At 46.7% G+C, this 72,089-nt stretch overlaps 1 long non-coding RNA gene across 1 annotated transcript; it reads left to right on the top strand.

Moving 5' to 3' along the window:
- The first annotated feature begins 12,587 nt into the window (after positions 1–12,587).
- On the top strand, positions 12,588–50,636 carry LOC137418189 (uncharacterized). Its single transcript, XR_013623319.1, has 3 exons — positions 12,588–12,645; positions 42,678–42,791; positions 50,518–50,636. It is a non-coding gene; the product is annotated as an uncharacterized LOC137418189 (long non-coding RNA).
- Positions 50,637–72,089: the final 21,453 nt, after the last annotated feature.

Genomic DNA, 72,089 nt, shown 5'->3' with positions numbered 1-72,089 from the left:
CGGGGCCTGGTTGTGGCTGTGGACCTTTGCGCGCTGGCACGCGAGGCACGTTCTGTCCCAGTCGCGGACGTTCTTCCAGAGGCCAAGCCAGACGAACTTTGCCGCGACAAGCTTCTGGGAGGCCTTCGTGCCCGGGTGGGACAGGCCGTGGATGGCGTCAACAGCGGGCGCTGCCAGCCAGCGGGCACGATGGGGCGAGGCCGGCCGAGGGAGATGTCGCACAAGAGGGCAGTGCCCGCGATGTCGAACGGTACCTCGGTGACGCGGAGGCCCGTGACGGCGGTCCAAAATGCCTGGACGTCGGGGTCGGCGGTCTGGCCCGCCGCCATCCGGGCGTAGTCGATCCCAAGGTGGAACGCGTGTGCGACGGACCGGGAAAGGCAATCCGCCACCGGGTTGTCCTTACCCACGGCGTGTCGGATGTCCGTCGTGTATTCGGACACGGCAGAGAGGTGACGCTGCTGCCGGGCCGACCACGGCTCGGCGACCTTGGCCATCGCGGAAACAAGGGGCTTGTGATCGACGAAGGCCGTGAACGGGCGGCCCTCGAGAAGCTGGCGGAAGTGTCGGACCGCCAGGTGGAGCCCGAGAAGTTCGCGGTCGAAGGTGCTGTACCGGCGTTCGTGCGGGCGGAGCTGCCAGCTAAAAAACGCCAGCGGCTGCCAAGCACTATTCACCCCCTGCTTGTGCACCGCGCCCACCGCGTAGTCCGACGCGTCGGTGGTGAGGGCGATCGGTGCATCGGGCACCGGGTGCGCCAGCATGGTGGCGTTGGCCAAGGCCAGCTTCACGCCCGCAAACGCCGCGTCCATCTGCTCCGTCCAGGCGATATAACCTTTGCCCGGCTTCCCCCGGAGGGCCTCGTGCAGGGGGCGCAGGAGCTGGGCAACGCGGGGCACGAAGCGGTGATAAAAATTCACCATGCCCAGGAATTCCTGGAGCCCCTTGATCGTGCGGGGGCGCGGGAAACTCCTGACCGCCTCCACCTTGGCCGGTAAAGGAATGGCCCCGTGCCTGGTGATGCGGTGCCCCAGGAAGTCGATAGCGGTGATGCCGAACCGGCACTTCGCGGGGTTGATTATCAAGCCATGCTGGCCCAGGCGTTCGAAGAGCGTGCGGAGATGGAGCAGGTGCTCCTCCCGGGACGCGCTCACGACTAGGATGTCATCCAGGTATACGTAGACGAAGGACAGGTCGCGCAAGACGCTGTCCATGAGCCACTGGAACGCCTGGGCCGCATTTTTCAACCCAAAAGGCATCCGCAAGAACTCGAAGAGGCTGAAAGGTGTTATAACGGCCGTCTTCGGTACGTCTTCCGGTTTGACGGGCACCTGGTGGTAGCCCCGGATGAGGTCCACCTTAGAAAAAATGGTCGTTTCGCCAACCGGGCGGAAAAGTCTTGAATGTGCGGGACCGGGTAGCGGTCGGGGGTGGTGGCGTCGTTGAGCCAGCGCTAGTCACCGCACGGCCGCCATCCGCCGCCAGGCTTGGGCACAATGTGCAGCGGTGAGGCCCATGCGCTGTTGGAACGCCGGACGATGCCCAACCGCTCCAGCGTGGCGAATTCCGCCTTCGCAACGGCGATCTTCGTTGGGTTGAGGCGGCACGCTCGGGCGTAGACCGGTGGTCCGACGGTGGGAATATGGTGTTCCACCCTGTGTTTGACGGCCACCGCTGAAAAGGTGGGCCGCGTGAGCGCCGGGAATCTGGCGAGGAGGCGGGTAAACTCGTCTGCTGCCGGAAGCGTACAGACCAACCTCGCTGGGACGGAACCGCTCAGCAAGCCGCTTGGTAAGCCGCTCGGTGAGCCGCTCAGCGAGCAAGCGAGCGAGCTGAAGGTTTCGGCCTGGACGAGGCATCTGCGCTTAACGTCCACCAACAGCCCATGCGCACAAAGGAAATCCGCACCGAGCAGGGCCATTGGCACACTGGCGTTGACGAAAGACCATTGGAAGCGCTGTTGCCCGAACCGCAGCGAGAGACGATGCTTCCCGAATGTGCGGATGGGAGTTCCGTTGGCGGCGAGCAAGGCGGGGCCCTGGCCCGCGGCTTGCTTGTCGGACGCGGAGGCAGGGAGGACGCTTACCTGCGCTCCAGTGTCGCACAGAAATCGACGACCAGACGAGGTGTCCATGATGAAAAGGAGGCTGCCGGAATGGCCGACGCTCATGGCCGCAAGTGTGCGCCGGCCCGGTCGTTTCCCGACACGTCGAAAGAGCACGGCGGGCGGCATGACCGGGCCTTGCGGCCAAACCTGGCATGATAATAGCACCAGGTTTGCGGTGGTGGCTGCCGCGTCGGTCGTGACGGCGGTGGTGGGCGGGGCGTAGCAGGGGGCGCTGAAGCCTCCGCACCGGGATCCACTACGGCAGCACTATACGTCGGCCGCGTGTTGCAGGCCGCGAAAAATTTGTCCGCCTCTCTGGCCAGGGCGCGGGGTTCCGTTATGGCCGAACCGGCCAGCGCGAGCCGCACCTGCGCAGGTAGCTGGTGGAGGAAAAGCGCTCGGAACAGGAAATCCGGGCGTTTGTCTCCAAGAAGGGACAACATATAATCCATCCGAATGGATGGTCGTGTGTCACCGAGGGTGGGAAGGTCAAGGAGCCGGTCGGCGCTGTCGGCCTCCGTGAGCCCGAACATGGTGAGGAGAAGCCGTTTGAGCACCGCGTACTTGTGGGTACCCGGCGGGTGCCGAAGGAAGGACACGACGCGGGCGGCAGTGCCGGGCCCGAGGGCAGCGACCACGTGAAAGTACATGGTGTCGTCCGCCGTGATGCCCTGGAGCTGGAATTGGGCCTCGGCTTGCACAAACCAAACATCGGCCTGTGCTTCCCAGAACTCCGGGAGTTTGACGGCGACAGCGTTGGTAGCCATGGCGCGTTCAGGGGTCAGCTACAGCTGAACCAGTCAGGGTCACCAGTGTGGTGCTATGCACACACAACTCGTTTGCCAAGAAGGTAGGCCACCACGCGTTGAACAAAACCAAAACTTTATTCAAGGCTCGCACGTAAGCACTGGGCGGGCTCGACTTTCGAGCCCGCGTATATATCCCGAGGCCACGCCTCTCCCTCGGGCGTGGCCGAAAGGCCGAAAGGCAGGGCATGTAATCCAGTTCAACCCTGAGCCTCATGACTCCTTTGCTCCGGGCGTGGCCCGAGCCTTGCATCCACGCCCGGTCGCTCGCGTCACCCACTGGTGCGCGGAATTATGACCCGCTGGCATTGTGTCCGCCACAATAGCATTAATATTTTACGGACACGATTTTGATGTTATGGTGGGCCGAGCGGAATGGCCGCCGTGTTCGCACAAGTTACCCGATTACACTCGAACGTTGGCCGAATCGCGCTACGCTAGATCAATGAAGGAAAGGACACAACGGCTGGGTTAAATGACACGACACTAGGGGTACAGTTCTCAAGACCTCCGGAGGAGGTTATAATATGGGTTTGCAGAATGTTTAGATTACACCGACAAGAGGTACAGCACAGAAAGGTGGGCACTTAGACACGGTCTTATCTAAATCCCGACAGACCACAGACAAACGGGACAAGACTGACTCACACAGGGATTGATGGCAAGGAGGGGCAGGCAGTCGATAGCTCAAGGTGCACCTTGGCTCAGGGGCAGAATCCACACGGTCCGGTCCAGATATGCGGGGAGGTATTGTCGCGCTCGGAAGGTGGCGTCCGTTTTCTCTCCAAGCTGAGGCGCATCTGACGTCACCTCCGGTAAGTGGCTGCGTATATCCAGCGGGGAGTGACACGCCCTCGGCTCGTTAGCTCCGCCCCAGATGGAATCGGTCCGCCGCTTCTTATTGGGTGCGGGGGGGTTACCGGGCTCCGCCCTTGACGAGGAGCTGACAGTCAGCCCCTGTGTGGTAACCCCGTCGGAGCACATGGTCAATGGCGGCTAACCAAGCCGGAGTGAGGACGCGCACTCCCCGCGCCGCTGTTGTTGTTGTTGTTGTTGGTGTTGTTGTTGGTGTTGTTGTTTCATGAGATGATGGGAGGATGCGGAGATGAGATTGTGGGGAGGTATTGGGAGGTCCTAAACTTACTACTGGTGCCATACAATCACATTCTGGTGCAACGAAGAGTCAGAATTAATGGAAACGAGTCCTTAACTGACATAGACTAAGAATAACTAGCAAGATGTCCTATAGTTGTCTACGTGAGATGCGGTGAACCTGGGCACGACATTTAATGGGGGAAAAAGGGGAAGGTCGGGGCTACAGAGTGTTGTTTACAGACAATGGGACTAGGGAATGGGGGATTGGGGATAGTTGGGGAGTATTGGGGAAATAGGGGAATATTTACAAGCGGATATGGATGGAGGCCAAATCCCATATCCGCAACATTGCACCCTTCTCTACCTCGGGGCGTCCCGACCCGATAAATTTTTACCTACTTTAGTGTGGCACTCAGATGTAGTTCCCTCTACTATTAACTCTACCCTGAGTGCGACAGTTTTACAGATGTTCACAAATGAGTAAATATGTCCCCCTGCGACGTTGCACCCTTCTCCTCACAGAAACACACCCACAGGATAACCGAATCGCGGAAAGAATTCTCAAACTAAACATACAGCCGGTAGGGAGCATCATTTATACAAGACTACACTGATATTTACACTACGATCCAGGACCTGTTTTTGGAGGAACACATGCAGATGTTATGCATAGAGAGAGCACGCATGCCAGCATCGATACACCAACCCACGAGTGCTCTGTGGCCTTACGGCCTTTAATAATGTGCAGAGCACCCCTTCCAAGCACCAAAAGCACCACCCCATAACACAGTCAGCACCATCCGGTGCACCAATAAAATGTTCAACGTCACCGGTGGTGTCGCAGCCGGCCGATGTTCTGCCGCTGGTCTTGCCTTCATGTGGTGTATCGATCCAGGCAGCAAGCAGCGAAAGTGCAGGCCCACAACTGCGGAGCCAGCACCTCTCTCTCCTCTCTCTCTGCCCCAAAGCCAGATCCTCGGAGGTGGGAGACAAAAGAAGCAGACAAGTGAGTAAGGTGGTAAGGGCGCAAAAGTGCACGCAATACAAGATGATGCACACTGGGGGCACATGGGAACCAGGTGAGACAGGTACGTTCCTACCGTACGCCCCCCCCCCCACCAGGTAACCTACATTGCCCCTCCCTTACCCCTTACTGTATCCACAAACACAACACTACCCATAAACATCTACCTTACAAATCAACAAACGTCCCTACTGTCTTCCCCGTTCCTCCCATAAACCAAATTCGTCTCCTCTCCCTCCTAACCAATCAAATTTGCCATTTCCAACTCTCATCACAATTTGCCATCTCCCACTCAACAGCAAAATTTGCCATCACCAATTCATCATCAGTCCCTCCTAGGGAGGGAGAGATGGAATCACCCCAATGTCTCATCCACGTCGTGATGCGTCTCACAAATCCAAACAGCAATTCTCCTTTCCTGCACACAGAACAAAGAAAACACAGGTGTGGAGTCATCATCATCACCACAGGTAAGTGGCTGCGTATGGTGCGACAGGTTCATCAATCCTAACTATTTCCTAAATGACTTTAACAACTTTACATTACCCGGGGTCTTTCCCTGCCAAACCATTGGCCCTCTTACACTATGGGTTCTAAAAACCAATTCCCATTGACCAAACTGTGGTGCTTTTCAATTTGGGGTCTCACTCCCCCGATTCATCTCCCGGTGCCCTCGCACAATTTCTGGGCCGCGACGTGTAGCTCTCCCAGCAGGTCTACCCACCTGCACACCTCCACCACTGCAGTTGCCTCCGAGCTTACCTGCTCCTTACCCTAACCTAACTACCTGGGGAAGGCCCTCTGGCGCTCTCCCCACTCGGTGCCCTCTCTGGCACTGGGCTACCCGGGTCCGTCCTCCGGATCCTCGGGCCCCACTGACACTAACGGCTCCCAGAGCCCACCTGCGGCCTCACCTGGCCGACATCCTCACAGTGGTGGAGTGCCCAACCAACTACACACACTAACAGGCTACACGCCCAGCCATTTCCACAACACTAATGCACCCATCCGCAATACCATTCTGCAACCGCACCACAAATGCCAATATCCAACCACAATTTACCTATACCCTCTACCTAACACTTACACTACCCGCCCAGGGTATCCGTGATGGGGGTCCACTCTTCCCCCATTCACACCTTCGCACCATGCACACCACTCCGTACCACTTACTCCAACTCTCTCCACACACCTGTACTTGCACACCTGTGCTCTCACTCTTGGTGCCGCCTGCACCCTTCTCTCCCCAAGCGCATTCGCGCTGATCCACAACACTCACTACTCACACACTGCTCCACACACCTGTCCAGTTGCACACCTGTGCAATCACACCTGTTCAATTCTCAACCACACGGCATCATCTCATCTAACTACTCCCCTCTGAAACTCGCGCTTCCCAGTCGTCCCTTTAAACTATTGCGCTCCCTCGTCATTATAATCCACACTAATCTACCTGCGTCCCCACTACAGGTATCAAGTCTCCTACTTAAATCTTGTCACCTGATGTCATCTTCTAGGGCCCTATCAATATCCTAACCCACCCGGGCTAGTTTTCACTGCCATACACCCCATAAACTATAGCGCATTTGCCCCACATGGGAAGGGTGGCAGGGATGCCACCCTTACCCACCGGGCCCATCGCTCACTACCAATTTTGCACATCAAATTTCAACAAATCAAAAATTTGCCAATCACTACCCATCATCTGCCAATCATTACTGCCAATCCTTTGCCAATCATCAAGTTTTGTTTTTCTCTAATTTTGGTTCCAAAACACTAGCCTCATCACACAGTCTACTTACTAATGCCTCTCGGTGCGCCAATTCCTGTCCAAAGCCCGGCTTCGTAAAGCCGAGCAATGAATGCGGGTTGTTTGGTGCCAGCGGCTGGATACGTCCCGCATTCGGTGCAGGGAAGGAGGTTTACCCGGGCCGAGATCCCACGCACCATCTCGGCACGGAGCCATCCCATGGCCCGATCTTGACCTGCCGGAATGCCTCAACAAAAAGTGGTCGCCATGACGACCCTTCCTATCGGGCTGCCCGCTCCGCCTAGTGGAGCCCGGACGCGGCCGTTCCACGCGAGGCCCAGCGTGGATCGCGCACGGCGGTCCTTTCGAACCCGCCGTGGCTCGGATCCCCGCTGGTTCTCGCGGCACGCGAAGCCCGGCACGCACCGAGGGCCCGCTTCGGCTAAAAGTCGACCTAACCTCTAACCCGGTTACTGTCGATGCTTCACCTGCATGCTTAAACACATATGCTACCCCTTTCTTCCTCATACATCCAGCCGTTCCCATGCTCCTCGTACCTTTCCTTACACACCCAGGTATACTCATTCCACTCACAGCCTTGGTCACACACCTGACCACCGAACACCTTGGCACACATTCGTCGCTCGCACACCTCACCAACACACCTCTTCGCGCCCCCTCCTCGGTCACCTCCTCTGTGACAATCACAGGTGTGCTCTCACTCGCACACCCAACCACGTGCCTCACTACCAATTCCAGCATGCATTCCCACTCACGTTCTACCATTCCAGGTGTGCATCCTTCCATTCCAGGTGTACATCCTCGCTCACCTGTCACAACCAACTCACGCTCCTTGTCACTCTCACTACTCTCACCACCACTCTTGACAACGCACTCACCCTTACTCCCGACAGCGCACTCTTTCCTCATGCACCTGTCCGTTACACACCTTTCCCGCGCACACTCTCCCGTTACACCCTCTGTAACACTCACCACAGGTGGACACTCTTCCTTACTTTTGACAGCGCACTCTTTCCCCATGCACCTGTCCGTCACACACCTTTCTCGCGCACACTCTTGCGCACACTCTCCCGTCACACCCTCTGTAACACTTACCACACCGCGCATCCATGTGCTCCCTCGCACACGCGCTACGACCGACTCACTCTCGCCAGCACCCTCACTCCTTGGCACGCACTTTTTCCTCACACACCCCAGAGTCGGACTTTCTCGCACACCTCCTTTTTCGCACACCAGACCTGTCGCACACTTCACCAACGGCCTCTCACGAACACCCGGGTCCATCTCGACCCCCAAGCTCATTAAATCACCTGGCGCATCATACGCACGACCATATTGGTCACCACTTACACCGGGTCCTCTTCCTCTTCGCTTCTCCTCCATCACCTGCGAATCCCTCATCCGGTTAATGAGCACATCATCACGATCCAAACACAGACTTTGGACCAATTCTTTTATCTCCTCTTTTATGTCTTTCTTATCCCCTCTCCGTCGCTTCTTAATTTCGCTCACCCCTTCTTCCACTTCTTCTAATTTCTGCTTCACCTCTTTTATTTCCCGGTACGTCTCCTCAAGCTCGTCCTTTAAGGCTACCTTGACCGTTTCCATGTGCGTCCTCACCTGCCAGTCCTTCGTCTCCATTACCTCTGCCACCTCGTCCAACTTCGTTGTCAGTCCCTCACGTACCATCTGACATTCCCTCTTCGTCGCTATCAAGTCATCTTTTAGTTCTTTCTGTGTCGCTTTTAACCCTCCTAATACCACAGTGTTCCTTTGAACCTGCTCCGTTAGTCCTTTTTGTCCCTCCGTCAGCTGTTCCACCTCCTGCGTCAGGTCCTCTATGCCCCCTTGCAATTTTACAGTCCCCTTTCTCACCTCCTTCTCCATGTGCTCCTTACAGTGCCTCACCTCCTCGCGCACTCCTCCGACCTCCTCACTCACACCTCTTCTGATCTCTTCTCCCATCACTTGCATCTCCTGCCCAGATGCCACCCTCATCTGCTCCATTTCCTCCCTGTGAGCATCCAGTTTAGTTTCTACCCCCATTCTGACCCCCTCTATCTGCTGCCCCATTTGTTTAACTTCCCTTTCCGCCTGGTCCCTCATGTCCCTCAATTTGCCTTCCATACTGTTTTCTAACCCCTCTAACCCCTTTTTCATCCCTTCCATTTGATTCTCCTGAACGGCCATTCTGTTTTCTACCCCCATTAACCCCTCCTGTATTTCCCCTAATCTATTGTCTAATCCCTCACCGGTACCCCTCGCTTCGTCCCTCATTACCCCCATTTGGTTTCCCATTACCCCCAATTGCTCACTCTGAGCCCTCATTTCCTCCCTTATTTTCTCGCTATTCTGGGCCATAAGGGCCTTCATTTGTATGAAAAAAAGGTCCAAATCTACCAGCGGCGCTACTACGGTCGCGGGCGTGGTCGCCGTGGCCATGTGCGAGGCGCCATTTTGCGTGCCCGCAACCTCGTGCGCGACGACGCCATTTTGCGACCCTGCTACCCTCACTGCTTCGCTCTCCTCATGTCCCTCATTTTGGTCCTGGATCGACCCTGCCTCACTCTCCTCTACCGGAACCCAGCCGTCTTGGTCTACCATAGCGCGACTTTCAAAATTCGGGTTTTTATTTTTTTTGTAAAACACAATCAAATTTCGCGGTTATAATTTCGAGCGCGTGAAACGCGCTCCGGGACCGATCCCACTTCCCGACACCAATTGTTACTCTAATAGTACAATTGGTGTTCCAAAATTTGGGCTAAATGAATTTAAGTCCCAGGTCCGAATCCAACTCCTGACAACCAATTGTTACGGACACGACTTTGATGTTATGGTGGGCCGAGCGGAATGGCCGCTGTGTTCGCACAAGTTACCCGATTACACTCAAACGTTGGCCGAATCGCGCTACGCTAGATCAAATAAGGAAAGGACACAACGGCTGGGTTAAATGACACGACACCAGGGGTACAGTTCTCAAGACCTCCGGAGGAGGTTATAATATGGGTTTGCAGAATGTTTAGATTACACCGACAAGAGGTACAGCACAGAAAGGTGGGCACTTAGACACGGTCTTATCTAAATCCCGACAGACCACAGACAAACGGGACAAGACTGACTCACACAGGGATTGATGGCAAGGAGGGGCAGGCAGTCGATAGCTCAAGGTGCACCTTGGCTCAGGGGCAGAATCCACACGGTCCGGTCCAGATATGCGGGGAGGTATTGTCGCGCTCGGAAGGTGGCGTCCGTTTTCTCTCCAAGCTGAGGCGCATCTGACGTCACCTCCGGTAAGTGGCTGCGTATATCCAGCGGGGAGTGACACGCCCTCGGCTCGTTAGCTCCGCCCCAGATGGAATCGGTCCGCCGCTTCTTATTGGGTGCGGGGGGGGGGGTTACCGGGCTCCGCCCTTGACGAGGAGCTGACAGTCAGCCCCTGTGTGGTAACCCCGTCGGAGCACATGGTCAATGGCGGCTAACCAAGCCGGAGTGAGGACGCGCACTCCCCGCGCCGCTGTTGTTGTTGTTGGTGTTGTTGTTTCATGAGATGATGGGAGGATGCGGAGATGAGATTGTGGGGAGGTATTGGGAGGTCCTAAACTTACTACTGGTGCCATACAATCACATTCTGGTGCAACGAAGAGTCAGAATTAATGGAAACGAGTCCTTAACTGACATAGACTAAGAATAACTAGCAAGATGTCCTATAGTTGTCTACGTGAGATGCGGTGAACCTGGGCACGACATTTAATGGGGGAAAAAGGGGAAGGTCGGGGCTACAGAGTGTTGTTTACAGACAATGGGACTAGGGAATGGGGGATTGGGGATAGTTGGGGAGTATTGGGGAAATAGGGGAATATTTACAAGCGGATATGGATGGAGGCCAAATCCCATATCCGCAACAATATAAAAAAAAAATAAACTTTTGCCAACATTCATGACATAAAGAAATATTTAAATCCGGATGTGAAGTAGTTCTGTATGGTTGGGTGAATACAATTACGAATTCAAAATCTTAATTTATACAATCAATTCCAAACGTCATTCCAATCACAAATTGATACTTTAACAAAATACTGTTTTAAATGACGGTTGTATTGGGATATTATCAAACCAGCTCATTGCCGTCATCTGTCCACTTCCGGATTTGCGGCAGGTTCGTATCGAGTTAATTTCAAAATCGTAATTTTATTGAGAATTTTTTGAAACCTCCTACCTACTTGACAACGTCCGCTGGGACCCCTAAACGTTCCACAGGAGGTTTGATGGGGCTAGCCCCAAAACTGAGGGAGTAGTTTGCGGTCGGACGGATGGACACTCCTGTTTTATTATATATAGATAAAAGCGAAATGTGCATTTGTTTGTTTGTTACTTGCAAAATCGAAGATTTTTCAACAACATTGGTCGGTTGCGTTTGTGGTTCTGTCTGTCTGTCTGTCTGTCTGTCTGTCTGTTTGTCTGTCACTGGCCTACAGGTCACAATTCTAAACCGATCGTCACGAAACTTCACCAATATGTATAGGCCGTCCCAATTGAGAAGCCTATTGATTTTGAGGTCAAAGGTCAAAGGTCATCTGGGGGTGAAATTTCTAAAATCGCCATTTTAAATCCGATTGACTTGAAAATTTAATAGCATTTTATATTGTCACTAAATTGGGAAATGAACTATTTTTGAGGTCAAAAGGTCAAAGGTCAACTCAAGGTCAAATTTTAAAAATCAATGTTCATCTAAACATCCTTCAATTTTCAAACGATTGACTTGAAAATTGAACCGCATTTGCATATCGAGTCAATAAATTGGGAAACATACTATTTTTGAGGTCAAAAGGTCAGAGGTCAACTCAAGGTCAAACTTCCAAAATCATCACTTTTCATCTGAAAAACCGTCTTTTTTTCATCCGAATGACTTGAAGATTGAACAGCATTTGCATATTGCCTCAATGAATTGGGAAACCAACCTTTTTTTAGGTCAAAAGGTCAAAGGTCAAACTTCCAAAATCATCAATTTTCATCCGATTGACTTGGAAATTGAAAAGCATTTGCATATTGAGTCACTAAATTGGGAAACGTACTATTTTTGAGGTCAAAAGGTCAACTCGAGGTCAAACTTCCAAAATCATCAATTTTCATCTGAAAAATCGTCACTTTTCTTCCTATTGACCCGAGCTTTGATCAAGATTGTCAATTTTAATCTTGATGAAATTGACAATTTGCTGTATCAATGGAATTTTTTTTCTTGGGGGGGGGGGCGGATTTTGCAAGTATCGTGCTCCGCATGACGTCTTCTTGTTGGTTTGTTTGTGAACTTAATCCTCTGAGCTCCCATGGTTAATCGGCACGAAACTTGATAGGATAACATCTTTTACCACCCTGCACCTAAATAGGGGTTTTAAAACAGTTATTTTCTCACAATTCATAACTTGAAACCATCCGAGCCTCCACCTGTCACCATGATCTCCCAGGGTCGATCCACATATACAAATCTTTATAAAAAGCCAATTTTTATCGGATTTCAACACGGTTATCGATACAATTCGTTTGATGGTGAGTTCCGATCATCAAATAAATTTATCATATGTGAGAAACAACTCTTAATTAAGACGTTGCCATGATCAATAAGGAGTCACGTGACTTCTGAAATGCTCTAATTATTCAAAAACCAAAAATAGTACAAACACAACCTATACATGGTTTTAAAGGTAATTTTACTGCTCATCTAACAACAGCACTCGTGTGAAAAATCGTTAGTGGTAAAAAGGACCCACGTGATGCCAACTCCAAACCGCCACTTCACAACGGGTGAACCGCCACCGATTACCTCATGGCTCATCCTCACATCAAGGTGAGTTGTTGTTTTACTCTGGTTGGGATCATACTGCTTTGAGCTCCCAAGGGTAATCACAACGAAACTTTCTACCGTCAGATTTTTAACTACGATATACCTGAATAGGGGATTTATACCGTGATGAGGTCATTAGGCCCGTTATTGTCGTGTTACACTCCCAAGTTAATTTATTTATGAACTAGAGGTAATTTCTTTACTACAGCTTCACGCTTTTACACCCTGAAGACTCCTTTAGACCCTTTACAACCCTTAGACCCTTTATACCCTTTAGACCATTTATACCCCTTACACCCTTTAAGACCCTTCACACCCCTTAGACCCTTTACATCCCTTAGATCCCTTTTGACCCTTTACACCCCATTTGACCCCCTTCGACTTCTTTAGACCCTTTATATCCCTTTGATCCCTTTTGACCTTTGAGTGAGGGAGTTTGTTCCAGAGGCGGGAGAAAAGAGGAATGAAAGAGTGAAGGTGAGCAGAGAGCCGAGATTTCGGCAGTTTAACCATCAGAGGGTTGCTGGCAGATCTTGTGCGACCTGTAGGAATATTTGGGGGACAGAGCACAGAGAGAGCTGGGGGTGCAAGGCCGGAGAGGAGTCGGTAGAAGACAGAAAGACCACCTACCTGCCTGCGGTGAGTGAGTGAAAGGCCCTCAGAGATAGCTTCATCGCGGGAGATTCCAATAATTCTGAAAGCTTTGGTTTCAACAGCGTGAAGCCGAGCTAGGTGTGAGGCAGGAGCACCGGCCCATAGGGGAGAACAGTATTCCATTGAGCTGCGGATGAAAGCCTTGTATGTGGTGAGGAGCTCAGGTGTGCCGAGGAAGGACTTCACACGACGGAGGATGCCCAGTCGGCGACTGGCTTTGGAGGCCAGCTTGGAAATGTGGTTTTCCCAAGAAAGATCATGGCAGATAGTGAGACCCAAAAGCTTGAGCGACAGAACTTCTTGGAGAGGATTGTTGAGAAAGTAGATGGGAGGGTTGTCCAGTCGATCTTTTCGGAGAGACATAGTAAGAGTGTGAGATTTGTCAGGATTGAAAGACATGTTCCACTTGTTTGACCAGTCTGTGATTTTGTCCAAGTCTTCAGAGAGTGAGGAGGCTGCAGACTGCCGATCTGAGGGAAGAGGAATGGAGCGGCAGAGAGTGGAGTCATCAGCAAAGAGATAGAGAGGATTTTCAAGAGAGTCAGAGAGATCATTGATGAAGACCAGAAAAAGCACGGGGCCCAGAACACTGCCTTGGGGAACTCCAGCCTGAACAGGAAGAGGAGAAGAGAGAAACCCATTCAGGGCCACACGTTGACGACGACTAGAGAGGAAGTCCGCCAGCCATGCGTGGAGATTTCCATGGATACCAAAGGAGGAGAGTTTGGTGAGCAGAGCGGGGTGCCAGACCGTGTCGAAGGCACGTGATATGTCGAGGGAGACAGCTCTAATTTCCTGTTTGGCATTGAGGACCTCCATCCATTGTTGAGACAGCAGAAGCAGCATGTCCAGAGTAGAGTGACCTGGTCTGAAACCAAATTGATGATCAGAGATCAAGCCATTGGAGAAGAGGAAAGATTTCATATCCGAAGCAATGATGGATTCCATGACTTTGCTGATAATTGGGAGAAGGCTGATTGGTCTGTAGTTGCTAGGATCTGTTTTTGCACCTTTTTTGTGCATAGCGGTGATGTTGGCTGATTTCCAAGCAGATGGCAGTTGACCTTGAGCAAAAGAGAGGGTGAAGAGAACAGAGAGAGGGTGAGAAGGTAGAAAAAAAATATGCTGAACAACATTACATAACTCGTCAGTGGTGAAAGTTGCACATTAATTAGTTATTTCTAATTAAACTAGAAAGACACTCGTGATGTCGCCCGATATGCCTTCCCCCACATTATTACATCATCATAATACTTGTACTAAGTTTGCTTTAAATCCATACAGCTGTTCTCAAGTATGATAAACAACCTAGTATGATAAACAACCTCGTACGATAAAAAAACACCGAGCACGATAAACAATGGAGTACGACAAACAACCTCGTGTGATAAACAGCCTAGTACGGCAAACAACCTAGTATGATAAACAACCTAGTACGATAACCAACCTGGTACGATAAACAACCTAGTACGAGAAACAACCTAGAACGATAAACAACCTAGTATGAAAAACAACCTAGTATGATAGACAACCTCGTATGACAAACAACCTGGTATGATAAACAACCTGGTCTGACAAACAACCTCGTATGATAAACAATCCAGAATGATTAACAACCTCGTATGATAAACAACCAACAACAACAACAACATGCATTTTAAAGGCCATTTTCCCTGCTAGAGCGGGGGTTAGCCTTGCGGTCCCCATGACAATCTTCTCCATTTTGCCCTATTTTCTGCATCTCTCCTTGTTAACCCCCTTGCCCGCATTTCTTCTTCCACCATCTTTAGCCAAGTCTTTCTCGGTCTTCCCCGTCCTCTGCTTCCTTCTACATTCATTTCCACCACTCTTCTCAACCAGTCACTTTCATCCTTCCTCAACACATGACCAAACCATCTCAACCTGTTCCTCTTCACAGTATCAATCACAGGCTCTATTCCCATCATCTTTCGCAATTCATCATTTGTCTTCCTCTCTCTCAACGATACTCCGCACATCCATCGAACCATTCGCATTTTTTTTTTTTTTTTTTTGTATACATGATCGAGGCTCGTGAAAGAGCTAAACCTACGCATTTCCACCCCTTCCAACCTTCGTTGCTGCTCTACGTTCATTACCCATGTCTCGCTCCCATAAATCATAACACTTCTCACACATGCAGCATACACCTTTCCCTTCAGCTTCAACGACACTCCCCTCATCATCAGCACGCCACTCAGTTCCCGAAACTTCTTCCATGCACATCTCACTCGAGCAACCGTTGCCGAGTCTGATCCACCTTCTCCATTCAGCATGTCTCCGAGGTAGCAAAATGTTTTCACACCTTCCAGCTTCACGCCGTCTCCAAGATCCAACTCAACATTTCCTCCATCTGCAGCTCTCTCTGTGCACACCTTACATTTGAATGTAGCTGCCACACTGGTTAATGACCCTCTCAGACCACTACATTTTTGATGAACCCACTCAGCGCACATTGTACATTGAATGGAGTTCACTCCGACACCCTTCCTACACACAGCACAGGGCCACTTCCCAGTTCTTTCCACCTCACCACATGCTTTACCACTTGCCATCACCTTCGTCTTTCCAATATTCACCTTCAGACCTTTTGTCTCCATACATTCCTTCCACGTGTTCATCTTTTCCTTCAGTCCATCCATACTTTCCGCAATCAACACCAGATCATCTGCATACAACAACTCCCACGGTAAACCCTCCTTTACGTTCTGAGCCAGCACCTCCATCACAGCTACAAATAGTAGTGGACTTAGTACCAACCCCTGATGCACTCCCACCTTCACCTCAAACTCACCACTGTTCCCGTCCTTCGTCCTTACAGCTGTGCGCGCTCTTTTGTACATTGCCATCACTACTCTGATCAACCATTCCTCCACTCCTAACTTCCTCAATGCCCATGTCAATACTTTGCGTGGTACCCTATCGAATGCTTTCTCCAGATCAACAAACCCAAGAAACAACTTCTTCCTCTTCTCCATGTACTTCTCCTGCAACTGCCTCACAATGAAAAGTGCGTCTGTCGTTCCTCTTCCTGGCATGAATCCAAACTGCATTTCGTCGATCTTCACTTTCTTCCTTATCCTCCTCTCCAACACTCTTTCCAATACCTTCATTCCATGCTCCAATAACTTTATCGCTCGGTACGAGCCACACTCCAGAGGGTCACCTTTCCCCTTGTATAGAGGGACGAGGGTACTCAGTTCCCAATCCACTGGAATGCGGCCTTCTTTCACCACCAGATTACAGATCTCTGCCATTCTCTTCACACCCCAACTTCCTGCTGCCTTCAACATATCTCCCACAACTCCCGTCGGCCCTCCCGCTTTTCTACCCTTCATTGCTTTTATCGCTTCCTCAACTTCCTTCTCAGTTATCTTCTCTGCCGGTCCTAAAACTGGGTTACTCTCTATGTTGCCATCCCATTCATTCTCTGTATTCAACAGCATTTCCATATATCTTTTCCATCTTCCTTTAATTCCATCTGGGTCGACAACGATTTGTCCCACTTCATCCTTCAAGCAACTCACCCCCATCACATCACACCTCTCTTTCGCTATCTGCTTTGCAATCCTGAATACTGCTTTCTGACCCTCTTCCGAATCCAAGCGTTCTCCGAACATTTTCCTACATGCCTCCTGCGCCTTTGCTACGTCTTTCTTTGCAGCCTTCCTGGCTGCCTTATAACTTTCATGCTCTGCTGTTTCTGCTCCCGTACCCTTCGCTTTCTGCCACTCCTTGAACTTCTTCCTCTTCTCGTCAATCCTCTTTCCAACTTCATCATCCCACCACCATGTTTCCGAGTGCCTCGGTGGTCCTTTTGTCCATCCACATACCTCACCAACGGCTACCAACAGACTAGCTTTCATTGACATCCAACCACTTTCAAGCTCAACCACATCATCCTCGACCCTACTCAGCCTCTCTTTTAATGCCTCCCTTACTGTCACCTCTTTCAACCTCCACACCTTCATTCTCGGTTGGTACTTCACCCGCCGAGCTCTCCTCGCACCTTTCACCCTTACGTCGCAGACAACCAAGTGGTGCTGTGAAACAGCCACGTCCCCCGGGATCACCTTTGTGTCCCGGAGGTGCCCCCTATCTCGCCTACGCACCATCAGGTAGTCAACGGTTGTCGTCGACCCACCTGACGTGTATGTAACAAGCTTATTGTCCTCTTTCTGGAACTGAGTATTACAAATCAACAAATCAGCTCCATCAGCAAACTCCAAAATCCTTTCACCTTCTCCATTTCTCACACCATATCCGTAACCCCCATGAACTCCGTCAAAACCATTCATACTCCTTCCCACATGTCCATTTAGGTCTCCTCCTACCACAACAACTTCCTCATCTTTCACGTTTTCCATCAGCTTCTCTATCGCACACCAGAACTTGTCCTTTTCTTCATCGCTTCGACCAACCTGCAGAGCATATCCCGAGATGACGTTCACCAAGAGCTTTCCAATCATCATTTTCACCATCATCAACCTTTCACTCACTCTAGTCACACTCACCACACTGTCTACAAACTCCTCAGAAAACAGGACACCAACACCATTCACGCCCTCCAGGCACCCTTGCCACACAAACTTGTATTTCTGTCCCTGCCTACCCTTCACCATTGTATGATAAACAACCTTGTACGATAAACAACCTAGTACGATAAACAACCTAGTACGATAAACAACCTCATACGATAAACAACCTCGTATGATAACCAACCTAGTATGATAAACAACCGAGTATGATAGACAACCGAGTATGATAGACAACCGAGTATGATAGACAACCGAGTATGACAAACAACCTAGTATGATAAACAACCTAGTATGACAAACAACCTATTATGATAAACAACCTAGAATGATAAACAACCTAGAATGATAAACAACCTAGAATGATAAACAACCGAGAATGATAAACAACCTCGTCTGATAAACAACCTAGAATGATAAACAACCTCGTCTGATAAACAACCTAGTATGATAAACAACCTCGTATGATAAACAACCTATTATGATAAACAACCTATTATGATAAACAACCTAGAATGATAAACAACCTAGAATGATAACAACCTAGAATGATAAACAACCTCGTCTGATAAACAACCTAGTATGATAAACAACCTAGTATGATAAACAACCTGGAATGATAAACAATCTAGTTTGATAAACAACCTCGTATGATAAACAACCTCGTCTGATAACCAACCTCGTCTGATAACCAACCTCATCTGATAAACAACCTCGTCTGATAAACAACCTAGTATGATAAACAACCTACAGACTTGGCATTTAATATGGAATTTTTTTTCTTTCTTGACTTGGGTTTACTTTCTGAACTCATTATATCAATCTGGTGAGTTTCTTTTACCCTTCGGTGATGTCTTTGTTGAAAGAACCATGTCACTGATTGTCTTTCGCAGCAAGAAGTCAATAACAGGATTATATCACAGGTGGCGTGACAAAATGTAAGGACAGGTACATTTGACGATTGGCTTCACAATCGGGTATATAAGGGTTGTTGCGTCCTGTATTAGTGGAAAACAACTGCTGCACGTCTACAAAAGTTATTTCCACTTCCTCTGGAGATGGTCCGTCAACTTGACAATGCTGTATGTCATGGAGTGGTGGCTTTACGAAATTCTGGCATGAAACAGCGTGCTATTGCACGGCAGTATGGCATCACTCAAGGTCAGGTGTCAAAGCTCCTGAAACGAAAAGCTCAGAGGGGTGTCCCTACTCCAATACCGAGGCCAGGACGTCCACGCAGAACCACAAGGAGAGATGATCGCCAGCTGCACCGGTTCGTCTGCAATGGCCGTACCAACTCAGCTAATCGGCTTAGGGCTGAGTGGCAGCAACTGACAAATGTGCCTGTATCCAGAAGGCGAGTCAACCAACGACTGGTTCAAGCAGGCTATCGTGCCAGGCGTTCCCTGAGAAAGCCACGCCTGACCAGACAACAAAGCCAGCGCCGATTGCAGTGGGCCAGAGAGCACCGTCAATGGCAGCCAGGACACTGGAATCACGTGACCTTCAGTGACGAGTCTAGATTTCTGGTCTATCGTCAAGATGGCCGCATCCGAGTGCGCAGACAAGTGCATGAAGCCCACAACGAAGATTGTATAGTGCCAAGAGTCCAAGCTGGAGGTGATGGGGTGAATGTTTGGGCTGCTGTTCATGCAGGGGGCAAAACTGACCTGGTTGTTTTGAATGGAAACCTGAACCAGTTCAAGTACAGGGTCATTCTGGAAGAAACATTGCTTCCATTTGCTCGTGCAGCCTTTCGAGGAAACTTTGTCTTCCAAGATGACAATGCACGGCCTCATCGTGCTCGCATGATCCAACACTTTCTTGCTGACCGTGGTGTAGAGCATATGGAGTGTCCTGCCATGTCCCCGGATATGAATCCGATAGAGAACTTGTGGGCATAATTAACGTGTCAAATCGACAACTTGGACCAGCAGCCGACCTCTGTGCGTGCATTGCAGCAGGCTATTGTCACTGCATGGCAAGCGATTCCTGTCCAAACCTTGACAAATCTCGTGAACTGCATGCCTCGACGTGCACGTGCTCTCCTGAATGCTCGTGGGGGTTACACGAAGTACTGAACTGTAATTTTACTGTCCGTAATCCCAGTCATAATTTAGCTTTTGTTTTTGTTGAATTTTTTTTTGGCTAATGTGCAAAATAAAGAGATACTTCTGGAAAACGTACAGAAGTTTAACACAGTACTGTCCGTGAATTGAGTTCGATATCAGTTGACATCACTTTCAAGGATCAATTTATTTGCTTCGAAATGTCAAATGTGGTTTTTGTTTCTTTAAAAGGTCAAATTAACAAAATCTAGAATAATTTCAACATAATTCCAATGAACTTTTGGTTCTCAGTCATCTTTAAAAGTAAGTTCACCCCCACAAAAAAAATATTCCATATTAAATGCCAAGTCTGTAGTATGATAAACAACCTAGAATGATAAACAACCTAGTATGATAAACAACCAAGTATGATAAACAATCTATTATGATAAACAACCTGGAATGATAAACAACCTCGTCTGATAAACAATCTAGTATGATAAACAACCTCGTATGATAAACAACCTTGTATGATAACCAACCTCGTATGATAACCAACCTCGTATGACAAACAACCTCGTATGATAACCAACCTAGTATGACAAAAACCCAGTGTGATAAACAACCTAGAATGATAAACAACCTCGTACGATAAACAACCTAGTGTGATAAACAACCTAGAATGATAAACAACCTAGTATGACAAAAACCCAGTGTGATAACCAACCTAGTACGATAAACAACCTAGAATGATAAACAACCTCGTACGATAAACAACCTAGTGTGATAAACAACCTAGAATGATAAACAACCTAGTACGATAAACAACCCAGTACGATAAACGACCTAGTATGATAAACAACCGAGTATGATAAACAACCTTGTATGATAACCAACCTCGTATGACAAACAACCTCGTATGATTACCAACCTAGTATGACAAAAACCCAGTGTGATAAACAACCTAGAATGATAAACAACCTCGTACGATAAACAACCTAGTGTGATAAACAACCTAGAATGATAAACAACCTAGTACGATAAACAACCTAGTACGATAAACAACCTAGTACGATAAACAACCTAGTGTGATAAACAACCTAGAATGATAAACAACCTAGTACGACAAAACAACCTCGTATGATAAACAACCTAGTATGATAAACAACCTTGTATGATAACCAACCTCGTATGACAAACAACCTCGTATGATAACCAACCAAGTATGACAAAAACCTAGTGTGATAAACAACCTAGTACGATAAACAACCTAGTGTGATAAACAACCTAGAATGATAAACAACCTAGTACGATAAACAACCGAGTGTGATAAACAACCTTGTGTGATAAACAACCTAGAATGATAAACAACCTAGAATGATAAACAACCTAGAATGATAAACAACCTAGAATGATAAACAACCTAGAATGATAAACAACCTAGAATGATAAACAACCTAGAATGATAAACAACCTCGAATGATAAACAACCTAGAATGATAAACAACCTAGAATGATAAACAACCTAGTACGATAAACAACCTAGTACGATAAACAACCTAGTGTGATAAACAACCTAGAATGATAAACAACCTAGTGTGATAAACAACCTAGTAGGATAAACAACCTAGTACGATAAACAACCTAGTACGATAAACAACCTAGTGTGATAAACAACATAGTACGATAAACAACCTTGTATGATAACCAACCTCGTATGATAACCAACCTTGTATGACAAAAATCTAGTATGATAACCAACCTCGTCTGATAACCAACCGAGTGAAGCGCGGTGTTACGCGCACTGCTTGTAAGCAAGGAGGAAGCGGCCAACGCGGTAAGTTGTAAGAGTCTTTATTCAAGAGCTCCACTGTAACACTAGAGCGTTCCGGGCTGCTCGCCCGGTGTATATCCCGTGGCCACGCCTACCCCTCGGGCATGGCCGCCGCCCACTTGGTGCGCGGAATGATGCCCTCACGCCAGTGAGCTTTCGTGTCCGCCACACGCGCCCCCCCAGAATTCCCGTGCACCTGGAGGGCCAGTTTGCGGGGCAAACGGATGACCCGGCCGAAGCGCCCTCTGGCGACTGGCGGCGTCCGGGGTGCAGGGATGCCAGCTGGGATGCCTCCGGCTGCACCCGGGATGGGTGCAGGCTCGGGGCCGGGTGGTGCCGGGGGTGCGCCCGCAGGGGGGCGGCCCCGACACGGGGGCCGAGTCACCGGCGTTGGGTGGTCCACGTTGAGGTGGGCCGGCTTGAGGCGGTCTATGGAGACACGGTCAGGAGTGCCGCCGATGTCCAAGGTGAAATGTTTCACCCCGGTCTCCAGCACGTGGAAAGGCCCGTCGTACGGGGGCCGCAGTGGTGTTCGGTGGGCGTCGTGCCGGACGAAGACGTACTCCGCGGTGCGAAGCTCCGGGGCGACGTGCGTAGGTAGGTGCCCGTGGTGCGCCGTGGGCACCGGGGCGAACCTCTGGGCGGTCTCCTGCAGCGCGGAGCGCTCCTGCGCCGCGGACCATGGTGCTGTGGAGTCGGGGAGGAACTCGCCCGGCACCCGCAGCGGTTGCCCGAAGACCAACTCCGCCGCGGATGCACGCAGGTCGTCTTTGGGCGCCGTCCGGAGGCCCAGCAGCACCCAGGGGAGCCTGTCGACCCAGCCGCCATCGCGGAGGGTCGCCCGGAGCGCGGCCTTCAACGAGCGGTGGAACCGCTCGCACAGGCCGTTAGCCTGGGGGTGGTAGGCCTTGGTGCGGTGCAGCTGGACCCCGAGCCCCCGCGCGACCGCCCCCCAGAGCTCCGAGGTGAACTGGGGGCCGCGGTCGGACGAGATGTCCGAGGGGGCGCCGAACCGGGCGACCCAGGTGGCGATGAACGCCTGCGCCACGTCCGCCGTCGTCGTTGACGCCAAAGGCACGACCTCCGGCCACCGGGTGGTGCGGTCCATCATGGTCAGGACGTGGGTGAAACCCCGCGAGGGGGGCAGAGGTCCCACCAGGTCCACGTGAACGTGGTCAAACCGACGTTCCGGCACCGCAAACAGGGCCAATGGGCCTGGGTATGTCGGTGCACCTCCGCGCGCTGGCACGCGAGGCACGTCCTGGCCCAGCCGCGGACGGCCTTCCGGAGGCCATGCCAGACAAACTTGTCGGCGATCAACCTCTGGGAGGCCCTCGTGCCCGGGTGGGACAGGCCGTGGATGGCGTCGAAAATCTGGCGCTGCCAGCCCGCGGGCACGATGGGGCAAGGCCGCCCGAGGGAGATGTCGCACCAGAGGGCCGTGCCCGCGCCATTGAACGGCACCTCAGTGACGCGGAGGCCCATAACGGCGGTCCGCAAGGCCTGGACGTCGGGGTCGGCGGCCTGGTCCGCCGCCATCCGGGCATAGTCGATGCCGAGGTGGACCGCATGGGCAACGGACCAGGAAAGGCAATCCGCCACCGGGTTGTCCTTCCCCGCGACGTGCCGGATGTCCGTCGTGTATTCGGACACGGCCGAGAGGTGACGCTGCTGCCGGGCCGACCACGGCTCGGCGACCTTGCCCATCGCGAACACCAGTGGCTTGTGGTCGACGAAGGCCGTGAATGCACGGCCCTCGAGCAGATGGCGGAAGTGCCTGACCGCCAGGTGGAGCCCGAGCAACTCGCGGTCGAAGGTACTGGACCGGCGTTCGGGCGGGCGAACCTGCCGACTGAAGAACGCCAGCGGTTGCCAAGTTCCACGCACCAATTGCTCGTGCACCGCGCCCACCGCGTAGTCCGAGGCGTCGGTGGTGAGGGCGATCGGTGCATCGGGCGCCGGGTGCGCGAGCATGGTGGCGTTAGCCAAGGCGAGCTTCGCGCCCACGAACGCCGCGTCCATCTGCTCGGTCCAGGTGACGTCACCTTTGCCCGGCTTCCCTCGGAGGGCCTCGTGCAGGGGGCGCAGGAGCTGGGCGATGCGGGGCAGGAACCGATGGTAAAAGTTTACCATGCCCAGGAACTCCTGGAGCCCCCTGATTGTGCGGGGGCGCGGAAACCCCTTCACCGCCTCCACCTTGGCCGGTAGGGGGACGGCCCCGTGCCTGGTGACGCGGTGCCCCAAAAAGTCGATTTCAGTGACACCGAACCGGCACTTGGCGGGGTTCACGATCAGGCCGTCCTGGCCCAGGCGTTCGAAGAGCCTGGGCCAGCAACCTACAGACTTGGCATTTAATATGGAATTTTTTTTTTCTTGACTTGGGTTTACTTTCTGAACTCATTATATCAATCTGGTGAGTTTCTTTTACCCTTCGGTGATGTCTTTGTTGAAAGAACCATGTCACTGATTGTCTTTCGCAGCAAGAAGTCAATAACAGGATTATATCACAGGTGGCGTGACAAAATGTAAGGACAGGTACATTTGACGATTGGCTTCACAATCGGGTATATAAGGGTTGTTGCGTCCTGTATTAGTGGAAAACAATGGTGGAGGTGCTCTTCTCGGGACGCGCTTGCGACGAGGATATCATCCAGATAGACGTAGACGAAATCCAAGTCGCGCAAGACGCTGTCCATGAGGCGCTGGAACGCCTGAGCCGCATTCTTCAAACCGAAGGGCATCCGAAGAAATTCGAAAAGACCGAACGGCGTGATGACAGCCGTCTTCGGGATGTCCTCCGGCCTGACGGGGACCTGGTGGTAACTGCGTATGAGGTCCACCTTCGAGAAGAAGGACATATTCGCTAAGCGGGCGGAAAAGTCCTGAATATGGGGGACGGGCTAGCGGACGGGGGTGGTGGCGACGTTGAGACGGCGGTAGTCCCCGCACCGTCACCATCCCCCGCCGGGCTTGGGCACGATGTGGCGCGGCGACGCCCAAGCACTCTCGAAGCGCCGCACGATGCCGAGCCGCTCCAGCGTAGCAAACTCCGCTTTAGCTACCGCGAGCTTCGTCGGCTCGAGGCGGCATGCCCGGGCATAGACCGGTGGCCCGGTGGTGGGGATGTGATGTTCCACCCCGTGCTTGACGGTCCCCGCCGAGAAGGTGGGCCTCGTGAGGGCCGGGAAACGGGCGAGGAGGCGGGTGAATTCGTCCGCTGCCGGAAGCTTGCAGATGAACCTGGCCGGAACCGAACCGCTCAGCAAGCCGCTCGGCAAGCCGCTCGGCGAGCCACTCGATGAGCCGCTCCGTGAGCTGCTCAACGAGGCTGGCAGCACGCACGCGAGCGAGCTGAACGTCTCAGCCTGGACAAGCCTTCTGTGCTTTACGTCCACCAAGAGGCCATTGGCACAAAGGAAGTCCGCGCCAAGCAGTGCCATAGGCACGTCGGCAGTCACGAATGACCATCGGAAAACCTGCCCTCCGAACCGCAGAGAAAGGCAGCGTTTTCCGTATGTGCGAATGGGCGTACCGTTGGCAGCAAGCAGCGCGGGGCCCCGGCCCGCGGTCTGCTTGTCGGACGTACCGGCGGGAACGAAACTCACCGGCGCTCCCGTGTCGCACAGGTAACGGCGCCCGGATAAGGTGTCCGTTATGTACAGGAGGCTGTGTAATCGGCCGGCGCTCAGTGCCACTACTGAGGGCCGGCCCGGGCGTTTCCCGACCTGCCGAATGAGCACGGCGGGCGACATTGCCGGGCCTCATGGCCGAACTTAGCGTGGAAATGGCACCAGGTTTGCGGCGAAGCCGGAGGCCGCGGTTTCCGCAGTGGTGGTGGGCGTGGCGTGGCGGTAGCCACGCGGCGTGCGTCAGCCTCGGGATCCCCGAGGTGTGGTGCATCAACATCAGGGTCAGCCTTGGGATGCGCGACGGCCACGCCAAAACTCGCCTGCGCGTCCAAAGCCGCGAAGAACCTGTCGGCCTCGGCAGCGAGCGCTCGGGGTTCCGTCGTCACGGAACCGGCCAACGCGAGGCGGACTCGTGCCGGCAGCTGGCATCGAAATAACGCCCGGAAAAGGGCGTTCAGGGTTTCGTCGCCCATCAATGACAGCATATAGTCCATGCGGACCGACGGTCGCGTGTCACCGAGCTCGGGGAGGTCCAGGAGGCGGTCGGCCCGTGCGTCCACTGTGAGGCCGAACGTGGAGACACTTGATCGCCTCGTACCTGCCGTCGGCCGGTGGGTTCCCCAGGACCGATAGGACGCGGGCGGCCGTGCCGGGCCCGAGGGATGCGACCACGTGGCAGTACCTGGTCTTGTCCACCGTGATGCCTCGAAGTCGGACCTGGGCTTCTGCCTGGAGGAACCAGACTTCGGCTTGCGTCTCCCAGAACTCGGGGAGTTTCATTTGGACCGAGTTGTTTGCCATTGCGATGGCGTATTCGGGTGGTCAGCGACGGCTGACCAGAATGTCAGAGGGTCACCAATGAAGCGCGGTGTTACGTGCGCTGCTTGTAAGCAAGGAGGAAGCGGACAACGCGGTAAGTTGTAAGAGTCTTTATTCAAGAGCTCCACTGTAACACTGGAGCGTTCCGGGCTGCGCGCCCGGTGTATATCCCGCGGCCACGCCTACCCCTAGGGCGTGGCCGCCGCCCACTTGGTGCGCGGAATGATGCCCTCGCTCCAGTGAGCTTTCGTGTCCGCCACACTAGTATGATAACCAACCTCGTCTGATAGACACAGCCAAGAAATCTCATGTAAATTTAAAGCAGACGATCTGAACTCATCGTACATGCTTGTCCTCGTAGCTTACCCAGGGTCAGAATTCGCTCCTAAAATAGACTTTGTGTCTGTTGCTAACATAATGACATGGAATCACTCACTGGATCATTTTAGTGCAACAACATAAGGTGGCCATTGTGAATTTTCAGGTTCGAGTTGTCATTGAAAACTACCCTGATCTATTTCCATTGTGATTGGATGAGGTGTGTGTGTGTGTGTGTGTGTGTGTATTTATGTGTGTGTGTGTGTGTGTGTGTGTGTGTGTGTGTATTTATGTGTGTGTATTTATGTGTGTGTATTTATGTGTGTGTGTGTATTTATGTGTGTGTATGTGTATTTATGTGTGTGTGTATTTATGTGTGTGTGTGTGTGTGTGTGTATGTATTCGTGTGTGTGTGTGTGTGTGTGTGTGTGTGTGTGTATGTATTCGTGTGTGTGTGTGTGTGTATTTATGTGTGTGTGTGTGTGTATTTATGTGTGTGTGTGTATTTATGTGTGTGTGTGTGTGTGTGTATTTATGTGTGTGTGTGTGTGTGTGTGTGTGTGTGTGTGTGTGTGTGTGTGTGTGTGTGTGTGTGTGTGTGTGTGTGTGTGTGTGTGTGTGTGTGTCGTCTAACTTTGCTTCATCAGAACCGTGTCGGCTGCTATGTGACGTTTCATGAAGGGTGATCCTCCTGTTAGACATCAGAACGAATCATTACATGGAGAAACACTTGGAATCTTGTGTAAACAGCTCATAATCAAATCCAAATCGCAGCACAAGGAAACCTCTTTAACCAAATGTAACATGACCCGAGATGTCGAGCTGTCCATACCCCCACGTGAGCTGTTCAGCATAACATGTGTAGTGACATATCGTCCGACATTCCTGTCCTGTATAGAACTACACGCCGTCTGGGAGTTGCTCACACTGAAACCGACTGATGCATCCATTGTGCTTTCCCAGAATTGTGGAAGACGACAACAGCGCTGCGCTTGCAGTGATTTATCGGACGAAAATTGGAAGTTGGAAATCTCATTCAGTCCACTTTTCTGTACATTTGCTCAGCCCAGCCATTTACCTGGTCACCTTCGATACAGTCTGGCACCTTACCCAGCTCTCAAAAAATCTGCCTATGGCATCCAAGGCCAACACCACTCATGCTTACTGGCTTCTTCTCTCGTAGCCAACGTGTGGCACTCTGCGATTTCATCTCGTCTCCCTGTCAAGGCCACAGTGCCAAAAGGCAATGTTCTGAGCCAGTCCTTTTCCTAATCTCAATCAACGATCTCTCCAACTCTCTGGAAAATATAATCTTTATCCATTTGCTTGATGACTCCATCCTCTGCCGTGACTCGTGCATCCTCCAGACAGAGGCAGGCTGCGGCCTCTTCCCTCTCTTCAGTCCTTGAAAAAAAATCACAAGGTTGTTTGTCAAACACGAGGAATATGCCTTTCAATCCTCAAAATTTCACACACTCTCACTCTCCAAAAGGACTGTCTGGCAAACCCTCCTATCCACTTTCTCAACAATCCTCTTGAGGAACTTCATTCATTCAAACTCCTGGGTCTCACTATCAGCCATGATCTTTCTTGGGCAAACCACATTTCAAAGTTGGCCTCCAAAGCCAGACGCCGACTGGGCATCCTCCATCTTACAAAGTCTTTCCTTGGCACACCTGAATTCCTATTCGCCTCCAAGGTCTTCATCCACAACTTGATGGAGTACCACAATCCCCTCTGCATTGGGCTCGCCTGCTTCACATGTTGTTCAAATTGACCCCATCGGCTTTCCAAGGCTTTCAAGATCATGGGAATCTCCCACGATGAAGCCAGGTCTTTGGGTCTATCACCCTGCCATTGCAGATAGGTCGGTGGACTCTGTCTTCTACCATCACCTTTCTAGTATTGCACCTTCTGCTCTTTCCATGATTTGTTCCCCCCGCTCCCTCCCCATGTTTCTGCAGAGGGCATGCTGTCCACCATCAACCTCCTTCTGGTGAAATTCCCAAAATCCGGAATCACTGCTCACCTCCATTTATTCCTTCCTCCTCTTTTACCACGTGTGGAGCCAACTTTCACATAAAATCTCATTCTTCCCTGCAAGTCTTCAAAACAGCTGTTCACCACCATCTCAGATCATTCCCCATCCAAAATCATGATGTTCTCTGTGCCGATTAACCCTCACCAAGCCCACCTCTTTCCAAGTTTCTCGCTTTTCCTTTCCGAGCGGCTTCTGTATCCATATTCTCTATTTTGTCCCTCATCCCTGCTGTTCACGCAATTCTCCTTTATCTTTCTACTGTTCGTTTTGTGCTGTTGCATTCTGATCCATTCTATGTTCTATCTCCTCAATGTATATATATATATATATATATATATATATATATATATATATATATATGTATGTATGTATGTATAACCAAATTGCGCTGGGTCCGGGACGAACGGCGCCGGGTCTTGGTGCTTGAATTATGTGACCTGACATGGAAATCTTCTTAAAATTAAGTTAATCGGATGAAAATTGTCAATTTTAGAAATTTGGCCTATATTGACCTTTTGGCTGATGTTGACCCCAAAAATAGTTGGTGGTTGGTTTCAGTGAGCTGATATGCAAATCCTATTCAGAATTTCAAGTCAATCAGGTGAAAATCGAGGATTTCAGATATTTGAGAAAAGTGGTTGACCTTAGGCCTATGTTGACCTTTTGGCCTATTTTGATCTCAAAAATAGTTGGTGATTGAAGTCAGTTAACGGATATGAAAATCCTATTCAAATTCAAAGTCAATCGGATGAAAATTGAGGATTTTAGAAATCCGACCTATGTTGACCTTTTGGCCTATGTTCACCTCAAAAAAATTTTGGGGTTTGAATTCAGTGACCAGTTTTTGCATATCGTCTGCAAATTTTAAGTTGGCGGAGGTAACGAAATCAGGATGAAGGTCCCAATGAAAATCTGCGTCATCGCGGCTTCATTTAAACCGTTGAATCCTTCGGCTGTATCACTCCGCCTCGCCCCGGCTTTACGCTGCGGTCACGATTTTCACGTTTTTGGGTGACCTTGAGCTTGACCTTGGGCCGAGAGAGTTAAAAATTGGGCACAGTCTATTCCAGGGCAAGGCAAATATGTGTGTAAAGTATGGCGATGCTATGTGCAACGATGTAGACGTAGTACTGCGCACAAACAGATAGACGGACAGACAGATTAAAAATCGGTCAGAGACCGAGGACTTGCCAGAATGTACTTTTTTATCGGCCATTTTGGACATATATGGCGGCTGAACCGCGTGACCGATGACGTCATCATTATTTGTTTTCTAAACTAATTTATTCCTTGATGATGCTCAAGAAATTTCACCTTGATCGGATGAAGTTTTGTACTTGTTGAATTATGACGTCATAATGGAGGCACCTATGACATCATCATTAAAATATTTTATTCCCCATGGAGTTCTTTACAATGAGCCACGTCTCAATTTTTTCTATTCAGCACTTTCGGAGATATAGAGGTGCAAAGTTTTTCGGTTTTTCCAAGATGGTGGCCGAACCACGTGACCGATGACGGCATCTTTTTTTTTTTTCTCCACCAGTTTATGCCGTCATGTCGCTCAAGAAATTGCATCTTGATTGGATGAAGTTTTGTACTTGTTGAATTATCAAATTATGACGTCATAATGGAGGCCTTGGGCCAAAAGAGTTAAAAATTGGGCACAGTCTATTCCAGGACAAGACAAATATGTGTGCCAAGCTTGGCGATTCTACGTGCAACGATGTAGACGTTGTACTGCGCACAGACAAACAGACAAACCAACCGATCAACATACTTGTATTCCGGCAAGTAACAAATACACAAACCGGACTGATCAACCTTCTTGTCAAAAAACATTTTAATGGCCAAGTAACAAACAGGGGCAAAAACACAACCTGGATCCACCCACCTTTGGTGGTGGAAGTGACAACATAGCACAAGTGAGGTACAACCTATTTGTTGCCTTCCAGTGAAATGATAAAATATTTGTGACAACTGAGAAAAGAGAGTGGAATACTGGAGAAGTGCCCCAACTGACGTAGATGACTCTATCGTTCGAGAGATCGACAAATACCAGGGATATTTGAATGGGTGAGAATGGTCTACGTATTGAAATTATTGAGGGTAAATCGTGGCTTTATTTACCTTTGTGTTGATCCACAGTGTCACGGACACGGCAATGGCTCTCATCCCCGTGTGGGCACCTCGGATTAAGCAGCTTTCTGGCAGAGATGGAGGGATTTCCACCGCCCCCTGCAACTGGATGCAGCTCATCAAAAATTCATGTTTCCGGCCAAGCAGGCTGTGTGATTGATGGCCGGCCATTGCGCACACTGTCTGTGCTGCTGGTCCGTCTGTGGCCCAGCTGCGGTGTGAAAATATCGTTGCTTTCCTATCCCAAGGCAAAACTTTTCATCAGTGGTGATCATCCATGTTGAGCGCAAAAGACTATGATGCGAAGAATCGAGCGATTGTCGGACGCTTACGACTGAGAACGGTTCATCTGAGAATTGATTCTTGACATAACGCGAGATTATTTGACACAATTGGCCATTTTTGTTCGTTATGCTTCACGGAGGGAGGTGTTGTGTTTGGTCTTGGTCTCCATGGTGTCCTGCTGTTTGAAGAATACAATTTTCCATTTTTTACTTATTTAATTATTTGTTTTTGAATTTTGTAATTTTTTAATCAATTGTTAATTATTTAATTTATTATTATTTTTGCCTTCCAATTTTAAATTATTTTATTTTTTCAATATTAAATTATTTAAATAATTTCAATTTTCAAATATTTAATTTTTCCATTATAGTCTAGTAGGAAGACTAGGTCCCCCTGCACCCCCCGGAGATATACTTCTAATCAGTGTTTCTAGATTGGAAAAAATGTGTAGAAAATGACTAGCTATGGCCCCAAGCTGAAAAAATGTCCCACATACCATTTTTATGCAAATTACTGCTGCCATTATCAAAAAAAGACTAGGTCCCCCTGCACCCCCCCGGAGATATACTTCTAATCAGTGTTTCTAGATTGGAAAAAATGTGTAGAAAATGACTAGCTATGGCCCCAAGCTGAAAAAATGTCCCACATACCATTTTTATGCAAATTACTGCTGCCATTATCAAAAAAACGATTTTTGACATATCTCAGCCAATATTGCAGATAATTGAAAAATGAAGGTGTCTAGACCCATGTTTTGAAGGGCATAGATCATGATAGAACTATTCATAACATGATTACATGTGTCTATGGTATACTAGTATGCTAATTAGTGCTTTATTTACAAAATAATCACAGTTTTACGAAATAATAGACTCATATTAAGGTCCGTCTACACAGACGTTAACACAAAGTTTTATTTTTCTAAATACCCTGTGAAATTCACCGAATGCCCTGTGAAACCTGGGATTCTTCTCCAGCTTTTTCAAGGGCCCGACTTTTCCCTTCCCTTTGAAGGCACTGGTGCAGTCTTCTCCGCTGAACACATAGTACCCCAGGAGAGTGGCACAGTAGTCCTCTCCCAGGGATTCTGCCAGCTCAGAGACGTTGACAAGTTGGCGATGCTTCCCTGACCCTGTATCCAGGTACACCGTCAGCTTGATGTTGTGGGCATGGTGGAGCAGGATCAGGAGGATGTCTGTGTCCGGTGTTCTGACTACAGCGTTCTTGTATCCGATGGTAGCAGCATGATGGAGGTACAGAACCACCCTGGTATCAGTCTCTTCCTGGTTGCTGTAGATCGTGGGGAGTTCACGTACCTCGACCTGAAACACAAAAAGGCACCGCATTTCAATCACCAGTCACTGCCAGTTTCAGTATATCTCCGGGGGGTGCAGGGGGACCTAGTCTTTTTTTGATAATGGCAGCAGTAATTTGCATAAAAATGGTATGTGGGACATTTTGTCAGCTTGGGGCCATAGCTAGTCATTTTCTACACATTTTTTCCAATCTAGAAACACTGATTAGAAGTATATCTCCGGGGGGTGCAGGGGGACCTAGTCTTTTTTTGATAATGGCAGCAGTAATTTGCATAAAAATGGTATGTGGGACATTATTTCAGCTTGGGGCCATAGCTAGTCATTTTCTACACATTTTTTCCAATCTAGAAACACTGATTAGAAGTATATCTCCGGGGGGTGCAGGGGGACCTAGTCTTCCTACTAGACTATTATTTATTTATTTAATTACTTGTTTTTTAATTGTGTAATTTTTTAATCAATTGTTAATTATTTAATTTATTATTATTTTTGCCTTCCAATTTTCAATTATTTAATTTTTTCAATATTAAATTATTTAAATAATTTCAATTTTCAAATATTTAATTTTCCCATTATTTATTTATTTAATTAATTGTTTTTTAATTGTGTAATTTTTTAATCAATTGTTAATTCTTTAATTTATTATTATTATTGCCTTCCAATTTTCAATTATTTAATTTTTTCAATATTAAATTATTTAAATATTTTCAATTTTCAAATATTTAATTTTTCCATTTTTTTAAAATTTAATTATTTTCTTTTTGAATCGTGTAATTTTTTAATCAATTGTTAATTATTTAATTTATTATTATTATTGCCTTCCAATTTTCAATTATTTAATTTTTTTATATTAAATTTTTTTTTTTTTAAATCAATTTTCAAATATTTAATTTTTCCATTTTTTAAAATTATTTAATTTTCCCACTATTCCCATTATGAGACAGAATTTCAAGTGCTACCAATTTGCTAATACTACGAGTTGGCTATACTCGGAACCATCAGTGATTTTGGTTCATAGCCCTCCAAGTTATTTAGAGGAAGACCTTTTGATTATTTTTTTTGGGAGGAGTTTGTTTCTATTTTATTCTGAAAAATTCATTTTGTTCAACATGTCCACGTGCAAATTGTGCCCTGAACTCTCTGCGGGCTCTCCATTGCTCGGATCCGTTGTCCCAATTCTGAAATTTGCTGCTGATGGAACGTCATCACATGACATGACAGTTTATCACATTGCAGAGCATATATATCCCTGTGGGCTTGTATGTAAAATTATACTCACTCAATCTAGCTGAGGTTTGATGAAACAGCTCATCCAAAAATCGAAATTTGATTTTTTAAATGTGTTTCTGTGAAACCCTGGTGTGCTATTAATCCACCATCACTGCGGATGACCTTTTGTGAAGAATTCCAACAAACCGTGTCTTGGACACTATAGTCGTTCTGGCCATTGCGTTTTCAATAGGAAAACGAATATTCTCACTGTCCAGCCTCCTGTGAGGTTAACAAAGTTATCCATTATTTATTTTTAACAAGCAGGGGTACCCACGCTGCGTTGCGCGGTGCTATTCTGTTGTGTTGGCATCTTAAAGAAATCAAAAAAATTCTACTTTTTTTGTGGGAGCCTAAAACACTTCCTTACACCGACTAAGAAATCAAGGGAGGCGCAAAGTGCCCTTTATAAGGGATCGTTTCTCTGTATGCAGCTTTTACATGAATGAAATGAATGAATGATCGTTTTAAGGCCATTTTCCCCGCTAGAGCAGGGGTCAGCCTGCGGGCCCCATGACAATCATGGTTCCCTGTTTGAGGCAATGTTTTTATGGCCGGATGCCCTTCCTGACGCCAACCCTTGGTCACGCTCTTACGATGCGCAGGGATACGGTGTACCTATTCTAAACCAGGGTACACACCGTGATCATTCATCCCAGCAAGCTGGTACTCAATTTGCTGACCTCGGAAGCATGACAGGCTGAGTCAACCCCCCTGGCGTTAATTCAGCGATCGACCGGGATTCGAACCCAGGATCCTAGGATCCCAAGCCGGCATCCTAACTGCTAAGCCAACACCAGGTTTACATGGGGACTGAAAACTCGTTTCTCGGCTTCTACTGGACAAAATCGGCTGCAAATTTGAGGAGTAAATGCTTTGTACGTAGAGGTAATATGTTTCAAATTTCAACAACATCTGTTCCCGCATTCTTGAGTTTTATTTAGAAAACCCTCGAATTCACGTTGGTGTCTGCTCCTCCGTCCATCCATCCGTCCGTCCGTCCAAAATGTGTTGGTGCTCATATCTCAAAGGTTACAGATTGAAACTTGCTGAAACCTGGAATATACATCGGCCAATACATCCAATTAATGGCTTTCAAAACAAATTCCACCTACGTGCTGAGTGCCATAGTTTTTGCTTTTAAATTAAATATATATATATATATATATATATACAGTCACATGAAAAAGTAAGTACACCCCATGTAAAGTTTTGACTTTTTCAACATATTTCAACATACAGCTATTTGATCTTCATTTCAACAATATTGATAGATAAAGGTGATATAATATAACAAATATCATGAATCATTTACATTTTGTAGTCCATTGTATAATTTAAATAAACATAAATGCAAATTTCGCATGTGGAAAAAGTAAGTACACCCCTACATTTATGACTACATCAAATACCTAAAATTTGATTCAGGTGCACCAGCTCAGGTGCAAATGATTAGAACATCGTTAGAGAGGATCTTGGAGGAACCTGTCTTATTTAAACCTCAGACATTTAGTTTGATTTGCTCTTTGTTGTTGAAGTGTGCGGCGTCACCATGCCTAGATCAAAAGAGCTCTTTGAGGCCTTCAGAAAGAAGGTTATAGATGCCTACGAGTCTGGGAAGGGATTTTAAAATCTCCAAACAATTTGAAATCAATCATTCGACTGTCCGGAAGATCATCTACAAGTGGAGAAGATTCCAAACAACTGCCAACTTGTTCAGGCCAGGCCGCCCCAGCAAGTTCAGCCCGAGAGCAGACCGCAAGATGCTGAAAGAAGTCTCTAAGAACCCCAGAATGTCATCACGGGACCTACAGGTAGCTCTTGCCACTGTTGATGTCAAAGTGCACGAGTCTACCATAAGAAAGAGGCTGCACAAATTTGATCTACATGGGAGGTGTGCCAGGAGGAAACCTTTGCTGTCCAGAAAGAACATCAGGGCAAGACTAAAGTTTGCCAATGAACACCGAGGCAAAGACCAGCACTTCTGGAACAATGTGCTCTGGACAGATGAGTCAAAGGTGGAGCTATTTGGCCACAGTACCAGAAGACATGTTTGGCGAAAACCAAAGACAGCATTTGACCACAAGAACCTGATACCAACTGTAAAGCATGGTAGTGGAAATATTATGGTTTGGGGCAGCTTTGCTGCATCAGGGCCTGGGCCGCTCACCATCATAGAATCCACTATGAATTCTTCATTGTACGAGAGGGTGCTTGAGGATAATGTGAGGCCATCTTTTGGAAAGTTGAAGCTCAACCGAAGGTGGACCTTGCAACATGACAATGACCCTAAACATACCAGTAAATCCACCAAGGAATGGCTGAAAAGAAAGAAATGGAGGGTTCTGGAATGGCCAGGTCATAGCCCTGGTCTAAATCCCATCGAGATGTTGTGGGGGGATTTGAAACGAGCTGTGCATACAAGAAACCCCTCAAACATCGCACAGCTGAAATAATTCTGCATGGAGGAGTGGACAAAAATTTCTCCCAGTCGATGTCAGAGACTGGTAGACAGTTATAAGAAACGCTTACTTGAGGTTGTTTCTGCCAAAGGGGGCAACACCACCTATTAGAGCCAAGGGTGTACTTACTTTTTCCACATAAGGAAATGGCATCTCTGTTAATTTTTTGTTGAATAAATTATTGCAAAGTCAATTTTTCATTGTTTTTTGTTCAATTAGATCACCTTTATCTATAGATACTGTTTAAATGAAGATCAAATATTGATACGTCCACATATGTTAAAAAGATTTAAAAAATATTTCATGGGTTGTACTTACTTTTTCCACATGCGAAATTTGCATTTATGTTTATTTAAATTATACAATGGACTACAAAATGTAAATGTTTCATGATATTTGTTATATTATATCACCTTTATCTATCAATATTGTTGAAATGAAGATCAAATAGCTGTATGTTGAAATATGTTGAAAGAGTCAAAACGTTACATGAGGTGTACTTACTTTTTCACGTGACTGTATATATACATATCGACACAGTACACACGTTATACCTCTTTAACATATTCTTGGGAAAAATTCCAGGAGCACAGAAAAGGCCCCTTTATATGGTATGTGGCAAACTCTAGAAAAGAAGGGACATTCCAGAGCTTGTAGAAAATACCAAACAATCTATATATACGTATATATATAAAACACAGTTTGTGTGTTTGTGTGTGTAATGTTACCAGTAGACTCATAAACGGAGAGGCTCACATGCTTGATATTTGGCACAGACATGGCCATTGAGCCTGGGAAGAACATGGCCGACCTAAAAAATTATTTCATAATATTTTTTTTCCATATTTTTACCTCAGTGCATTTCAGCGAGGAATATTATGCACCGAATCTGACCGGTGGCAGAGCAGCGCGCTGATTCGCTCAGAGTGATCACGTGATGTTCCTTGCCGCCATTAACTCAGTTACGCGTTCGCACGTATTTCAGAGCGAAAAGCGATTGCGTTTTTTCACATTTCAGCGAGGAACATTGCCATTCACACCACATAGGTTTTTTTTTCTTTCATCTTTAGATCCATATTTTTTATCAGCGAATCTGAATCGGTGGCAGAGCAGCGTGCTGATTCGCTCATTCGCGCTCATTGATAACGATCATGATCACGTGATGACGTGATCACGAATGATGTTCGTGACGTGATCACGTGATGTTCCTTGCCGCCAGCAAGTAGCATAGATTTTATTTTAGCATGATTAGCATTTAGCATGATTTAGCATGATTTAGCATAGATAGTAGCATGTTTCACATCGATTTTTTTTCAGCGAGGAATATTATACACGGATTCTGACCGGTGGCAGAGCAGCGCGCTGATTCGCTCAGAGCGATCACGTGATGTTCCGAATAAGCACAATCAATTGAGTGTGCCGCATGAGTCTGCGATAAGTGTTTAAAGTAAGGTAAAAAAAAAAAAACTGTTAACGTGCCGTTGTTAGCCTATTCATGTATAGTTTGTGTTGTATTTAGCTGTGGCTGAGCTAAGATGTAGCTGAACTTCAGAGTCGTTGACTCTGGTATCCTTTGACCTCTTAATCACCTTGCTCCATTGGGACAAATCCAAGTAATAAGCGCATCGGCAGGTAAATCCACCGGAGCGAGGTGAAACACCTCTCAGGTTGAAATAATGTGAGTTATTCCATCCCCGCCGCCAATTGGCTTCACTTTTCACGGAGTATGAGCGTTCTATATATTTTCAATTCAGTGCTCCCGACTCGCTCACGTACTTGATTTGTGGCATAGACATGGCCATTGGGCCTTCACGGTGTAATTTGTGCGAGGCTTTTGTCCGAGTGAGCTTGAGTCGAGAGGGCGAATGTACGGGTTGGGAATGTACGGGTCTCCCTTCGCCCACCCGGCAACGCCGGTACTGGAGGGCGTCACAGGATCGGTGAGTCTCCAAAATCCGCTTTGTGCTGTTGCGAAGATTCAGGACGATGTCGCGATTGTTGTGCTGCTCTCCGACCATGAGAACTGCAACGTCATTGTTGACTGGCCCTCCCCTTCCCTCCCCCTTCCCCCTCCCCCCTCCGTCCTCCCTTCCCCCTCCACCCTACCCCCTCCCCTTCTCCCCTCCCCCTCCCTTTTCCCACTCCCCCCTCCCTTTTCCCCCTCCCCCTCCCTTTTCCCCCTCCCCCTCCCTTTTCCCCTCCCTCTTCCCCCTCCAGCCTCCCCTCCCCCCTGCCACCCCTCTCCTCTCCCATCCCTCCCCCTCCCCCCCTCTCCTCCCCTCCCCCCCTTCCCCTCCCCCTCCCCCTCCCCCTCCCCCCTCTTCTCCCTCACGTTTATACACGGAATGCCGGGTACTTCCCCCCCCCCTCTTCTCCCCTCCCCCCCTCTCCTCCCCTCCCCCCCCATTCCCCTCCCCTCCTCTTCCCCCTCCCCTCTTCCCCCTCCAGCCTCCCCTCCCCCCTCCCACCCCTCTCCTCTCCCATCCCTCCCCCTCCCCCCCTCTCCTCCCCTCCCCCCCTCCCCCTCCCCCTCCCCCTCCCCCTCCCCCTCCCCCCTCTTCTCCCTCACGTTTATACACGGAATGCTGGGTACTTCCCCCCCCCTCTTCTCCCCTCCCCCCCTCTCCTCCCCTCCCCCCCCCCATTCCCCTCCCCTCCTCTTCCCCCTCCCCTCCCCCGCCCGGCAATGCCGGGTACTTCTGCTAGTACAAAATAAGGGGCATTCAAAAAATCTCTTGTGCATGCTGAACTACCCTTGTGTTCTTAGGAGGAACTAAGTAATGTTCTTGAAAAGTTCATATGTAGGGGCACCCGACATCTGGCAAATAAAATACATTTGCTTCTTCATGCAGGTGTATGAATCAAATTGGTGCCCCTTTATATGAACTTTTCTGGAGCATTACTTGGTTTAGTTTTTTTTAAATGTCTATACTAAGTCAAGGCTCATGTAAGAGCTAACACATAGAACATATAATAAAGGGAGAGTGGGAGAGGGAGGGGGAGAGAGAGGGAGAAAGGGAAGCACGACAACAGTAGACAACAGTAGAGAACAGGGACATGAGGATATCTGTGGAAGGGAGAGAGGGCTGGGGCGGGGTACATGGGATAAACAAAATGGACACTACTCGGGGTGATTTTGGATGTATTAACGGGGGTAGAAAAGATCAAGGTTTTGTATGGGGGAAGATAAGAGATGGTGGTGAACAGGTGTTTTGAAAACCTGGAGGTCAAACAGCAAAAAAAGTTACGATATATATAAATACGTAAAACCAAAAAACACGGTTGGTGAAGCCATCCGTTCATTTAGCCAGATAAATATATGTCTATTAATTATGTACTGTTTGAACATTGGTTGCATCCTGTTTATTAATTACGTACATCTATTAATTATGTACAGTTTGAACATCGGTTGCATCCTGTTTATTAATTACGTACATCTATTAATTATGTGCTATTGGAATGTACCTTTCAACCCTTTAGACTGTTGAGGCTTCTTAAACTTTAGAAGACCCTTTAAGACCCCCAAGACCACAAAGACCCGCAAAGACCACAAACACCGAAAATACCCCGAAGACCCTTAAAGACCCAAAAGACCCACAAGACTCCCTCCAAAAACCCTGAAGATGCAAAAGACCCTGAAGACCCAAAAAACCCTTGAAGACCCCAAAAAACCCTTGAAGACCCAAAAAACCCTAGAAGACCGAGAAGACCCAAAAGACCCTGAGGAATTTCCAAGGGGCCCTGCCATTATGCTGTGAAAGGACACTCCTGTCAAACTCCCTAGATATTGCAAACAAATTCCCACACTCCATTGCAAACAAATTCCTTGACAACAACCCGATGTAACCGGGTTATCTGCTGGTAAAATAATAAATTACACATTACAGAGGGGAAAGCAGTAAAAAGAAGTCAAAAGGGTTGATAATTTTAGAAATAGACATAGGGAGAGGTAGATATCGTCGAACTATCACATGAGCGATGCATATCTTGCATCAGAATTAATTACTTTATGCTTATAATGCTCGAGCTAGACATTCAATTTAAATAAATTACGATGCTATGGTAAGCATCTTTAACCCACTAGGAGTCATTTCCACAACAATATGCTTTGTAGCAACTAAGGAAACAGCGATGATATTATAATTAGTCTAAATGGCATCACCGTCCACCCATCTGATTGTTATTTAAATCCCTTTTATCCCTGGGAGATCCTTTGCATTTTTCCACCATAATGCATTTTCCACCAGCAGGCGGCACTCCGGGCTTCCTCCATCCCGTGTCGCCTCCCAGGTTGTCAAGTGGAGCGAGTACAAGCCTCCAGCTTGTACACACCGTGCTATCGAGCTTTTTGCTTTCCAATTAGCGGCCTTCGTAGTCCAATCCATGAAGCCTTTTAGTGGCAGCACACAATGAGCTGCTGTTTGTAACTGTGACGTGATTGCTGAACAACGGTACAAGGCCATTGTGGGCTGCGCCGTTAGTTACATTGATGGAAGGGATAGACTTGACCATGCTGATGCTCATTATTCCGTCCCCTGCGCAACACGACACGGCCTTTTGTAATCACGACACGTGTGTCTGTCTGTCTGTCTGTGTGCGTATGTGCGTTTCTGTCCAGGCCGTAACTTCTTTCTTTTTTTTTACCATTTGAGCCATTGTCATCAAATTTTCACCAAAGCTTTATCTTACTATAATTCACCAAATGTCCGTCTGTCTGTCTGTCCGTCTGTCCGTTCGCAGGTACCGCAAAAACGGTTGAACCGATCGCAACGATATTTTGGGTGGGTATTCCTGGGACCCCTGGGAGTAAAATAGGCTATATTGTTTTTCCAATTTTCCAGTTTTTTCCAAACACGATGGAATAATATTTACCGATATGAACAGTGATGTGGCTTTTATTGAAATGCTACAAATACTGTTCAGATTTTGATGAGAATTATGAACCTGCCGCGAATCTGGAAGTGGACAGATGACGGCAATGCGTGGGTTTGATAATATCCAAATACAACCGTCATTCATTCGTAATGTTAAATCGGTAAACGTTAATTGTGTTAATCGTTTTGTTAAAGTATTGTTGTTGTTTTGCCATAAAGGCAACCCCCCTATAGTTAATTGCACGACAACATATAGCCTGCAGTAGTTAGTTATTTCTTATTGAATGTAAAGATTTACCCGTTTCCATTGTGTAATAATCGAGACCAATATGCGTTGATTTAGGCAAGATTTCAAACCTCCGTGTGGTGGACGGAAGACATTTTGATGTAAAGGAGGGTGTGGCCAAAAGCGAAGCCCACGTGGCCAATGAGGGGTCGGGGACATGTCAACAGCAAGCGACCAATGGGTTGTGAAACCACCCCGAATGAAAGAGGGAAGGAGGACTGAAACCTTCCTCGGGGGAGGAAGGATTGAATGCCAGCACGTGATCAACCTCAGCCAATGGGAGGCTGTGGAACATTCTGGAAGCTTTTCGGGTCTGATTAAAAACCCCCGCCCATCGCATTTTCACCCTCTTGCTCTTGCTTTTTGCTTCGCCGACGCATTGCTTTTTGCTTCACCGACCCTCTTGCTCTCGCTTCGCCGACGACCCTCTGACTTCGCCAACGCTCATCGCTCTTCGCCGATCCCTCGCTCTGATCCAGCTGACCTGCAAGCGTTGGCCCCTCCAACGTTGACTCATCTTGAAGCTGGTCGTCCAACCTGCGTTGAAGCTCGTCTGACCTGCGTTGAAGTTTGTCGTTCGTGCTGACTTCGAGGCTGCGGTTCGTCCTTCGGACCTTATCTCATCCAGGCTGCAGATCCGGATCGAGGATCGAACTGCGCACTGTGCACACCAAGCGGCCACCCTCGAGTCAGTCCCTGCAAACCACCATCGGTACGAGAATAACCGGTGTGTCATTCCCTGTGTGTGAGTGTGTGAAGGCATCTGTGGGGTTTATTATAGGTAAGGAAATAATAAGGCTGCATCTTTGTCTCTTTCTATTGCCTTGTAAATAAAAGGCTGTACATTTTGTTGTTACTTTCAAACCTGTTTGGGTACATCTTTTCGCCATTGGCCTAGCATCATCCGAGACCGAATTTGGCTTGAATCAGGTCCGTAAATCACGTCAGGTAATGACGCTTTCCACACCATGCAAATCCGCTCGGCACGCGATAAAGTGTGGGAAGCGAGGGTTCGATCCCCCGGTTTCTTCGGTCGCATGTCTTGAAGGTATTTGGGATTATTTGACCAGCAAACTCTTCGGCGCATGGCTGGGAGGTTGGCTATCGGAATTGCTTAGCAATCTGTCAATCACGAGCTTAGTCGCGGTCGGCGGCCTCAGTGGACCCAGAGTTTGAGGAGGAGCGGTGTAATAAACTCCCCTTAGTATGTCGACGAACCCGGGATCCGCAACAGTATCAATGGATGATTGGAATTGAGTGAATACAATTACGATTTTGAATTCGTAATTGTATTTACCCAACCGTACAGAACTTCACATCAGGATTTAAATATTTGTTTATGTCACGAATGTTGTTAAAAGTTTATTTTTTTTATATTAATGTTATTTAATTTGTGATTGGAGTTATGCTGTTTGGAATGAAAAAAGAGATATCGAGTTCAATTGAATGACGAAATGCCATGACGGTTTTCCGTTCTAAGCGTGATATTCGTCGATCGCCACATGCAGATTCGCCATTGACTGGGAATGGAACACACGTGCGAACGTGTTGTTTGCGAACGGGTACGTTTTTCATGGAAGTCCTTCAGGAACTTGCTGTCCATGACTGACGTGCGACTGAAGGTGCTACAGTAATGTGGAATTTATTGGTTTCATGCTTCAGCATTCGCCGTTTCTGCATTGTCTGTTTGCTTCTGGCCTCCCACCCATGCGTAGCACGAGTACCTCACTAGTTATGATTATATGGAGAAGAGAAATCAATAATTTTGTCAAAAGGTTAAAGGTCAGTGTTACATGAAATCATCAATTTGCATCTGATTGACCTGAAATGTAAATTTACCATTTGAGTTTTGTCATCAAATTTTCATCAAAGCTTTATTATGATAATATGGAGAAGATAAATAAAGAATATTGTCAAAAGGTCAAAGGTCAGTATCACATAAAATCATCAATTTTCATCTGATTGACCTGAAATTTAAATTTACCATTTGACCTATTGTCATTAAATTTTCACCAAAGCTTTATTATGAAAATATGGAAAATATAAATTAATAATTTTGTCAAACGGCTAAAGGTCAGTGTTACATGAAATCATCAATTTTCATCTGATTGACCTGAAATTTAAATTTACCATTTGAGTTTTGTCATCAAATTTTCACCAAAGCTTTTTTATGAGAATATGGAGATGATAAATAAATAATGTCAAAAGGTCAAATGTCAGTGTCACATAAAATCATCAATTTTCATTCGATTGCCCTGAAATTTCAAGAATTTGCATATCGGGTCAATTCATTCTTTCACCAATCAAAAGCTAGAACCTGATTGTTTTTTTAAGGTCAAAGGTCAAGGTGGCATACAATCATCAATTTTCATCCAATTGACCTGATATTTTAAGAATTTGCATTTCGGGTCACAGAATTGGTTCACTAATCAAAAGCTAGAAGCTGATTTATTGTTTTAGATCTCAAAGGTCAAGGCTGCATAAAATCATCAATTTTCATTTTGTGTTTGTTTTTAAACTGTTTTTATTTTTTTTAGCAAAAAATCTTTTAAAATCACAAAAAACATGTCCTGCCAAGGGTCTGCGATCTCTGATTGCTCTTTCTTGTTTACCATTTAATTGCAGTTCTAGTTGAGCTTATTGTTTCATGCTGTTCCTGGGTAGTTTGTTGTGGTTTTTTTTTTTGCCCCTTCCTGCCAAGATATCGGTGCAAATTTGACCATTTCACTTGAGCCCCTGTACATCAGGTATACTTACACATGGCTATTGGATTGGACTAGAGCATGGTTAATTAATCATTTTTGGAAATGATGCTTTTTGGGAATGAATCACGTGTCGAATGATGAAATTTTCTAATTAATTAATTAGTGTTTAACTGATTTAAAATGATTAAAAATTAAATACTTAATTCAATTTCTTTCAATAATAATATAAGTAATAATAATATAATAATATAATATTTATTCAATAAGGATTTAATAATAATATAAGTATTAATAATATAATCATATAATTTTTATTCAATAAGTATTCAATAATAATATAAGTAATAATAATATAATAATATAATTTTTATTCAATAAGTATTCAATAATAATATAAGTAATAATAATATAATCATATAATTTTTATTCAATAAGTATTCAATAATAATATAAGTAACAACAATATAATTAGTAATAATTATATTATTAATAATATAATAATATAATTTTTATTCAATAAGTATTCAATAATAATATAAGTAACAATAATATAATTAGTAATAATTATATTATTAATAATAAAATTATATAATTTTTATTCAATAAGTATTTAATAATAATATAAGTAATAATAATATAATTAGTAATAATTATATTATTAATAATATAATAACATAATTTTTATTCAATAAGGATTCAATAATAATATAAGTAATAATAATATAATAATATAATTTTTATTCAATAAGTATTCAATAATAATATAAGTAATAATAATAGAATAATATAATTTTTATTCAATAAGTATTCAATAATAATATAAGTAACAATAATATAATTAGTAATAATTATATTATTAATAATATAATAATAGAATTTTTATTCAATAAGTATTTTTTTTTTTTTTTTTTTTGTATACTGAATCGAGGCTCGTGAAAGAGCTAACATTTACTTCACAAACAAATCAACCAGACAAACAAAATATATAAAAAGAGGGAGCGGAAGACAAGATGGGGAGAGAAGGGGAAGCACACAAACACAACATTTGAGAGCAGGGAGATGTGTGGAAGGGAGAGGGCTTGGGGGGGGCGGGGGGGGGAGGCGTGGGAAGGGGGGGGGGCGGGAGGGAGAACCGGAGAAGTATAAAACACAAGGATACCAAGGACTTCCAGGACAGAAATTGGTATTTCAAAAAAGTGGAATTGGGGTGAAATTAGCGGGGGTAGAAAAGATCAAGGTTTTGGATTGGGGAAGATAAATAGATGGTGGTGAACAGCTGTTTTAAAGACTTGGAGGGTGGAGTGGGATTGAAGAGAGTGAGGGAGTTTGTTCCAGAGGTGGGAGAAAAGAGGAATGAAGGAGTGAAGGTGAGCAGAGAGTCTTTATTTTGGCAGTTTAACCATAAGAGGGTTGCAGGCAGATCTTGTGCGACCTGTAGGTCGTATTGAATAAGTATTCAATAATAATATAAGTAACAATAATATAATTAGTAATAATTATATTATTAATAATAAAAATATATAATTTTTATTCAATAAGTATTTAATAATAATATAAGTAATAATAATATAATTAGTAATAATTATATTATTAATAATATAATAATATAATTTTTATTCAATAAGGATTCAATAATAATATAAGTAATAATAATATAATAATATAATTTTTATTCAATAAGGATTCAACAATAATATAAGTAATAATAATGTAATAACATAATTTTTATTCAATAAGTATTTAATAATAATATAAGTAATAATAATATAATTAGTAATAATTATATTATTAATAATATAATAATATAATTTTTATTCAATGAGGATTCAATAATAATATAAGTAATAATAATATAATAATATAATTTTTATTCAATAAGTATTCAATAATAATAAGTAATAATAATATAATTAGTAATAATTATATTATTAATAATATAATAATATAATTTTTATTCAATAAGTATTCAATAATAATATAAGTAATAATAATATAATTAGTAATAATTATATTATTAATAATATAATAATATAATGTTTATTCAATAAGTATTCAATAATAATATAAATAATAATAATATAATTAGTAATAATTATATTATTAATAATATAATAATATAATTTTTATTGAATAAGTATTCAATAATAATATAATTAATAATAATAGAATTAGTAATAATTATATTATTAATAATATTATAATATAATGTTTATTCAATAAGTATTCAATAATAATATAAATAATAATAATATAATTAGTAATAATTATATTATTAATAATATAATAATATAATTTTTATTCAATAAGTATTCAATAATAATATAAATAATAATAATAATATAATTAGTAATAATTATATTATTAATAATATAATAATATAATGTTTATTCAATAAGTATTCAATAATAATATAAATAATAATAATAATATAATTAGTAATAATTATATTATTAATAATATAATAATATAATTTTTATTGAATAAGCATTCAATAATAATATAATTAATAATAATATAATTAGTAATAATTATATTATTAATAATATTATAATATAATGTTTATTCAATAAGTATTCAATAATAATATAAATAATAATAATATAATTAGTAATAATTATATTATTAATAATATAATAATATAATTTTTATTCAATAAGTATTCAATAATACTTATTAAATTTATTTGGTTCTGTTTCATCAACTGTTTCGTCCTCACCATCTCCCTCGATCTCATTCCCATCATCATGGTTCTGGAAGATTCGAATGGAAATGTCTTTGGCTGTCTTGGCAATTTCATTTCTAGATGTAGGTGAGAGCAGAGAGTCACTTTCCAAAAGTTTTGCGTTGCCCATGAAATGTTTGGCACAAAGTCTTTCACGCACCGGCTGTCCAGGCCTGATGTTCAACTCCGTGGTTCGGGCGGGAATTTGGAATTTGTTCATGGTGCCGGCAATAGCTCGCCTACTCTTCATGAAGGACACCGTGGGTCTTTAACGTCCACCAACTAATGCTGGCAGATGTGACACCAGTTTCTGGGAGGTCGGCGGTTCAAACCCCGGTCGAGTTATACCAAAGACTTTTTTAAATGAGTACGTCCTGCTTCCTCGCTTGACGTTCAGCATTTAAATGGTTAAGGGCATGGACGATCCCCATAGGTTGGCATCTAGGAGTGGGAGGAGATTCCTCCCTCTGAAATTCCCCGCTGAGTGTGCTGAGAAAGGCGGCACCATTGTTGTGACGTCACTTGCACCCAGAGTGCTCCAAGAGGTGATGGAACTTCCCCCAAGCTCAGAGAGAGTGTGTGTGTGTGTGTGTGTGTGTGTGTGTGTGTGTGTGTGTGTGTGTGTGTGTGTGTGTGTGTGTGTGAGTGTGTGTGTGTCGTTGGTTGTTGGCTCCATTTGTCGGTTTCAAGAGGTGGAACGGAGTCCTCCCAGGACCCAAAGTATCCACCTCCTCTTCGGTAAGGGATCACGGATCATGGACCGAACTGTTCAACTTTTTCAGAGTTTTGTTCCAAGTTCTCTTTTAAGGATCATCACCGAACCCCGGATTTTCTCCAGTTGTAGTTCATTTGTGGTGATATTCCCGGGGATGGTTTTTAAAATCTCAGTGAGGTTCTTCTTCATCATTCTTGTTGCTCCAATTATCACTGGTACAATTCCGATGCTCTTCAGCTTCCAAGATCTCTTGATGTCATTTTGAGGTCCTGGTATTTGGTGATTTTCTTGATTTGTGTTGTTTAGGCCAAAATCGCTGGGTACTGATATCTCAATCATCAATGCTGTCTTTTCCTTTTTGTCCCTGAGTACGATGTCCGGACGCAGTGCTTTGTTTTCTTTGTTCACGCTCGATGGGATCATCAGGTCGTACGTGAGCATGACGTCCTCATTTTCAATGATTGTCCTCGATTCGTGTTTCCATGACTTTTCTGGTCCTGGGATGTTAAAATTTTTGCAGATATGCCAATGAATCACTTTGCATACTTTGTTGTGCTGTTGTGTGTAAAGTTGTTCTGATAATTTTTTGCATCCCGAGAGCAGGTGAATCGTACTTTCTGTTTCTGTCTTGTAGAATCTACACTTGTCCGTCTGGTTCAGTCCCGCCATCTTTTTAAATCCATTGGTGTAGTGTCCTTGATCTTGGGCATTTATTATGATTCGTTTACCGTCCCAGTTGAGCTGACCTCTTCTTAGCCATTCCAATGATCCTTCTTTGTCTATCCCCACTCTGTCTCAGACTGAACCAGACTGCACCTGTCTCAGACTGTCTATCCCCAGAACTCATTTTCTCAGAGTAAAAAGTTTTCACAGTCAGATGATCAAGAGAAATGGGAGGCACCTGAGCTAAATTTCAAGTGTCATAGCAAAGGGTCTGAATACTTATGTCAATGTGATATTTCAGTTTTTTCTTTTTAATAAATTTGCAAAACTTTCTAAAATCCCGTTTTCTCTTTGTCATTATGGGGTATTGAGTGTAGATTGATGAGGGAAAAAATGAATTTAAACGATTTCAGCATAAGGCTGCAACATAACAAAATGTGAAAAAAGTGAAGGGGTCTGAATACTGTTGTGGTTTTGAGAATAAAGGATGACCCCCCCTCGTAGGTAGACGCACCACAACATGTAGCCTCGCAGTAGTTCAGTTATTTCTTCGTAAATGTAAGCGTAGTCCTTTCCTGTGTTAGTTTTGCGTTGAGTAGGCCAGTGAGTAGGCCTCAATTGGGCTAGCATGCCACGTGCTCGTCCTGAACAAGTCTGGCAAGGCCAAAGGGAGGAGCTGCAGGGGGAGTGGCCGGGAAGCGCGAGCCGCCAATCAGAGCTCGAGGGGAGTGGCTGACCACGGCAACGGGAGGCGGAGCATGGAACATTCTGGTAAGGCCGGGGCGGAGCTATAAAACCCTGCTCCGAGCCCCCCCATGCCTCAGTTGGAGTTGAGCTGGAGAACGCGCAGGAGACGAGTAAGAACGAGAGAGAGAGAGAGAGAATCGCCCAGCCCCTGAACAAGTCGAAGTACTTGCATTGAATTGCCTGTTATCATCGTTGTACACAACCTTTCCCCATGCCCTGTACCCTCCCTGCGCTCTGCGCTGTATTAATCGTGCTTGAGAAGACGACCCGTTCCGGGCCACAGACACGCGATCTCCTCCTGCCTGCATTTCCCTGCATACGTGCTGTGACCGCAAGAGGGCCACGCCGGGCGAGCTGTCCAGGAGCAACCGATGGCAAGGCAAGTTTGCCACGCGAACTTTCTTCCTCCATTTCCCCGTGTGAGTGAGTGGGCCCTTTGTCTGGGTTTAAGTTAACATTGTTTAAGTGCCTGCTCTGTGTCTCTTCGAATCACTGTACATAATAATAAATCGTGTTCTTCCTCTGATTTGACCGATCCCGTCCCTTCCATTAATTGGCCTAGCATAGTACGAATAAAACCGCTCGAATCGGGTTCCATAAAAGTAACGGCACGAGTCACATGATATGCACACCGCTCGGGCGTAATCGATTAGCGTGGCTTGTGCGAGGTCCGGTCCCCGTTTTCGTGGCAGCGTGGGTCAAAGGTACGTGCGGCGTCGACCCGATACCCTTTTTCACGCTTGCTGCGGAAGTGGCGATTCGGCCTCGTGGACACGAAGACCCAAGGGGAAAAAGGGGTTTAATCCCCCCTTTTGTAACGTGGACGGGCTTCAGGAGATCCGCAACAATACTTTCTGAATGCACTGTGTATGAGCTTGTCAAGCTGTGCAGCATCACCCCCACTATTTCTGCTCAGGTGGGTATATGGGCTTGTGGAGCTGTGCAGCATCGCCCCCACTTTTTCTGCTCAGGTGGGTATATGGGCTTGTCAAGCTGTGCGGCATCGCCTCTACTATTTCTGCTCAGGTGTGTACATGCGCTTGTCAAGCTGTGCGGAATCGCCCCCACTATTTCTGCTCAGGTGGGTATATGAGCTTGTGGAACTGTGCGGCATTGCCCCTACTATTTCTGCTCATGTGGGTATATGAGCTTGTGGAGCTGTGTGGCATCGCCCCCACTATTTCTGCTCAGGTGGGTATATGAGCTTGTCAAGCTGTGCGGAATCGCCCCCACTATTTATGCTCAGGTGGGTATATGAGCTTGTGGAGCTGTGTGGCATTGCCCCTACTATTTCTGCTCATGTGGGTCTATGAGCTTGTGGAGCAGAGCGGCATTGCCCCACTATTTCTGCTCAGGTGGGTATATGAGCTTGTGGAGCTGTGCGGCATCGCCCCCACTATTTCTGCTCAGGTGGGTATATGAGCTTGTCAAGCTGTGCGGCATCGCCCCCAATATTTCTGCTCAGTTGGGTATATGAGCTTTTCGAGGAAGTGTTTATGACGTTTACATGACCTGAAATAAGTTTGCTCCCCTGAGATAACAGGTATAATATTTCAGTTGCTGGGACTGGGGATGGGAGAGGTAAGTGGCCGAGTCGAGGTGAAAGTAAACATTAGGCTCTGCATAAATCTTTTGAATTAAAGAACCTTTACAATCAACAACTTGGCACAACAGGAAGACCATGTAATCGAAGGGCAGAGGCCTTCTCTTCTCTTTTTCTCTCTTCTCGAGGCAGGTGGAGGTGGTGTTGTGAATGTGAAGGGAATAATGATTTTTTTCCCCTCCCATTTCTGCAGAGATCATTCCACGTTGGAGTTGAGAGTCCTGTGCTGTGCTCACTCCATGCCTGCTGGATGCACATGGCGTTTGACCTTCGCCTCGCAAATTAACTTTGTGAGCCACCCGAGGAGAGCGGTGCGTGCGCTTAACGAAGTGACCTTCCTCATCTTTGCGTGCTTAATCGTGCGCCCATGAGTTTGTCCCTCTGCTCCCCATTCCCCCAATTTCACTCACTTTGCTCGATTAACTCTTAGGTAAAGCTCTAAAGCATGGGGTGGTGAAATCTTTAATTTGAAATCCACCTGTACACATAGGAAATCAAATCGAGTGTAACCAATACCTGCAGTGACAATTGTCAGAATGTGAACTTGTGATCTTATTTAACATCTTTTCTTTAGCTCTTACACGAGCCTCGACATACTATATTTTAAAAAAAAAATTTTTTATATAATATTTTTTTATGAAACAGGAAGTAAATTCCTGCGTGGGGCTAGTGCGAAAAAATTCTGACTCAACCCAGGAAACATATATATATATATATTATATATATATATATATATATATATATATATATATATATATATATATATATATATATATATATATGTATATATATATATATGTATATATGTATATATATATATATGTATATATATATATATATATATATATATATATATATATATATTGTTACATATTTATGTGAATGTATGTGAATTACCATGCAGGTGTTTGCTTCCGTGTGTAGTATATTAAGTTGTTGTGTAGTTGTTGTGGTTGGAGGGTCAGAAGCCCTTCTGAAAGAGTGGCAGGAAACGGAAGTGGCCGGAAGCGGAAGTGACGGGAAAGGGAGGAGAAAAGACAGGAGGGAAAGGAAGGCTTCTTCTTCCTCGCCCCGCGACGACGAGAAGGTGGAATCGACCTTACGCTGCGCGGAAAACGCGCCGTTGCGAAACGTCTGGCGAGAGGAGTTACCTGGGCGGTAAATACCTTTGGACACGTCCAGTCACTGTGAGTTCGTGCACGAAACCAAGCGTCCGGGACAGTTTGCCCCGTCTACAAAGACGCGTACGGGTCCGCACGTGGGGCCTCGCTCGCGTCGGAAGCCGCGCTGGGTTTTGCCCCGTCTACAAAGACGCGTACGGGTCCGCACGTTGGGCCTCGCTCGCGTCGGAAGCCGCGCTGGGTTTTTGCCCATCTACAAGGACGCGTAAGAGTCGCACTTGGGGCCTCGCGCACGTTGGACGCCGCGCTGGGTTTGCCCCGTGGCTTGGCAAGGAGTTGCGCTGCAGCCGCGGCCCCAGTCCGAGACGGCACGTTTAGAGCACGTCCGCCCGGGGCTCGTTCAACCGCCCGTGTGCGGAGAGGAGAGACATTGACCACGGAGGGAGTCAGGAGTGGGGCTCACGTGAGGAATGTATAAGATTAAGATGGCCATCTTAGAGTTTGTGTAGATGAGTTCACATGGTTGTAATATTGATTGTGCATTGTTGATGGATGTTGATTGCTCAGTGAATATATTATTGATTATTCCGGATCCTTGGTGTGGGGTTTCTTCTTGACCGGAATTCATATTGATTGCGTTACGAAAGCGTATAAACCATATATCTTTCTGGCGGGGTCCCTCCCACGGTCCGGGGGTCACCAAGACCAGGTAGTTACCGGGAGGACCACGTAACAGAATTGGGGGCTCGTCCGGGATCTAAAAGTGTATAAAATAATAAAATAATAATATTTTTGGTAATTAAAATTTATTAATTAATTATTAATTGGTAATATTTTTTTTTGAGAAATTGGGGAAAGTCTTGGGGTGAAGGTTAACAGGTGTTAACGATAGGCACCATGGCGTTTGTGGCACAGAACTTTGGGGTAACCCCGAGTGAGGCACAGTTCCGAGCGTTGCTAAAGTCGGATCTCTTGAAATTGGCCAAACATTTTAACTTGGAGGTCCGAACTAATTTGAGGAAGGCAGAGTTGCAGGCCACGGTGATACAATCTATGGTGGGATTAGGAACATGGGACGAGTTAGCCTGGGAGTGGCTACCCGAAGAACCAGAAGACGTGGAGCTCCGGAAACTGGAGTTGCAATTACGGAGCCAGGAACGGATCAAAGAAGAAGAAAGGAAAGCAGAAGAGAGAAGAGAAGAGAAGCAAGCAGAGGAAAGGAGAGTGGAACGAGAACTCCAGGAAAGGTTAAAAGAAGAAGAAAGGAAAGCAGAAAAGGAAAGAGCAGAAGAAGAAAGGAAAGCAGAAAAGGAAAGAGCAGAAGAAGAAAGGAAAGCAGAAAAGGAAAGAGCAGAAGAAGAAAGGAAAGCAGAGGAGAGGAGAGAAGAGAAACAAGCAGAGGAAAGGAGAGTGGAACGAGAACTCCAGGAAAGGTTAGCAGAAGAAGAAAGGAAAGCAGAAAAGGAAAGAGCAGAAGAAGAAAGGAAAGCAGAGGAGAGGAGAGAAGAGAAACAAGCAGAGGAAAGGAGAGTGGAAAGAGAACTCCAGGAAAGAAGAGAAAAGGAACAAGCAGAGGAAAGGAGAGCTGCAAGGGACCTCGAAGCAGAGGAGAGAAAAGCGGAAAGGGAATTAAAGGAACGTGACATGCAGCTTCAGCAAGAAATCAAAGTCAAGGAGCTGGAGTTAATGAGAGAACGGGGAGAGGCACCACCCTTGCTGACGGGGTCGACACCTCACCAAAAAACCTGGGATGTGGGCAGACATGTGAGGCTGGTTCCACCGTTCAGTGAAAAGGAAGTCGCGAAATTCTTCCCACACTTTGAGAAAGTGGCTCGACAATTAAACTGGCCGGAGGAGGCCTGGACCATACTCGTACAAAGTGTGCTGGTGGGGAAAGCTCAGGAAATTTATTCGGCGCTACCAATGGACCAATGTGCAGATTATGAGGTACTGAAGAAGCACATCCTCAAGGCCTATGAGTTGGTTCCGGAAGCTTACAGGCAAAAATTCAGGAATGCCAGGAAGAGGGAGAGTGAGACCCATGTGGAGTTTGCCAGAGTGAAAGAAAACATGTTTGATCGGTGGTGTGAGTCAAAAGGAGTCGGGAAAGACTTCGAGACATTGCGGGACTTGATCCTGGTGGAGGAATTCCAGCAGTGTGTCCACGAGGACATCAAAGTGTACCTGCAGGAAAAGAAGGTACCAAAGTTGTGGGACGCAGCCACCATGGCAGATGATTATGCCTTAACCCACCGAATAGGGGTCCACGAACCTAACTCCTCGCCTAGATCTCCGCAGGGGAGGTGGGGAACAGCAGGTGCGGAGAACGACCATACATGGCGGCGGCCTCGAGATGATTATGGGGACAACTATGATACCCCACCGGTTCGAAATCAGAGGGATGCGGGCCCAAGACAAACTTATAGTTCGGGGGGCCCGAGGCAGACCCCGAGTTTTTCCTCCGGGCCTACTTGCGCGTTTTGCAAAAAACCTGGACACTTGATGTCCAGTTGTTACCTCATGAAAAGGGACAACCCAGAGCGGAGTCCGACTATTACAACTCCGAATGCGATGGCTAGCGTAAGAAATCGCCATCAAGAGGGTTACCAACCATTTGTTTCCGAGGGGTTTGTGTCACTGGATGGAGCCTCGACTAACCGGAGACCGGTTAGGATATTGAGAGACACAGGGGCCCATCAATCTTTAATGCTTGAAGGCATTTTGCCATGGTCCGAGGAGACGGCAACGGGGGATAGTGTTCGTTTACAGGGGATCGGGGGCGGTGTTAGTGCTCCCCTTCAGGTCATCCAGTTGGAGTCCGAGTTGGTGTCAGGACCGGTCACCGTCGGTTTACAAGCCACGTTTCCTGTAGAGGGTGTATCTGTGGTTCTCGGGAATGATTTGGCCGGGGGTCAAGTTTATGGTAACCTGAGGGTTGAGAAAGAGCCCAGCAGGGAAAATAACACCACACCAGCTCGGGATGGTGACAAAAGTGCCAAGTTATTTGTAGGGGGACTGAACTTCAAAACAGAGGAAGAAGTTCTGACCTCTGTCTTCAACAGATATGGGCCGCTGGTGGAAGTGCGGTTGGTAAGAGACTGGGAAACGCAACAGTCAAGAGGGTTCGGCTTTGTCACGTTTGCCAGCACAAAAGACGCCAGAGAGGCAGAGAAGAATTGGAATGGCAAGGATTTGGAGGGTCGGACCATAACAGTAGGGAAGGCATTTCGTAGGCGTCGAGAGGTCTACAGGAGAGGACAACTGGGCGGTAGTTTTGGTGGTGGCCGCAGTCAATATTATTATGGAGGCTCCCTGAGTTACGGCCGCTCCCGAAGGAAGAATTGGCAAAGTAGTGGCCGAGAAGAAGACCGGTATTCAGGGGACTACAGGGACCAGTGGTCCCACCCTAATTATTAGGGACGTTCTGAGAAGTTGAAGCACTGAAGGCGGCGGAGCCGCCGAGCCAAGATTCCTACACGAATTAACCGTGAACGCCGTTCCTAAAGGCGTCCATGTAGTGAACTTTCCTGCACGGACTAACCGTGAACTCCACGTTCCTCAAGGCGCCCATGTAGAGAACTTTCCTGCACGGACTAACCGTGAACTCCACGTTCCTCAAGGCGCCCATGTAGAGAACTTTCCTGCACGGACTAACCGTGAACTCCGCGTTCCTAAAGGCATCCATGTAGTGAATACTCGGCTTGGCCTCCCGGAAAAGTGCTATCGAGTGGCTTAACTGGCTTTATTTTTAAGTGATAACTGTGCCCGGGGGGAATTGATAATGTGGGGGGGTTGAGTTATCTGGTTTATTTCTCCAAATTGGCCGGCAAAGAAAGTTTTCGCTGGGTTCAAACTTTCTTTCTTGAAGGGGGGGAGTGTTACATATTTATGTGAATGTATGTGAATTACCATGCAGGTGTTTGCTTCCGTGTGTAGTATATTAAGTTGTTGTGTAGTTGTTGTGGTTGGAGGGTCAGAAGCCCTTCTGAAAGAGTGGCAGGAAACGGAAGTGGCCGGAAGCGGAAGTGACGGGAAAGGGAGGAGAAAAGACAGGAGGGAAAGGAAGGCTTCTTCTTCCTCGCCCCGCGACGACGAGAAGGTGGAATCGACCTTACGCTGCGCGGAAAACGCGCCGTTGCGAAACGTCTGGCGAGAGGAGTTACCTGGGCGGTAAATACCTTTGGACACGTCCAGTCACTGTGAGTTCGTGCACGAAACCAAGCGTCCGGGACAGTTTGCCCCGTCTACAAAGACGCGTACGGGTCCGCACGTGGGGCCTCGCTCGCGTCGGAAGCCGCGCTGGGTTTTGCCCCGTCTACAAAGACGCGTACGGGTCCGCACGTTGGGCCTCGCTCGCGTCGGAAGCCGCGCTGGGTTTTTGCCCATCTACAAGGACGCGTAAGAGTCGCACTTGGGGCCTCGCGCACGTTGGACGCCGCGCTGGGTTTGCCCCGTGGCTTGGCAAGGAGTTGCGCTGCAGCCGCGGCCCCAGTCCGAGACGGCACGTTTAGAGCACGTCCGCCCGGGGCTCGTTCAACCGCCCGTGTGCGGAGAGGAGAGACATTGACCACGGAGGGAGTCAGGAGTGGGGCTCACGTGAGGAATGTATAAGATTAAGATGGCCATCTTAGAGTTTGTGTAGATGAGTTCACATGGTTGTAATATTGATTGTGCATTGTTGATGGATGTTGATTGCTCAGTGAATATATTATTGATTATTCCGGATCCTTGGTGTGGGGTTTCTTCTTGACCGGAATTCATATTGATTGCGTTACGAAAGCGTATAAACCATATATCTTTCTGGCGGGGTCCCTCCCACGGTCCGGGGGTCACCAAGACCAGGTAGTTACCGGGAGGACCACGTAACAATATATATATATATATATATATATATATATATATATATATATATATATATATATACTGAAACGCAAAAGAAACTTACCACCTTTGAAACCTTTAAATATCAACAATAACACTGCGTGTAGTAAATGTGTGAACTTATTTGTGGACAATAGTGTCCTCACTGTCAGACAAAACGGTCACGGATGGTCACTTGAACCTTCAATGGTCACTTCATAGCACAGCTGTTGAACAGCCGTTTTGACTGCCAGTGATTAGCCAAGGGGTACGGGATGATTTTAATGAGCTGCACGTGATGTCTTGATATTGGCTTTAAAAAGGCCAGTGCAAAATGGGCATTTTGACCAAAAAATTTGACCATTTTGACCAACTTCAAAAAGACCGAAAACGCAAAAGAAACTTACCACCTTTGAAACCTTTAAATATCAACAATAACACTGCGTGTAGTAAATGTGTGAACTTATTTGTGGACAATAGTGTCCTCACTGTCAGACAAAACGGTCACGGATGGTCACTTGAACCTTCAATGGTCACTTCATAGCACAGCTGTTGAACAGCCATTTTGACTGTCAGTGATTAGCCAAGGGGTACGGGATGATTTTAATGAGCTGCACGTGATGTCTTGATATTGGCTTTAAAAAGGCCAGTGCAAAATGGGCATTTCAATCAACATGCCACGATTGTCAAGGGATAAACGGCAGCGTGCCCTGGGCATGCTGCAAGGCGGACTGAGCTACCGTGAGGTGGCACGTCGCCTTGGCTGTTCACACCAGACGATATCGGCCCTGGTGGACAGAGACACCCTCCACAACTCTGCAGATGACAGACCTCGATCAGGGAGGCCAAGAGTCACCACTGCAAGGCAGGACAGGCAGATGGTCCGAAGTCACCTGCGGGATCGATTCAGTCCAGCATCCCGCACTGCGGCAGCAGGGGCATGCAAACCACGGATCTCCAATGATACTGCACGAAGACGACTGCATGACTATGGTCTGACTGCCAGAAGACCATACAGAGGCCCCGTGATGATGGCTGCCCATCGCCGCAACCGACAGAGATGGTGCCAGCAGCATCAGCGGTGGACCTTGGTGCAGTGGAACGAGGTCGCTTTCAGCGATGAGTCAAGGTTCTGTGTGGACAGTCCTGATGGGCGTGAGCGTGTCTGGAGAAGAACTGGCGAGCGATATGCCGATTGTTGCGTGCGTCAAGCCAACAGGTAGGGTGGCCCAAGTGTGATGGTGTGGGCCGCCATATCAGGCCAGTACAGGATGCCACTGGTGGTTGTGGATGGGAATCTTAACACCCAGCGGTATGTGGATAACATCCTGCGACCTCATCTGCTGCCATTCCTGCTAGACCACCCAGAACTGAGAACCTTTCAGCATGACAACGCTCGTCCCCATGCTGCTCGCTTTACCACTGCATTTCTCCAAGGCGAGAACATCAACACCATGCAGTGGCCTGCGTTCTCCCCTGACCTGAATCCCATAGAGCACCTGTGGGATGAGCTTGGGAGACGTGTAGTTGGCAGGGCCAGGACATGGGCAGAGCTGCTTCAGACATTGAGGACTGAGTGGGACAGAATCCAGCAGCAATCCATCCAAAGACTGGTAGGCAGTATACGCCGACGATGCACTGCCTGTATCCAAAACAATGGTGGCCACACACGCTATTGAAAGGGGACTGACATTGCACCCTGTGCTGTTCTGTACTGTAGAACAAACTGATGAGATGGTGTATCTTGGTCAAAAACTTGACATGTCATCAATAAAATGCCAATGTTTCAATTAGCAATTGTTGGTTTGTTTTATTTTGAACTGTTACAATTTTATTACATTTCAAACAAGTGATAAGTTTCTTTTGCGTTTTCGGTCTTTTTGAAGTTGGTCAAAATGGTCAAATTTTTTGGTCAAAATGCCCATTTTGCACTGGCCTTTTTAAAGCCAATATCAAGACATCACGTGCAGCTCATTAAAATCATCCCGTACCCCTTGGCTAATCACTGACAGTCAAAACGGCTGTTCAACAGCTGTGCTATGAAGTGACCATTGAAGGTTCAAGTGACCATCCATGACCGTTTTGTCTGACAGTGAGGACACTATTGTGCACAAATAAGTTCACACATTTACTACACGCAGTGTTATTGTTGATATTTAAAGGTTTCAAAGGTGGTAAGTTTCTTTTGCGTTTCAGTATATATATAAAATCTAAAACTGAAATTTGTTCTGTGATTGGAAGGCCAGTACCGCACCCATAGGGCAACACTACCGTTCGCCAAATCATTCACCAGTTCACAATCTCCTCTAAACTGTCCAGCCGAGGTTGGAATCCCAGCACAACTATAAACTGCCATCCTGGTGTTTCACAGGAAGCGTGATTCACCAATGTGTGTGCCATCCATCGGACGGACGTTAAACGGGTGTCCCGTCTGCTGGCATTAGTTGGTAGACATTAAAGATCTCACGGGGTCTTCCACGAAGAGTAGGTGAGCTAACGCCAGCACAATGAACAAATTACAAATTCATGCCTGGACTGCGGGTAGCAACTGGTCTGGTGTTCTTCGACTTAGAGGTTCCCTAATTCACACCAGGTTACACCATTTGCTGTCTGAGAATGTAGTTGTTGTTACACTGCGCTTGTCGTATGTACGAACCGAAAAGGGGGCACAAGAAGTTCTGTCACTCAAGCTCTTGGGTCTCACTATCTGCCATGATCTTTCTTGGGATAACCACATTTCCAATCTGGCCTCCAAAGCCAGTCGCCGACTGGGCATCCTCCGTCGTGCGAAGTCCTTCCTTGGCACACCTGAGCTCCTCACCACAGACAAGGCTTTCATCCGCAGCTCAATGGAATACTGCTCTCCCCTCTGGGCTGGTGCTCCTGCCTCACACCTAGCTCGTCTTCACGCTGTTGAAACCAAAGCTTTCAGAATCATTGAATTCTCCCGCGATGAAGCTAACTCCAAGGGCCTTTCACTCACTCACCGCAGGCAGGTTGGTGGTCTTTCCGTCTTCTACCGACTCCTCTCCGGCCTTGCTCCCCCAGCTCTCTCTGGGCTCTGTCCCGCAAATATTCCTACAGGTCGCACAAGATCTGCCTGCAACCCTCTTACGGTTAAACTGCCAAAATCAACTCTCTGCTCACCTTCACTCTTTCATTCCACTTTTCTCCTGCCTCTGGAACAAACTCCCTCACTCTCTTCAATCCCACTCCTCCCTCCAGGTCTTTAAAACACCTGTTTACCCCCATCTCTTATCTTCCCCCATCCAAAACCTTGATCTTTTCTACCCCCATTAATTCACCCCAGATCCACTTTTTTGAAATTCCGACTTCTTTCCTGGAAGTTCTAGCAGTGTCCATGTGTTTTATACCTCTCCCATCCCCCCCCCCCCCCCCCCCCTTCCCGTGCCTCCTCCCCCCCAAACCTTCTCCCTCCCACAGATGTCCCGATGTCCCTGTTCTCTGCTGTTGTACTTGTGTGCTTCCCTCTCTCTCTCCCCATCTTGTCGCCCGCTCCCTTTTTCTCATGTTTTATGTGTCAGTTTGTCTTTTTGTGATGAATGTTAGCTCTTACACGAGCCTCGATCTTGTATACAAAAACAAAACAAAAAACAAAACCAGTCATGCCCCAGTAAATGATGCTACTCAGTTTTGCGCTGCATCAGTAAGAAAAAGAGGATTCCTCAGTTGATAACAATTATGCTAATCATCAGAGGCTGCCCAATCAGATCCATGATGCTTCCTTCTCCTATCAAGACGGCACTCTTACAACTGTATAGTGTTTCTTTGCCCACCTCACACATTATGGGCTGGTGTCCAAGGCGATTGTTTATTTAATAGTTGTCCATTCCAATTTGAACGTTGTTTTGCCGAGCGGATCTGTCAGGACAAAGTATTTCTCAATTGTGTGTTGGAAACACCTCTGGAGATTTCCTCGTATCCGAGTCGCTGTCTTCTGCGTTCCTTTCTCCCAATTGAGAGTTGACTGTAGATATGTTCTGCCATTGATCGTCCGTCCTCACGACATGTCCGGACCATCATAGCTGAACGGTAGTCCCACTGTCCATGTACTACCCTTCCCTCTCCTAACCCCCAGGAGTACCTTTGGCTACGTGTTCCCCTCCTCAACCACCTCCTGTTTGTCTGTGTTCTGTACCGTACTCCTATAAAGGATGACTCCATTGACATCTCCCTCTCTGCCAACATGGACCATTTTTAAGCACTCATCCCAACTCTCTCTTCCTCATATGCAGTGATTTCAACTGTCACCATGCCAGTTGCTTGGGTGTTGGTACCTCTCTCACCAGGCATGGCATTGGAGCCAACATCAACGCTGAACTCTGAAACCTGTCGCCTTCTTCAAACACCTGGTGGTGCCTTGTCAAGTCTGCTCCCATTCCACCCATTCCCTCTTTTCAAAATGGCACTACAGCTGATTCTGCTCGTGAGAAGGCTGAATACCTCAATTCTGCGTATACGTCCAAATCTTGTACACCCAAGCCCTCACTCCTTACACTTACCCTACCCTCTCATACCAACTACTCCTGGGTACGATACTGTGTCTTTCCCGCTTGAGAAGGCGGAGAGGTTTCTGGAAAACCTCAATTCTGATTCTTCGACGAGCCCAGATGGCACGTGTCCCAAAAACCTTCTCTGGTGTTCTTTGGTCATCCTCTTTCTGCTCTGTTTACTCAATTGGTACCTCCGCCACCAAAGGTGGACAAAGGTTATGTTTTCACCCCTATTTGTCTGTTTATCTTTTTGCTTGTCTGTGAGTAGGATATCTCAAAGTTATGGACGGATTCGGACGAAACTTGGTGGATGAGTTGGGTAGGTAACAAGTACAAACCGAATGGATTTTGGTTAAGGTCTGGATCCAAATCTGGCCTATCAGTGGGATAGAAAATGTAAACTGTTCAGTCTGGAGAAGGTAGGCGCTCCACCGAGTGCCGTTCTAGTTCTCTCTGGGGTAACTTATCTCTGGCTAGAAGTTAGCCAACATCATTGCAACACAAACATGGTGCAAAACGGGATCTATTAGCTTTCTTGCAGTTATAAGCACGGTCATGGATTCTATCATTGCAGTAGACATCAAATCCTTCCTTTTCTCCAACGGCCTGATCTCAGAAAACCAGTTCATTTTCAGCCCCATCCATCCTACCTTGGACGTGTTGATTAAACTCTCCCAACAATGGATGGAAGCCCTCAATCTCAGGCGTGTGGTCAGGGCCGTTTCTCTGGACATATCTCGAACATTTCATATACCTTGATCTCCAAACTCTCTGCTTATGGCATCCCAAGACCACCTCCTCTCATGGATCACGGACTTCCTCCACTCCCATATTCAGCGTGTAGGTCTTAACATGATCCCTTCACCTCCCCATCAAAGCTGGAGTGGGCCAAGGCAGTGTCTTGGGCCCAGTCTTGTTCCTCATCTTGATCAATGATCTTTCTGATTCCCTGGAAAACCCTGCTTATCTCTTTGCTGACGATTCTGTCCTCTGCCTTATCATCTTTCATTCTTCAGGTTGGCAGGCAGCAGCCTCTTCCGTTTCTGCAAACCTTGATAGAATCAGAAGCTGATACAACACTTGGGATATGTCCTTCAACCCCGCCAAATCCCACACACTCACCCTGCCTCTACGGAAGGACCGTCAGGAAGATCCTCCCATCTACTTGCTAAACAAACCACTTGAAGAGGTAAAGTCACTCAAACGTTTGGGCCTCACCATCAGTCATGATCTTTCATGGGCAGACCATATTTCCAAGATGGCCTGCAAAGCCAACGCCAACTGGGCATCCTCCGTTGTTCAAGGTGTTTCCTTGGCCAGTCTGAAGTTTTGACATCTTACAAGGCCCTCATTTCCAACCTGATGGAGTACTGCTCTTCCTTCTGGGCTGGTGCCCCTGCCTCGCTCCTTACCCTTCTTGATGCCGTGGTTTTCAAAGTCCTGAAAATCATTGGAATCTTCTGTGATGAAGCTATGTTTCTAGGTCTGTTACTCTCGCATCGCAGACAGGTTTTTTTTTTTTTTTTTTTTTTTTTTTTTTTTGTATACAAGATCGAGGCTCGTGAAAGAGCGAACATTAATCACACAGAAAGACAAACAGACACATAAAACAAATAACATCGGGAGCGGTAGACAAGATGGGGAGAGAGGGGGAAGGACACAAACACAACATTTGAGAGCAGGGACCGAGAGACATGGAGACATCGAGAGATCTGTGGGAGGGAGAGGGCTTTGGGGGGGAGGCATGTGAAGGGGGGGAGGCATGTGAAGGGGGGGGGGGTGGGAGAGGTATAAACATATGGACACTGCCAGGATTTCCAGGAAATAAGTTGGAATTTCAAACAAGGTGGATCTGGGGTGAATTAGTGGGGGTAGAAAAGATCAAGGTTATGGATGGGGGAAGATAAGAGATGGTGGTGAACAGCTGTTTTAAAGACCTGGAGGGAGGAGAGGGATTGAAGGGAGTGTGGGAGTTTGTTCCACAGGCGGGAGAAAAGAGGAATGAAAGAGTGAAGGTGAGCAGAGAGCCGAGATTTCGGCAGTTTAACCATCAGAGGGTTGCTGGCAGATCTTGTGCGACCTGTAGTAATATTTGGGGGACAGAGCACAGAGAGAGCTGGGGGAGCAAGGCCGGAGAGGAGTCGGTAGAAGACAGAAAGACCACCTACCTGCCTGCGGTGAGTGAGTGAAAGGCCCTCAGAGATAGCTTCATCGCGGGAGATTCCAATGATTTTGAAAGCTTTGGATTCAACAGCGTGAAGCCGAGCCAGGTGTGAGGCAGGAGCACCAGCCCATAGGGGAGAACAGTATTCCATTGAGCTGCGGATGAAAGCCTTGTAAGTGGTGAGGAGCTCAGGTGTGCCGAGGAAGGACTTCGCACGACGGAGGATGCCCAGTCGGCGACTGGCTTTGGAGGCCAGCTTGGAAATGTGGTTTTCCCAAGAAAGATCATGGCAGATAGTGAGACCCAAAAGCTTGAGTGACAGAACTTCTTGGAGAGGATTGTTGAGAAAGTAGATGGGAGGGTTGTCCAGTCGATCTTTTCGGAGAGACATAGTAAGAGAGTGAGATTTGGCAGGATTGAAAGACATGTTCCACTTGATTGACCAGTCTGTGATTTTGTCCAGGTCTTCAGAGAGTGAGGAGGCTGCAGACTGCCGATCTGAGGGAAGAGGAATGGAGCGGCAGAGAGTGGAGTCATCAGCAAAGAGATAGAGAGGATTTTCCAGAGAGTCAGAGAGATCATTGATAAAGACCAGAAAAAGCACAGGGCCCAGCACACTTCCTTGGGGAACTCCAGCCTGAACAGGAAGGGGAGATGAGAGAAATCCATTCAGGGCCACACGTTGACTACGACCAGAGAGGAAGTCCGCAAGCCATGCATGGAGATTTCCATGGATACCATAGGAGGAGAGTTTGGTGAGCAGAGCTGGGTGCCAGACCGTATCAAAGGCCCTTGATATGTCAAGGGAGACAGCTCTGATTTCCTGTTTGGCATTGAGGACCTCCATCCATTGTTGAGACAGCAGAAGCAGCATGTCCAGAGTAGAGTGACCTGGTCTGAAACCAAATTGATGATCAGAGATCAAGCCATTGGAGAAGAGGAAAGATTTCATATCCGAAGCAATGATGGATTCCATGACTTTGCTGATAATTGGGAGCAGGCTGATTGGTCTGTAGTTGCAAGGATCTGTTTTTGCACCTTTTTTGTGTAAAGCGGTAATGTTAGCTGATTTCCAGGATGCTGGCAGATGACCTTGAGCAAAAGATAGGGTGAAAAGAACAGAGAGAGGGTGAGATAGAGCGGCAGAGCAGGATTTTAAGACCCGTGGGCTGATGCCGTCTGGTCCAGTTGCAGAATCAGAGTCGAGGTTTGACAAAAACTCCTCCACCTTGTCAGGAGAGAAGGACACAGAGTCCAGGAGCAGTTGGGTTCGACTGGGAAAGGTGGGAACAGAGAGAGATGGGTTTGGGACTAAGGATTTCGAGGCGAACACAGAGTTGAGGCATTCGGCTTTGTCACGTGCGATGTCAACTGTGTGGCCATTTGAGGTAAGGGAGGGGATGGAGGGGGAACAAACACCAGAAACGGATTTGACCAGACGCCACCAGGATTTGGAGGAAGGAGACAGGTTTGAGAGTTCATTCTTGAGTGAGGAGAGATAGTGCTTCCTGGCACTCCTGAGGGTAGACACACACTTGTTCCGAGCTTGGTGGAAGGAACTGAGATTTCCTTCAGTTGGATTAGCCTTCCAAGAGGCAAAGGCAAGTTGTTTCAGGGCAACTGCCTCACCACAAGATTCAGTGTACCATGGACGGGAGGAAGGGTAAGACAATTGAAGGCGAGATGGGATAAATCTGTGCATGAGAGAGATCAGTTTGCTTTGGAAGAATTCCCAGGAAGAATTGATGTCAGAGGCAGTGGAGATGGGAGACCAATCCAGACGATTGATGGCTGCTTGAAGACCGTCCCAGTCGGCCTGAGTGAAATGCTAGACTCGTCGACGCTGAGGAGGCTCTCTGAGAATGGCCAGAGAGATGTCCACTTTGACAAGCACATGATCAGAAGAACCGATTGGAGCAGAAGAAGAGCAGCAGACATTAGCAGGGAAGTTTGTCATAACCAAGTCTAGAAGAGAAGATACTCCATTGGCTGAGATCCGGGTCGGGAAATTGACAGATTGTGTCAATCCCAGTGAGTCACAGAAGTCCTTTGCTGAGGTGCCATGACTAGTGAGAGAGGAACCCACACCCAACCAGGTGGCATGATGACAGTTGAAGTCACCACATATGAGGAAGAGAGAGTTGGGATGAGTGGATAGAAGTTGGTCCATGTTGTCAGACATTGAAATGTAGATGGAGTCATCACTGTTTGGGGGATGGTACAGAACACATATGAACAAAAGGTGGGAGCGGAGAGGAAGCCGTAACCAGAGGTACTCCTGCGGGTGAGGAGGAAAGAGAGCAGTGCAAGGAGAGTGAGGAAGAGAGTTTTTGACAAAGATAGCCACCCCACCACCAGGCCGAGGCTCAGGTCTATCATACCGGAGGAGGGAGTAACCAGGAAGAGATATTAAGGAATCAGAGACATCTTGAAGGAGGAAAGTCTCTGTTAAGCAGATCAAGTCTGGATTGTCAGAAGCAACCTGTATGGAGAGATCAGTCAGGTTTGAGCGAAGGCCCCGGATGTTTGAGGTCCATACCGTTAATGAAGAGAGAGGGGGAGCATCGGGTACAGGACAGGGGAGGGGAGGAGTAGGGTAAGATGAAGGATGAGAGGGGGAGGTAGGGAGAGCAGTTGATAGTGTTTCAGATGTTGCAGAAGAGTTCCAAGAAAGGGAAGGATGAGGAGGATGAAAGGTTTGCTGGTGAAGGGATGCGGCACAGTGAGGGGTTGTTTGAGGGGGGGCAGAGGAAAGTAGAAGGTTTGGGGGGGGTGGAGGTATGAGATAGAAGGGAGACGAAGTGGGGAGGAGGCAGCTTGGAGGAGGAGGGGGGAGGAGAGAGAATTGGAGAGGAATGGTATGGGGGGAGAATTGAATGGGAGGGATTGGGGGGGAGTTTTGAAGGGGAGGAGTGAGGGGGGAGTTTAGGAGGGGAGGGGCAAGGGGGGAGTTTTGGAGGGAAGGGGAAAGGGGGGAGATCAGGAGTGGAGGGGCAAGGGGGGGGATTAGGAGGGGAGGGGCAAAGGGGAAGTTTAGGAGGGGAAGGGCAAGGGGGGAGTTCAGGAGTGGAGGGGCAAGGGGGGAGTTTAAGAGTGGAGGGGCAAGGGGGAAGTTTCGGAGTGTAGGTGCAAGGGGGGGGATTTGGATGGGAGGGGCAAGAGGGGAGTTTAGAAAGTGGATGATTAATGAAAGACGAACATTGATAACAAATTGGGTTTGTTGTGATTTTCAAGTTAGCAATCCGGTTCAGGATGATGGAGGAGGGATGGAATGAATGTGAATTTAGACCATGTAGTGAGGGAGACGTATAAGATATTGAATTTCTTTTTTTTGAAGTGGAATGAGTTGGAGAGGAAATTGAGAAAAGCCTTTTAAATAGGAAGAAAAACAGCGTGTTGTAATATACCACTGAATAAAAAACAGAAGGGGAAAGGTTAAACATATTTAAAAATATTTAAACAGAACTATGAACAATCTTATATGCACAAAAATACCAACGGGGGGAGAGCCGAGAGGGACCACCACGAGTCACGTGAACAGGGCAAACGGTGGATGGCAAGGAGATAATGGGGGTGGGGCGAATAGCACACCTGGACAGAAAATACAGGATGAGACAACAGTACACGTGGAGAAAATAAAATAAATGTTTTTGGTTTTTGTTTTTTTTGGGGGGGGGGGGTGGGGATTTAGAACGTTAGACAGTATTATGTTCGGGGTAGAAGGGAAAAAACCAAGAGCCAAGCAAAACACACTTAAGTTAACAAAACACCGACGGGGGTACAACTACAGTACAAGGCCACACACGAGGAGCAGAACACGATTAATTAAATACGAGTTACAGGAAATTCAAACCAAAACTAACTATAATCAAACAATATCACATGGACGATAAAATAACGAATTGAAATTTGACAATCTATCTGGGGAAATGGGGGAGAAACACGTGGTCGAAGAACGAACGAACGAATAAGAAAGAATAAACGAATGAGCACAGAGAAGGTAATGTCTTTTTTTTTTGTTTTTTTGAGTTGAGATTTACATAAGGAAGTAGGCTTTGGGGTGGAAAGACTGCGAAAACAGAGAACGAAAGTTATTGGATCACAAACGACAGGCGCTGAGAGAAAAACAAAGCCTCAAGGTTGTACAGTGTACACTGTACAGGGCCTCGAGACGACACGAATTAACGCGATTTTCAATACAGGTATGAAAGATTTGCACCGAAAATCTTTGACGGGACAATATACGTACATACACCATAAAAGAAATACAGTTATAACGAAAATACAAATTGGAACAATGACTTAACTTCGATTTCGATGGAGAGCGTGGAGACCTGCGAAAAAACGAACCGTCGCCAGCAAGACCGGAAACGGAAGTCCCTCTCTGTATGGTGCCTCTCTGTATTCTACCAACTCCTTTTTGGTCTTGCACCCTCTGCGCTTTCTTGGCCCTGTCCATCCCTGGTTTCTGCAAGGTGCACTCCCAAAATCTACCAAGATCTCCCCAAATTCAGGCTCACTGTTCACCTTCACTCATTTGTTCCTTTCTCTTACAAGTGGAAACAACTTCCCCAATCCGCTCAGTCTTGTTCTTCCCTCCAGGGCTTCAAGACAGCTGTTCACCGCCAACCTTAGGTCATCCCCCCATCCATAGTTGTGATCTCTTCTACCCCAAATTTCCCCATTCCCAGGTTATTGCGATCCCCTCCCCCCTTCTCTCCCTCACCCTTTTGTTTGTTAGTTGTCGGTTGGTTTGTTCCTTTTCTGTTTCATCCTCAAACCAGATCTGATCCACAATAGCATTTGCTCTTCGGCACCCCGGCATGTTTAGCGTTAGGAACCTCCTCATTAGTTATCCTATCCTTCCTTGAGATGCCAAATATTGATCACACGTGCTCACTCTGAATTGTGCTTCTCATGTTGATGTGTTCACTGTAAATAGTCCAGGAGTCTGACCTGTGTAGGAGTATACCCAGCTAACACAACGTTGGCCCGACGTTGGATAGACGTCGCATTTCCAATTATTGTGTTAGCTGGGTATGCTGATAAAACCGCACCCAGTACACTTGGTACACTTAGTTGATGTCTTCATTGCCCAGAATAGCTTATGGAGACGTCCAAATGAGCCACGGGCAGTCACTGACGCTGTTCTCCGTACGATTGTCGGAGATGATTCTGCCCAAACACGCGAGTTTCTCCTCCGTGGCGTTTCGCTTTCATTCGGTCTGCATTCGGAGGAAGACTTGGCCTACTTGTCAATGCATGAGCAAAAGTCACGTGACGATGGTCTCATTGCCATCAACGTTCTGGAGGAGCAGGGGATAAATTTGCTGCGTAAACACGGATGCTAATGAAAGCATACCTGGATCTGTTTGCTCACCCAACAGATGCCACACTCGTGGATCCGGGCCAGCACATGTATTTATATAGACCATCTGGCTTTTACTGTCATCAGCCAAGCTAATGTGGCATGATTAGGCAGGATGAGGAAGTGAACTAGAACCACTGTACTTGGATCTTTGGGAGAATTATTATATGTGATTGTGTCATCCTGTTGTGGGGCTATCCCGCTATGGAGGCCTGCTGTTGCATGCGATCCGGGCGGTAAGGTGAAAGCCAACAGATTGGATCGAAATGTGATGTGGAATGTTTGGGCCAAATGACTTTTTTGATTTCCGTTTATCTTGAATTGGTCTCTTCCATTTTACATTCCAGGAGAAGGTCTACGTCGAACCGCGAGTTAGGATTCCATTTGGATTTGACTGAAGAAACCTGATTGAGCATGTGAGATTTTTTTTTGTCTTGTCGTGACAACTGCATGCGATTTATGTGGCTAACCATGAGGCAAACACATTTATTTAAGGATAACAGATAATTCTACACTATATACAGCCGCTTCCTGCATTTTGAGGTCCCAGGATGAGAGACAAAGATGTGTTGACAGCCTTAATAGGGACCTTAATATAGCATATTCGGCTATGAGATTGAAGGTCACACCTGAACTGAGCAAATGTAAGACATTGACCTTGTCTTGCAAACCTGACAAAATGCAACTGCCAATCACGTGTGCTTTGTAATCGCTCTGGAGGAAGTGGAAGGCCCGGAGTTGTTAGGAGTAACAGTTGACAACAAGCTGTCACTGGAGAAACATATTTCCAAATGTCGTGAAAATAATTGGCCTGTTTGCTCGCACCTGAACAGGTGGCTCATGAAACTGGGACACCAAGTTCAAATCCCGTCTCTTGTTGAATTTTTTCCATCGTCTCCTTGCATACATGTAAATTTTAATAAAATTTTCCTTTTAAAAGGTTGTAGAAAAAAAAAAATTGGAAGTTTACCGCCGTTGACACCGCATCTTTTACACCGCCTCCTCAAACGCATTACATTAGTTCTTTGTGCCTGTTGTTGGTGTCCTTCATAACATCTTTAAAAACATTACAGTTCCTGTTTGGAATGATTTTCAATTTTGTTTTGCTGCCAGACAGGTAAATAGGGAAAAATAAATAATTTCACTCCTCTCCGCACGTTTGCGATCCAGTCGAATTCTGAGCCAAAGTACTGCTAAACGGCAGGTTCGTTTTCCGATTCATGTTCCGATTTGTGTTGAAACTTCAAATTATAACATTCAGTTGAAATTGATGTGTTTCTTGATCATAAACCGACGTTTGGAGACGGACGGACAGACATAAGTGACCCAATTGTTTAACCACACTTTTCGCTTCACGTGCATGAGGTTATATGGGGCAAGAGGTAATATGGGACTCGGACCAAGATATACGTCATCCCATTTGGTTTGCGCCGATCCAGAGCGCGAGTTACCATTTTGTATAGAATGCACGCCAGCTGTTGCCCGGAAGTCCTAAAACAACTCTTGGCTCCACCACAGCTCCGCGCACAAGGAACACGATGGGCAGATCAGCCTAGATTAAACCATCATGGCCGATCTGCTCCAGCTCCTGGAATCCTGCCCTCCCACGAGCTCATCCAATGCCAACAGTCATCCCTTTTGCGGAATTATTCTCTTCCCAAAGACAAAGTCGTAAAGAGTTTCACTTTATATGTTATAAAAGCTCGCTCAGTGTTTCTGAAGACATTCCAGTCATGTGTATCGTCTTGGCAGCTGTGGACCATTGATCGTTGAGATTTATCAATCCAATCAGGTGGTTGCGCACGCGAAGCGTAAAGTGGAGTTAAACAGTCGGTTCACTTTGTCTGTCTGTCCATCCGTCTACAAACGTCGGTTTATGATCGAGGGACAACATTTCAATTTAATGTTATATTTTGAACGCGAATCGGAAAGCAAACCTGTAGGTTAACAGTACTTTGTCTCTGAATCCGTCCCGATCGAGTATGCGCAAAGAGGAGTTCGATCATTACTCCCGCCAGGGACTAATGCATTCGATCGTGTCCGTGTGTGTGTGTGTGTGTGTGTGTGTGTGTGTGTTCATATGTTCGTGTGTTCGTGAACAAGATATCTGGAAAAGTTCTGAACGGATTTGGATGAAAGTTGGTGGGATGATTGCCCTTGGGATAAGGAAGAATTGAATAGTTTTTGGTGAAGCTCAGGATATTATTCCGGATCCAGGAATTTTTTGGGGATTTTTTTTTTCCTGTTTTTCTGCATTAAAGCTTTTATTCTTATTCTTAAATGATGTTTTTCTCCTCTAATTCCGAGATATATCAAAATTAATTATCTGACAGTTAGGGCCTACTTTCTTTTTCATTTATTGTTTTGGAGAGAGGGGATGTTAAACAAAACATATTATTCCAACTTGACCCACGGCGGGAATATGCGCTCTACCGTTCTAGTTTTTACTGTCTGCCTGTCTGGGGGTCAAACCAAATTTAAATTTACTAGTACACCTGCTAACTACGGGAGGGGCAGGGAGGGTCATTCCTCTTTGGGGTACACAGACTACAGTCGATCTATGATCGGGTCTCGAGAACATTGGGTGTGTGTTAATTTACCAAGTGTCTTGTGGAGAGATCGCCATTTGGTTTAAGCATTTCATTCAAAACCGTTAAGGAACGGCTGGCTTGGCAAGCGCTAGCTAGCTGCTTGGTAAAGGAGCACAACCCGAGCTTCTCCCTTTCAGTTTTGTGTTAAACAGAAGGAGCGAGTTTCAAAAGTTCACTACGAAAAACGCCACGTTAGCGCCAGGAAGGGTCATGTTATTAACCCAACACTTATGGGGTATCTAGAGTGCAGTAGATCTTCGCTCAGTTCTGTAAGTAAAACCTCACGGATGTCGGGATTCCACCAAATTTCTTAATTTCGTGTTAAAAAGAGCATTAGCGACTGTTTAAAAAGCAAATCATACGTGTTTGTGGTTTATAATATTCATTACTGTTCATTAATGTTCATTACTTCTGGTCGAGGCCGTTGCTCCCATGAAAACGCCATGATAAGCTATTTATATACGTTGACTCGCCCGCCGGAAAAACCCCCTTGGGGAGGTGGGATATTATTGGTATTAATATTGTTTTGTAATAACATTCATAGTATGCTATTATCGTTAGTTTTGTTATTCCAAGCGGCCTTGGAAAAACGCCACGATAAAGCTAACTTAATATGGCTATACACCTCAACACGCAACCCATTGACAGCAATGGTGGGGAAAACCCGCTCGGGGGAGAAAACCCCCTTGGGGAGGGGGGCAAATGAATGCGCTACAACCTTCATTATGTAACCCTTGGTCATCTTGTCACGTTTGGTTGAGATTGGATAAGTAACGGCAGAATGTATTGGCGTCAAAAATTCATCAGACAGACGGACAGACAGACACGAAATGGCGTATTTTAGTATGATTCCAAACTGGAAACTTTCTGTTTTTAAGGACGTCATGAAGGACACAAACACCAGGGACGAACAACTAATCTAATGTGTTCGATAAGGTGGTGTAAAAGAAACAGCATCAATGGTGGTGAAATTCTGGAAAAAGTTTTTCCGACAAACTTCAAAATCTTTATTTTATTTCAATTGAATTATATACTTGAACACTGTAGACCACATATCGCCTTTTGGAACTTTCAAAATCATTCCGTTTAACAGTACTTGGACAAAATATCACAGCCAATCAAACTTTCCGCTCGCAGACTGCGCCAG

Source organism: Myxine glutinosa, chromosome 5, assembly GCF_964187855.1.
Source record: "Myxine glutinosa chromosome 5, kmMyxGlut1.1, whole genome shotgun sequence".
In the NCBI taxonomy this organism is placed as follows: Eukaryota; Metazoa; Chordata; class Myxini; order Myxiniformes; family Myxinidae; genus Myxine; species Myxine glutinosa.
This window is presented reverse-complemented; position numbering and strand designations above follow the sequence as displayed.